Raw genomic sequence first — 72,089 nt, 5'->3', positions numbered from 1 at the left:
ACAGGGCAATGACCTATCACACCTTCAGGCTGTGTAAGGGCTATTTGACCAAGTAGGAGTGATGGAGTGCTGCATCAGATGACCTGGCTTCCACAATCCCCCGACCTCAACCAAATTGAGATGATTTGGGATGAGTCAGACCACAAAGTGAAGGAAAAGCAGCCAACAAGTGCTCAGCATGTGGCAACTCCTTCAAGACTGTTGGAAAACAATTCCAGGTGGAACTGGTTGAGAGAATGCCAAGTGTGTGCAAAGCTGTCATCAAGGCAAAGGGTGGCTATTTGAATTATTTTATTTATTTATTTAACACTTTTTCGGGGTTACTTCCATATGTGTTTCTCATAGTTTTGATGTCTTCACAATTATTCTACAATGTAGAAAATAGTAAAAAATTAAGAAAAACCCTTGAATGAGTAGGTGTTCTAAACCTTTTGACCGGTAGTGTACATACCTAGTGTACATACCTACTTTAATCTTAACTTTCAGGCCAATGGGGAAGGGGTGGTATGGAGAGGTTGTTGTTTTTTTGATCGCCTGAAGAGGAACGATGGGGGTAACTGATGAGCAACCCTAGTTGCAAGGTGAAACATGGTTTCCAGGAGTGGGGGGTGGATGGAGACATGTTGCCTTGGTGGGGTTGAGGGAATGGGAGGTTGAGGGAGGTTGAGGGAGGAGGCCCAATTTGTGTTTTTTCTTTTCCTATTTATCACTTAAATTCTGTATTTCTTACCATTTTCTTTGTTTTTAGTAACAGCCTACGAGTACATATTCAATAAACTTATTATTTGAAACTGATAATGTACCTGTAACCACACCAACAAGAAACAAAATAAACATGGTCAAAAATCATTTTTAAAAATCAGAGCAGCTTCTTAATAAAATGTGGTGAATTAATCCAACACTGTCCATTGTGCTGATCTCTTATTGCTCATGTTTGAGTCGCATAGCATCGGATACTGACAGTCACCGAAAAGAGTGTTATTATCATGAAGTAAAATCAGACTTTCTAAATTCCTTTGATAGCCAGCTTCAAGGGCAGAGGAACGTTCAGTGCATTCAGAAAGTATTCAGATCCCTTGACTTTTTCCACAGTTTGTCACATTACAGCCTGATCTACATGCAATAACCCAAAATGACAAAGCAAAAACAGGACCCGAACCCACTCCTGTGTTGTCTTGTCTGTGTGCTTCAGGTCATTGTCCCTGTTGGAAGGTGAAACTTTGCCCCAGTCTGAGGTCCTGAGAGCTTCTCTCTGTACATTGCACTTTTCATCTTTCCCTCAATCCTGACTTCTCTCCCAGTCCCTGCCACTGAAAAAAATCACCACAGCATGCTGCCACCACCATGCTTCACTGTAGGGATGGTGCCAGGTTTCCTCCAGACGTGACCCTTGACATTCAGGCCAAAGAGTTCAATCTTGATTTCATCAAACCAGAGAATCTTGTTTCTCATAGTCTTAGAATCCTTTAGGTGCCTTTTGACGTGTCTTTTACTGAGGAGCAGCTTCCGTCTGGCCACTCTACCATAAAGACCTGATTGGTAGAGTGCTGCAGAGATGGTTGTCCTTCTGGAAGGTTCGCCAACCTCCACAGAGGAACTCTGGAGCTCTGTTAGTGACTATCATGTTCTTGGTCACCTCCCTGATGAAGGCCCTTCTCCCCCGATTGCTCAATTTGGACAGGCAGCCAGCTCTAGGAAGAGTCTTGGTGGTTCCAAACTTCTTCCATTTAAGAATGGAGGCCACTGTGTTCTTGGAGATCTTCTATGCTGCAGAAATGTTTTGGTGTCCTTCCCCAGATCTGTGCTGCAACACAATCCTGCCTCTTAGCTCTACGGACAATTATTTCGACCTCATGGCTTGGTTGTTGCTCTGACATGCACTGTCAACTGTGGGACCTTAAATTGACAGGTGTGTACCTTTCCAAATCATGTCCAATCAATTGACTTCATCACAGGTGGACTCCAATCAAGTTGTAGAAACAGCTCAAGGATTGTCATTTGAAACAAGCTGCACCTGAGTCCAATTTTGAGTCTCATAGCAAAGGGTCTGAATACTTATGTAAATAGGATATCAAGTTTGTTTACATTTTTTATACATTTGCCAAAATGTAACCTGTTTTTGCTTTGTCATTATGGAGTATTGCGTGTATATAAAAACAAAAAAATTCTCAATCATAAAAAAATGTGGAAAAAGTGGTCTGAATTTTCCCGAATGCACTGTATACTTGGTCTAAGGATATGTTTAGTGTAGACAATTAAAATCATAAACTAAATTAAATATTAAACAAATTGGTTTATTGGGGTTAAAATACAGCAGTTATGCCATTTGGATCGCCATGCTGTTGTCATGCAAGTTTGATGTTGGACAACAGAATGTCCATGTCACTGCGACAACTGTCTACAAACCAACTATAAACCAGACTGTAGGCTAAAATGTCATTTTCACTAGGTTGTAATAACCTCAATATTTTACCAGTTGGCCAACAGTGCTTCATTGGCCTGGGCTACAATAAAACTAGGCTACAGCAACTTAAGTTTGGTGACTTCACATTAGTGTTTCAATAGAATCAATGCAGAGTAACTGGTAAATGCAGAGTAAATGGAAGCAGTAATTTAAAAATAGGGGAATTAGTGACAGAACTGCCAATATCAGACCCTCCAGTAGAGGGCAGTATACAGTGCAAAACTAATTGGGGATAAGAAACATTTGTAGAATAAAATTGGACTACTGATTGCAGCTGAAACCGGGGCCTTCCCAGATTAGGAGTGCTGGTCTACACAGAGCAGGTCATATGTAAAACTAGAGGCGAAAATACCTGTATTCGCATAAAATAAACTGTAGACCTTCTATTTCTTCTTCGCAGTAGCAGCACGGGGCTTCATGGCCGGCCAGTGACAGCCACAGGGACTATAGGATTGTGTGGACGACCAGCGGTAGTTGGTGAGGTGGCTTTGTACCGTTCTCCTGGTAGGATCGGTGGAGGAATATTAGAGGCTCTCTGCTGATGCTGAGGGAAATAAGAGAGCACATGATTCTAATAATTAGCTGGTTGATAAAATAAATCAGATAAATTAAACTGGGGTTGGAGAGAACCTACAGGAGGGTAGCTCTCCAGGAACAGGGTTGGAGAGCCCTACTATACAGGTATAACAAAGTTCCAGAGTGGGATCGCTGTTATTTGTAGAGTTGTGATCCAATTTGTAAGCATTAGTAAACAGAGTGAATGTGAAAATGGTCACCCTCCGCTGGTGATTTGCAGGGTGTGAAATGATACAAGTAAAAGGGGGACTGATTGGTTACATTACATTAAACCTTTTTTAGATGGGCTATTTAATACAGCAAAGTATTAAATAGCCCATATATAAAAATAAAAAAGGTTTAATCACAATGTCATTAGGGTTCGGAGTTAGCTAGGTCTCCAGATCAGGAAAAGCAACACACCATTACGCTTGGACCTGTGGTGCCACCTCTGCCCTTATGGGACTGGCATCAGTATAGAAATGTAATTCAAAAGTCAAAGCACAAACATCAAGTTTTCATAGAGAAATAATATCCCATTCCAATAGGCCTACAACCTTTTCACCTCAAGGCAATTACTATTATGTTAGTATTAAGCTCACTAGGTTGTGATTCTAGTACTACATGTATGTGAAATACTATGTAATGCACGTACCCAGATATGAGTAGAAATGATTATTCGCAGACTGGAACACCTCCAACAAAGAACAGAACCGTTTGGGGCTTCTGTTGAGTCTGCTCACCTGTCTTGGAACACGCCAAGTAGATTCATTGAAGTTATGTCACTGAGATCTGCAGCCATAGCCTCGGCCTGTGACTTGCTCTTTAAAAAATAGGGTCTCTATGGGTGTGTCCCAAACTACACACTATTGCAGGGATTCCCCATATTGATATCTATTAAAATAATAATAGACACACAAACTATAATATAAACTATAATATTTTAGTATTTTATTAACTTAAGATTCTCACCAAGACAGGCAGACAGTCCAGACAGACCAGACAGACAAACAGTACAGTAGGCTATATAGTACACAAGAAGAGTATAGGCTATTTTAAGAGATTTAAAAGAACGAATGCAAATGTATGCTTGTTATGAACAATAACTAGACCCAATTTTATTCCCCTTGAAACTATCCTCTTTGAATGCCCCGCCCTCTAAGATTTTTAGGCAACTTGAATATTTAATTCATATCGATTGCTTCTGATATTGTTATGTAGCCTAGACCGTTGACTTTTTTCAATTATATGTGACATTTGAATTATTTACCAGTATCTAATTAACTATCCACTTGCGCCTGTTACACACAGCAGGTGTGTCTCCTGAAACAGTGTTTTAATTTGTTTGTACAGCACTGATAAAGGCATAAGGTCCAAACATATGCTCTGTTTTTGTTTTATTGCACCTTGCACTTTCACTTGTTGTATTCTTTTGAGCATTGATGAAATGAGTGTCACACCCTGACCATAGTTTGCTTTGTATGTTCTATGTTTTGTTTGGTCAGGGTGTGATCTGAGTGGGCATTCTATGTTGGATGTCTTGTTTGTCTGTTTCTGTGTTTGGGCCTGATATGGTTCTCAATCAGAGGCAGGTGGTAGTCGTTGTCTCTGATTGGGAGCCATATTTAGGTAGCCTGTTTGGTGTATCCCTTCTGGATATTGGGAGAAAATGTATATTGCAAAGTAAGCGAGCCCAGATAAAATTAACAAACTTGGATAGACGTAGGATGACTAGCCGTTCCTACATTTTTGTTTTTCCAGGCACTAGAATTTTGTCCCATCCTAAATTGGTTTAGACATGATTCTTCTGCCCCCTGGCTGAGTATATAGAACAATATGGTGTTTCCTATTACCTTGGAAGAGGTGGTCTTCACTGATATATCTCTTGCACTGTGTAAACTATGCTTTGGTCCTACTATTTCTCACACAATTTCTACTTGGTGTAAAATGTAAAAACAATGTAACTGGGAATCAAAATGGTATGCCCATACTCCAGTGTTTCACAACAATTCCTTCCAATCTGGAGGGCAGCCTTCTGAATCCCCCCCAATGGCACAAATGTGGTATCAGTACCCTTGCCAAAATCATGGACAGTAATGGTTTCAGAACATTCCAAGATTTGAAAGACACATACACATCACCAGGCAACTCCTTTTTTCTATATTTACAATGTAGGTCAGCTGTACTGGCCTATGGAGTCCCTTGGGAAACCCAAACACTGAACCATGCAATGATGGGATCTATAAATACATGATCTGGGCTCTAGAAAGGACTGATCTCTATAATATATAAACAACTTTTGGAAAGCTCACATTCTGAGCTAGCAATTAAACAAGTATGGTCCACAGATCTAAGTGAATCTGAAAAACCCTATAACTGGAACCGAATATGGAAAAATATGACCTTGGCATCCCATAATCTGAACCATCAATTTACACATTATGGCAGGGGTTCCGCAGACACAGATTAATGGATGGTGGCCCCCAGGTTGACCTTGGCAATGGAGGAAAATGGATTACCTGGACTATTTCAATGATGATCAAAGAGCACCACCAAGAACAGATAGAAGGGCCGTTACAGACAGGAGAAACCCACTGAATGATTTTGAAAGACAATGCAGCTGACATCATTTGTTTGCTTAAGCCAAGGCTTTCATCTGACTCTCTTAGGGGAAAGCCCATCCCTCCTTCCCTACAAGTTCTGATCAACTTGAGGTTTTTGGCATCTGGGAGCTTCCATCGTGAAACAGGAGATTTGTGTGCTTCTAGTGAACCAACTGTACGCAGAATAATTCACAAAGTCTGCAATGCTATATGTGAACTGAAAGACAATTACATCAAGTTCCCTGATGTGGAGTTCTAGGAATATGGTAGTCAGTGGCTGTGTAGATGGATGTCATATTCCCATCAAGTGTCCCTCTACTGCAGATGCTGAGGAGTACAGGAATCAAAAAACCCGGTTCTGAATAAATATACAAAGTGTGTGCACTCCCAATTTGTAGTTCTTCAACATTGTTGCATGTTGGAAAAAAATATTCTTTGTATGATCAGCTTGGAGGACAACATGTTGGAATCATACTGGGTGATAGTGGGTATGCAGACCCATTTCTTGGTCACCCTCTAGCTTCATGCAATAGGACCTGAGCAACAATGGTACAACCAAGCTCATATCCACACCAGAGGTGTGGTGGAGCACATGTTTGGTGTATGGAAAAGTCATGTCCATTGTCTCATAAACACATTGCACTTTCAACCAAGAAGATGCTGCATTGTCATAATTGCAACAGCAGTGCTTCACATGACCTCAAATAGCATGGCTGTCCAGATCCTCGCATTGAAGATGAGGATGACACAGATGTTCCCATGGTTGACTCTAAAGAACAATCTCAGCTAAAGCCCAACAAAAATAAACAATCCATAAAGCCCAACACATACACTACCGGTCAAAAGATTTAGAACACCCTACTCTATTAAGGTGAAGCTAGTTGAGAGAATGCCAATGTCATCAAGGCAAAGGGAGGCTATTTGAAGAATTTGTTTAACACTTTTTAGCTTACTACATGATTCCATGTGTTCTCATAGTTTTGATGTCTTCACTATTATTCTACAAAGTAGAAAATAGTAAAAATAAAGAAAAACCCTTGAATGAGTAGGTGTTCTAAAACTTTTGACCGGTAGTGTCCTTACCTACTTTAATCTTTACTTTCTTTGCTTTCAGGCCAACGGGGAAGGTGTGGAATGGGGAGGTGCTAGGTGCTAGGTGCTAGGTGCAGGGGGAAACATGGTTTCCAGGAGTGGGGGGTGGATGGAGACATGTTGCCTTGGTGGGGTTGAGCGAAGGGGAGGTTGAGGGAGGAGACCAATGTATTTATATATTTTCCTATTTATCACTTTAATTCTGTATTTCTTACGGTTTTCTTTGATTTTAGTAACAGCCTACGGGTATGTTTAATAAACATATCATTTGAAATGGATAATGTACCTGTAACCACACCAACAAGAAACAAAAACATTGTCAAAAACTATTTAAAAAATACAGAGCAGTGGCTTGATAATAAAATATTTTTTTTGTGGTAAATTAATCAAACACTGTCCATCCATTGTGCTGATCTTTTATTGCTCATGTTTGAGTCGCATAGCATTGGATATTGACAGTCACCAAAAAGAGGGTTCTTATCATGAAAAACAGCCTTCCTAAATTCCTTTGGTAGCCAGCTGCAAGGGTAGAGGAAAGTTTAGTGCATACAGAAAGTATTCAGATCCCTTGACTTTTTCCACAGTTTGTTACGTTAGCCTTATTCTAAAATTAATTACATTTACCCCCAATCTAAACACAATAACCCAAAATGACAGAGCAAAAACAGGACCCGAAGGCACTCCTGTGTTATCTTGTTTGTGTGCTTAGGGTCATTGTCCTGTTGATAGGTGAACCTTTGCCCCAGTCTGAGGTCCTGAGCAGGTTTTCATCAAGGATCTTTCCCTCGATCCTGACTCGTCTCCCAGTCCCTACCACTGAAAAAAATCCCCACAGAATGCTGCCACCACCATGCTTCACTGTAGGGATGGTGCCAGGTTTCCTCCAGACGTGACGCTTGGCATTCAGGCCAAAGAGTTCAATCTTGATTTCATCAGACCAGAGAATCTTATTTCTCATGGTCTGAGACCTTTAGTAGTTGCCTTTTGGAAAACTCCAAGCAGGTGTTTTACTGAGGAGTGGCTTCCGTCTGGCCGCTCTAGCATAAAGGCCTGATTGGTGGAGTGCTGCAGAGATGGTTCTCCAAGGTGTGCCTTTCCAAATCATGTCTAATCAATTGACATTACCCCAGGTGGACTCCAAGTTGCATAAACAGCTACAGAATACTTATGTAAATAGAGTATCAGTCATATACAGTTGCAAAAAATTCTAAACCCATTTTTGCTTTGGCATATGGTATTGTGTAGATTGAGGATTTCTTTTTCTTTTTAAAAATAAGGCTGAACCATAAATTGCAAAATAATTAGTGGTCTGAAAACTTGCTCTAATGATATGTTTAATGCAGACAAGAATAATATAGTAAATTAAATATGGGTTTATTGAGGTTAAAATACAGCAGTTGTGCCATTTGGACCAACATGCTGTTGATGTCATGCAGCCCGTCATGTGTGGTCACTTTTTCATAACAAGTTGTGTTGGACAACTGTCTACAGACCAACTGTAAACCAGACTGTATGCTAAAATTTCATTTTCACTAGGTTGTAATAACCTCAATATTTTACCAGTTGGCCAACAGTGCTTCATAGGCCTTGGCTACAGTAAAACTAGGCTACAGCAACTTAAATTTGGTGACTTAACATTAGTGTGTAAATATAATCAACGCAGAGTAACTGCGTGGGAGCAGTATTTTAAAAACGAGTGAATACTAATTTGACAATATCAGACCATCCAGGAAAAGGCAGTATACAGGACAAATATTGGGGATAAAAACATTTGTAGATTAAAATATTTTATTGACTACATAATGAACTAAAATCTGAAGACCCGTCTTTACAGTGCATTCAGAAAGTATTCAGACCCATTCCCCACATTGCAGCCTTATTCTAAAATTGATTTTAAAATGTTTATACATTTGCCTGTTTTATAAACCTATTTTTGCTTTTTCATTATTGGGTATTCTGTGTAGATTGAGGAATTGTTTTATTTCGGCAATTTTAGAATAAGGGGGGAAAGTCAAGGGGTCTGAATATTTTCAGAATGCACTGTATGGTGTCATGTTGACATGTATTCTCTAATAAATACTGAAAGCATTTTGCATCCTGTTATTTCCTTAAGTGCAGGACATGTGCATGTAATGTCCTTGGCAATGGGGTCACAGCTATTTTTGACCTTCAACAGATGCACAGCCTTTGGCAGGATAAAATGTAGTTTAGGGAATAAAAGTCTCCCATTCAATGGTGTTCCTTTTCAAGTTATAGGCACAAAGATGTATGAACGCCTCTAGGTGAATGACAGGGACGAAGCCCAAAACAAACACGTTTACAAAAACAAAGTGATGTAACCCAAACAAAAGTGCAAAGTGCACAACAATACACAGGACCAGACCCGTAATAACGAGTACACAATACATGCAGCACAAAAGCCGAAACAACAAAGTACAGGTACTCACAAAACCAACAGACATGGAAACAATAACCGACAAAACAAAGGTGAACAGAGGACACATATATATGTACAATTATTAATCAGGGGAAATTGGAACCAGGTGTACGTAATGAAACACTTCAGTGATGTCTAGAGGCCGGTGACGTAGCTATTGCAGTGAGAGAATACCATGCTATTGTTTGAGGAGAGTGCACCGTTTTGAACATGAAAAGTTATTAATAAACAAATTAGGCACATTTGGGCAGTCTTGAGACAACATTTTGAACAGAAATACAACGGTTCATTGGATCAGTCTAAAACTATGCACACACACTGCTGCTATCTAGTGGCTAAAATCTAAATAGCATAAAAATACTGTATACAATAATATACAGTGCCTTCAGAAAGTATTCACACCCCATGACCTATTACATTTTTTGTTGTGTTACAGCCTGAATTCAAAATTGATTACATTAATTTCTGAAAAACACAATGACCCATAATGATGAAGTGAAAAATGTTTGCTGTAATGGCATTCTTCCTCCTCTTCTGAGGAGGAGTAGCGAGAAGGATCGGAGGACCAATGTGCAGCGTGGTAAGTGTCCATAACGTTTATTTTAAGACATAAACTGAACACTATGAAATACAAAACAATAAACGTGAACATGAACGAAACCGAAACAGTACCGTGTGGCAACAAACACACACACACAGAAAACAAACACCCACAACTCAAAAGTGAAACCCAGGCTACCTAAGAATGATTCTCAATCAGAGACAACTAGCGACACCTGCCTCTGATTGAGAACCATACTAGGCTGAACTCAAAACCCCAACATAGAAAAACACACATAGACTGCCCACCCCAACTCACGCCCAGACCATACTAAATACAGGCAAAACTAAGGAAATAAAGGTCAGAACGTGACAGTACCCCCCCCCCAAAGGTGTGGACCCCGGCCGCAAAACCTGAACCTATAGGGGAGGGTCTGGGTGGGCGTCTGTCCACGGTGGCGGCTCTGGCACGGGACGTGGACCCCACTTCACCACAGTTTTTCTCCTCCTCATTGTCCGCCTCCGTGGCCTCTTAAACACGGCGACCCTCGCCGTCAACCTCAGACTGGGGACCCTAGAAATGGGTCCCGAATGGACAGGAGACTCTGGAGACTCTGGCAGCTCCGGAGTGAAGGGCGATTCTGGCCGCTCCTGGCTGATTGGCGGGTCTGGCGGCTCTTGACTGGCTGGCAGCTCTGGTGGCTCCTGGCTGGCTGGCGGCTCTGGCGGCTCCTGGCTGGCTGGCGGCTCTGGCGGCTCCGGACAGCTTGGCGGCTCTGGCGGCTCAGGACAGCTTGGCGGCTCTGGCGGCTCAGGACAGACGGGAGACTCTGGAGGCTCAGGACAGACGGGAGACTCTGGAGGCTCAGGACAGACGGGAGACTCTGGCGGCTCAGGACAGACGGGAGACTCTGGCGGCTCAGGACAGACGGGAGACTCTGGCGGCTCAGGACAGACGGGAGACTCTGGCGGCTCAGGACAGACGGGAGACTCTGGCGGCTCAGGACAGACGGGAGACTGTGGCGGCTCAGGACAGACGGGAGACTGTGGCGGCTCAGGACAGACGGGAGACTGTGGCGGCTCAGGACAGACGGGAGACTGTGGCGGCTCAGGACAGACGGGAGACTGTGGCGGCTCAGGACAGACGGGAGACTGTGGCGGCTCAGGACAGACGGGAGACTGTGGCGGCTCAGGACAGACGGGAGACTGTGGCGGCTCAGGACAGACGGGAGACTCTGGCGGCGCTGGAGAGGAAGAAGGCTCTAGCAGCGCTGGACAGGTGGGAACACCTGTAGGCAGAACACGGAGAGACAGCCTGGTGCGGGGGGCTGCCACTGGAGGGCTGGTGCGTGGAGGTGGCACTGGGTAGACCGGACCGTGCAGGCGCACTGGAGCTCTTGAGCACCGAGCCTGCCCAACCTTACCTGGTTGAATGCTCCCCGTAGCCAGGCCAGTGCAGCGAGGTGGAATAACCCGCACTGGGCTGTGCTGGCGAACCGGGGACACCGGGCTATGCACACGCACTGGGGAAACTGTGTGCTCCACCGCATAACACGGTGCCTGCCCGTCCCTCTCTCTCTCCGGTAAGCACGGGAAGTTGGCGCAGGTCTCTTACCTGGCTTCGCTACACTCCCCGTGTGCCCTCCCAAAATATTTTTGGGGCTGCCTCTTGGGCTCCCAGCCGCGCTGCCGTGTTGCCTCCTCATACCAGCGCCTCTCTGCCTTCGCTGCCGCCAGCTCTGCTTTGGGGCGGCGATATTCCCCTGGCGGTGCCCAGGGTCCTTTGCCGTCCAGAATCTCCTCCTATGTCCAGAAGTCCTGTGTTCTTTCCCGCTGCTGCTGCCCTTTACCACACTGCTTGGTCCTTTGGTGGGTGTTTCTGTAACGGCATTCTTCCTCCTCTTCTGAGAAGGCGTAGCGAAAAGGATCGGAGGACCAATGCGCAGCGTTGTACCGTGTGGCAACAAACACACGGAAAACAAACATCCACAACTCAAAGTGAAACGCAGGCTACCTAAGTATGATTCTCATTCAGAGACAACTAACGACACCTGCCTCTGATTGAGAACCATACTAGGCTGAACTCAAAACCCCAACATAGAAAAACACACATAGACTGCCCACCGCTACTCACGCCCTGACCATACTAATAAAGACAAAACAAAGGAAATAAAGGTCAGAACGTGACATTTGCAAATTTATTGAAAATTAGATACAGAAATATCTCATGTACGTAAGTATTCACACCCCTGAGTCAATACCTTATAGAGCACATTTGGAAGCTATCACAGATCAGTCTTTCTGAGTAAATCTCTGTAAGCTTTCCACACCTGGATTGTGCAACATTTGCCCATTTTTTTTACTTCAAGCTCTGTCAAATTGGTTGTTGTAATTTCTAGACATCTATTGACTTAAATAAAGGTAAAAAATAAAGTAAAAAAACAGCAGGCTGATCCCGACCTACATATGGTGATTGGCTGGGTGGAGGAAGGACGTTGCCCCCTGGGAAAGGTGGTGGAGCAGTCACCCACTGTGAGGGGAGTGTGGTCACAGTGGCCTGGGGTAGAAATAAGAGATGGAGCGCTGAAAATAAGCTGGTTGGAATCAGCCTCAGGAGAGGCTCATTGGCAGTTTGTCGTTCCTTACGTCCTGAGAGAAGAAGTGCTGGAGCTACACCATGGACGCCCTGGTGTAGGACATTTCGGCATTACCAAGACTATGAAGAAAATCTTCCTCCTGATGTAAAATGTTGCCCCCTCACATGCACATTGTACGATGTGCATGTGAGGGGCAACGTTTTACATCAGGAGACCTGGTGTGTGTGTACGGCCACAAGAGAGTGAAAAGCAAGGGCCCCAAACTGGACAGCAACTGGGTGGGTCCCTGCTATGTAGTTGGCCAGGTTGGAGTGGTGATATTTTTTTTAAATATATTTTTTTACCTTTATTTAACCAGGCAAGTCAGTTAAGAACATATTCTTATTTTCAATGACGGCCTGGGAACAGTGCCTGTTCAGGGGCAGAACGACAGATTTGTACCTTGTCAGCTCGGGGGTTTGAACTCGCAACCTTCCAGTTACTAGTCCAACGCTCTAACCACTAGGCTACGCTGCCGCCCCATATACCCGGGAGAGGCTAGCACCCCGTGGCCGCACAGTTGTCCCAGTCCAGTGGGAGGTATGGCTAGCTAGTTCAGGCTAGGTTTGTTGGTTTTGTGCAGCTCCCCATTACCCCGTGCAGTATAACAGTAAAACACCTGTGGGCATTAACCATATTTCCCTCTCCGTCCGTTTGTTATTTAACCTAGTAAAGTTATAAGATTGGGAAACCGTAAACACCACAGGATGTTTCTTATGGTTCTGATGCCAGGCTTTACATTAGCAATGTGTGTGCTGTGTGTTAGTGTGTGAGAGAGATAATTCCTATCATATTATAAAGGCTGACGTTTGATCTCCTCTGATGCGTGGTAACGGACATGTTGTTGTCTTGTTTTGCTCTTGCATGGAAGAAAGGCAGGATTAAAAGAAACATCCCTAACATGCATCAGTGGAATGTGACGGCCTGTTTATTGATCATTCGAGACATACACTATCTACAAAAGTATGTGGATACCCAGTCAAATTAGTGGATTTAGCTATTTCAGCCACCCCTGTTGCTGACAGGTGTATAAAATTGAGCACACAGCCATGTGTACTCCATAGACTAACATTGGCAGTTGAATGGCCTTACTGAAGAGCTCAGTGACTTGCCACCTTTCCAGCAAGTCAGTTCATCACATTTCTGCCCTGCTAGAGCTGCCCCGGTCAACTGTAAATGCTGTTATTGTGAAGTGGAAACGTCTAGAAGCAACCATGGCTCAGCCGTGAAATGGTAGGCCACACAAGCTCGCAGAACGTGACCGCCGAGTGCTGAAGCGCACAGCGTGAAAAAAATTGTCTGTCTTCAATTGCAACAATCACTACCGAGTTCCAAACGGCCTCTGGAAGCAACGTCAGCACAAGAACTGTTTGTCGGGAGCTTCATGAAATGGATTTCCATGCATGGCCGAGCAGCCGCACACAAGCCTAAGATCACTGTGCGCAATGCCAAGCATCGGCTGGAGTAGTGTAAAGCTCTGGAGCAGAGGAAACGCGTTCTCTGGAGTGATCAATCACACTTCACCATCTGGCAGTCCAACGGACGAATCTGGGTTGGCGGATGCCAGGAAAATGCTACCTGCCCCAATGCATAGTGCCAACTGTAAAGTTTGGTGGAGTAGGAAATATGGTCTGGGGCTGTTTTTCATGGTTCAGGCTAGGCCCCTTAGTTCCAGTGAAGGTAAATCTTAATTCTACAGTAATAAAATGACATTCTAGATTATTCTGTGCTTCCAACTTTGTGGCAACTGTTTGGGGAAGGCCCTTTCCTCTTTCAGCATGACAATGCCCCTGTGCACAAAGCAAAATATTTTTTTGAGATCGGTGTGGAAGAACTTGACTGGCCTGCACAGAGCTATGACCTCAACCCTATTGAACACCTTATGGGATGAATTGGAACACTGACTGTGATCCAGGCCTAATCGTCCAACATCAGTGCCCTACCTCACTAATGCTCTTGTGGCTTAATGCAAGCACGTCCCCGCAGCCATGTTTTTTAACATCTAGTGGAAAGCTTTCCCAGAAGAGTAGAGGCTGAGTTTGGAATGAGATGTTCGACGAGCAGTGTAGAAGTTCCACATGGTCCAGTCAGGACCAATGGCACATAACTCAGACGCCACATTTGAAACGACTTACAACACACTCTTTATAGGCAGAGAGATGGAGAGAGAACACCATCACCCTGTCACAATCTAATGGCTGGCATGAGACGTTTCTTTATTGTCATGTGTTTCTGCATTGAACATTTCCGACACGAATAAAGCACATGCACCGACACGGACACCATACTTTGATCCTAGAGTACACAGCGTTGAACTTTGACAATACTTCCTTTGACTGACTGAGTGCTACTTTCAGCCATAGTTACTGGCCTCCTTCCCGGTGGGGGAAGCATCCTGACTAACATAGTTTTCATAAATGTATCACCTTCTTTGACAGTCTGACCTGTGTTTAGAAAAACAGAGGGGCAGCGCCAGCCAGGAAGGGGGATGGGGGAGAAGAGTGTTGAGGTGGGGTGGGCAGCTTTTTTATTTTTTCAGAACTGCAGACGTAGTGCTGAGGCTTATCCCGGCCCCTCTCTCTACCTGGACGACCAGAGGGGGGAGGGAGGCCTCTGAGAGGGGTTGGAGGTTGTGTCTGCTGCTCAGTCCCCCCCAAGGGTACCCCAAGGGTACCATGGAGGGACCCTGCAGACGGAGACAGCTGCTGACCAACAACACTCAATGTGACTCTGCCAGTCAGAGGGAGATATGCCACCTGGATGACTGCACTGTCTGCCTGTCTGAAATACACACTAGTCTAGTGCACCCCGTTGCTCTCTAATTTTCTCTTCCTTTTTTATTGCTCCACCCTCTCTCTCCTCTTCTCTCTCCCTCTCCAGACTTCTCATCTGAATGTGATTTATGATCAGGCTCTGGGGAGGCAGATCCACTGGGGGAGGCATAGGCGGGAGTTGAAATGAAAGGAGAGAAGGAAGTACACACTGTTTGTTTTATAGGACTTGCGGCTGGACTGAGCTGGCGCTTGCACCGCAAGGTCGGACCAGTGGAAAAGGGTGCTGCAGAAAGAGGGAGAGAAGAGCTGCCTGTGTAGCAGAAAGACTTCACTACAGGCAGGACAGTGAGACAGAGAGCGAGAGGGAGCAGCGCTCCACTGGACATACACACAGACATGTCTGCTACTAAAGCTCTGCCCTGCCTCTGCCTTCTACTCTCCATCGTCCTCTCAGGGATCGTCTGCCCAGCGACTTCCATTGGTTTACATTGGGAACAGCAGTCTGTGATGAAAGTAAGACCAGACATTTAGTTTTTTCTCTGCTTGGCTGGTACAGGATGCACAGCAGGCGTCCAGTTCCTTATCACAGCTAAATACAGAGGACCTGTTGTTATTGCAAACTTTTCGACATCACTTTTTCCACATGACTGAATCAGACTGTCACATTGGATATTATGCCCATGAACTGTGCTGAATGCTTCTATAGCTAAACTCTAATGGGGTTTGATACTCACTGCAAGAGAGGCAGGTTTGTAAGTCAGTCAGTATGCTTCTTAGATATTTTTTTGTGAAATGCTGGGGTGGTTTGGGTGTGAGAGGATCTTGCTGTGTGGATCCATATCTCTGTGGCAGCACTCTGGCCACTCAGTGCTGCGTCTCAACCCTCTCTGTGTTCTGTCTGGCGTCGGGATGTTTGTGGAGGAGCTCCAGCCGAGACCCTGATGAGGGACATATCACTCTCCATTGGCCCGCGCTAGCCACCGGTGGAGCCCTAATGGAAACCAGCTGCCAAGTGTTGAGCAACACACATAGAGGGAACATAGCACGCAGAAATAGCATGAGAAACAATACTGGATGTGCTGCTCACACATTTATAGTGGGTAGACTGGGTGCAGGCAGATATTTCCTGTTTGGGGTCCAACGGGGGCCCAAAGAATGGGCATCTATCTTAGAGAGAGACCTTATATCTCAGGGACACACAGGCAAAACAATGTGCAATGTTAGTAATGTAACTAATGTAAATGTTACACAAACCTACTTTGCATTGTGTAAGAGGTCACAGAGAGTCACAGAACAATGAATTTAATAACTATATTTATTTTTTTGTTTGCTAAATTTAAGGCAGTAGAGAGAATTCTGATGGGGTGGGGGGAAGGGGAGGGGGCAGGGAGCAGATCCCCCAGTGTCTAAATTTAGAATTGACGATCTTCCGCCTCTTGTGAAATTGTTTACTTCTTCTGTGTACATGAGCATTCTAATAGCAGAGACCCATATATAGAGGCCTCTCCACTCCAGACATATCGTCTCTGCTCTGTTATTGGATTATGATGAGATTCGCATTACCAAGCCATACCCCTTTCTCATCCTCAGTATCTTCAGAGGAGTTTACCACTAAGTCAGAGAGTGAAGCCTTCACTAGGCCCAAAGTCAATAAACTATCTGCCTCTTATTGTGAGGAGTAGGTGCAGGCAGGGAGGGAGAGGGGGGCACCGGGTTTGTTGTTCCTATTTCAGAGAGAGAGAGAGTCTGCCACAGCCTCAGACCTGAGAAGATGTTGACTTTGGACTGAACTCTTGTTTGGAGCCAATTCTTGTTTTTCTGCCTGGGCTGAGACTCACCGTATTTATTTATCCCTGTACCAGAGGCAGAGATAGAGCCAGACTCATGCTTAGTCTCATGTAGGCTAAATAACTTATAGCACTTCCGAACACATGATATGAACAGCTAATGATAAATGCATACTGGCAATTCCCCGATAACAGAGTGATGTTGAGATTCAGATTTTTCACTTTAAATTGTATGCCAACAAAAAATAACAACGATTGCAAAGTTAAACAAACGATTAAACTCTGTGCACAAGGAGTGTGAAAAATCTGAGTCTCTGAATCACTCTGTTAACGTGGAATTGCCCTTAACATTTATTTGAGGTTCCACCTTTTAGAAGTGGAGCACAGTGACATAGTCTTTGGGACATGCTGCTGCACTTGAAACAGAGAAAGGCTACACTACATGGTGAATGTCATCTTTGTTCTCTACAGCAGTGGGAGCACAGAGAAATAGTTCAGAAATAGCTCACTTTACAGAGGACATTCAGAGTGGACCAGAAGGCTACAGATGTGAATTGTTTCAATGTTCATGCCATTTAGGAGCGGATTAGACCATTTACCATGCTGTAAAATATTCCTGAGGGGTTTGTTTTCTGTATCACAGGATTACTCCCTATACCCAAAGGGAAACAGTACCAGGAAGTTGGGGTTTGGTGTTTTAATTAAATGGTATTCTGAACTAAAGGATATTTGAATGAGACTCATTCTGGTCCAAACGAACAGGAACTAATGTAGTTAGATATTACATGGTGAAACGTCTGCTGTGTTATGTACTTTACACTTCTAAAGTCTACATCCCAAATGGCACCCTATTCCCTGTTATACAGTATATAGTGCACTACTTTTGACCAGAGCCCTACTGTATTGACCCTGGTGGTCAAAAGTAGTTCACCATAGGGTAATTAAATCAAATCACATTTTATTGGTCAAGTACATATATTTTGCAGATGTTATCGCAGGTGCAGTGAAATGCTAATGTTTTTCTTAGCTCAAACAGTGCAATAATTCAAAACAGTACACACAAATCCAACAAATAAAATAATTAAGAAATATCAGAACGAGCAATATACATTTGTATATGATGTTGTGTGGACAGTATATGAATAGAAAAGGTGTGTACAGCAGTAGTTTAATAGGATGAGGCTTGACTAGAATACAGTATATACATATGAAGAGGGTAAAACAGTATGTAAACATTATTAAAGTGAGCAGTGTTCAATGACTATGTGCAGGGTAGAGTACCGGGTGGTAGCCGGCCAGTAACAGTGACTAAGTTGTCTCCGCCTTCTAGGTGGTAGCGGGGTGAAAAGGCCATGGCTCGGATGGCTGAGGTCATTGATGATCTTCTTGGGCTGTCTGTGACAACAGGTGCTGTAGATATCCTGGAACGCAGGCAGTGTGCCCCCGATGATGCTTGGGCTGACCGCACCACCCTCTGGAGAGCCCTGTGGTTGCGGATAGTGCAAATGCCATACCAGGCAGTGATACAGCCTGACAGGATGCTCTCAATGGTGCATCTGTAGAGGTTTGTGAGGGTGGGAGATGTTGTTGCTTACCTTCACCACTTGGGGTCGGCCCGTCAGGAAATTCAGGACCCAGTTGAACAGGGTGGGGTTCAGATCATTTTAAATCTAGTCATTAGCAATGAAGTGTAATTATTCAGCACTGTCAGCAACCAATAAGACCCTCTGAGAGGACTAGCATTCTGTAGTGCAATAGCCTCAATTGTGATATGGATCTCTAGACTGCTTACTATTCAGGACCCATTCAGATCATTTTACCTATACACTGGCATAGATAACACCTACTCTATAATACGTAATCAGTTGTAATGCAAACATATGTGTGGGAGCAGAAGGTGAGTAGAATCGATTAAAATGACCTGTAGTCAATGACCAGGACATCATTTAACATCATAACCATATGATGTATAGGCCTGGCCTCATTTATGGTGTGTACTACAGGTCAGAAAAGCCACAGGAAGGAAGGAAAAATCTGCTCCGTGACAAGCCCCTAACCAAAAATGCAGTTAAAAAAATATGATTAAGAATGAGAGATAAAAGTAACAAGTAGTTAAAGAGCAGCAATAACATAATAATAATAGCGCGACTCTGTACAGAGAGTAACCAGTACAGAGTCAATCTGCGGGGCACCGGTTAGTCGAGGTAATTGAGGTACATGTAGGTAGAGTTATTGAAGTGACTATGCATAGATAATAATAATAATAATAATAGTAAGAGTAGCAGCGGCGTAAAGGGGGAGGGGTTGTAGCCATTTGATTAGATGTTCAGTAGTCTTGTGGCTTGGGGGTAGAAGCTGTTCAGAGCCTCTTGGACTTAGACTTGGCACTCCAGTACCGCTTGCCGCGCGGTAGCAGAGAGAACAGTCTATGCCTAGAGTGGCTGGAGTCTTTCACAATTTTTAGGGCCTTCCTCTGACACCACCTGGTATAGAGGTCCTGGATGTCAGGAAGCTTGGCCCCAGTGATGTACTGGGCCGTATGCATCACCCTCTGTAGTGCATTGCGGTCGGAGGCCGAGCAGTTGCCATACCAGGCAGTGATGCAACCAGTCAGGATACTCTTGATGGTGCAGTTGTAGAACCTTTTGAGGATCTGAGTCAAATCTTTTCAGTCTCCTGAGGGCGAATAGGATTTGTTGTGCCTTCTCAATGACTGTCTTGGTGTGCTTGGACCATGTTAGTTTGTTGGTGATGTGGAAACCAAGGAACTTGACGCTCTCAACCTGCTCCACTACAGCCCCGTCGATGAGAATGGGGTCGTGCTCGGTCCTCCTTTTCCTGTAGTCCACAATCATCTCTTGTGTCTTGTGTCTTGATCACTTTGAGGGAGAGGTTGTTATCCAGGCACCACATGGCCAGGTCTCTGACCTCCTACTTATAGGCTGTCTCGTTGTTGTCGGTGATCAGGCCTAACACTGTTGTGTCGGCAAACTTAATGATAGTGTTGGAGTCGTGCCTGGCCGTGCAGCCATGAGTGAACAGCGAGTACAGGAGGGGACTGAGCACACACCCCTGAGGGGCCACCGTGTTGAGGATCAGCGTGGCGGATGTGTTGTTCCCTGTCCTTGCCAACTGGGGGGCGGCCCGTCAGGAAGTCCAGGATCCAGTTGCAGAGGGAGGTGTTTAGTCCCATGGTCCCAAGCTTATGGATGAGCTTTGAGGGCACTATGGTGTAGAACATTGAGCTGTAGTCAATGAATAGCATTCTCGCCAGTTGGTCGACGAATGCTCACAGTACACGTCCTGGTAATCCATCCGGCCCTGCGGCCTTGTGAATGTTGACCTGTTTAAACGTCTTACTCGTGTAAGAGAGCGTGATCACACAGTCGAACAGTTGGTGCTCTCATACATGTTTCAGTGTTATTTGCCTCGAATCGAGGATAGATGTAGTTTAGCTCATCTGGTAGGCTCATGTCACTGGGCAGCTCTTGGCTGTGCTTCCCTTTGTAGTCTGTAATGGTTTGCAAGCTGCTGAGCGTCGGAGACGGTGTAGTACGATTCAGTCTTAGTCCTGTATTGGCACTTTGCCTGTTTGATGGTTCTTTGGAGGGCATAGCGGGATTTCTTATAATCTTCCGTGTTTGAAAGTCCTGCTCCTTGAAAGCGGCAGGTCTAGCCTTTAGCTCAGTGCAGATGTTGCCTGTAATCCATGGCTTCTGGTTGGGGTATGTATGTATGGTCACTGTGGGGACAACGTCGTCAATGCACTTATTGACAAAGCCAATGACTGATGTGGTGTACTCCTCAATGCCATAGGAAGAATCACAGAATATATTTCAGTCTGTGCTAGCAAAACTGTCCTGTAGCTTAGCATCTGCTTCATCTGACCACTTTTTTTTCATTGATCTAGTCACTGGTGTTTCCTGCTTTAACTTTAGCTTGTAAGCAGCAATCAGGAGGATAGAATTATGCTCAAATTTGCCAAATGGAGGGCGAGGGATTTGTACGAGTGTGGTGTAAAGGTGGTCTAGAGTATTTTCCCCTCTGGTTGCATATTTACATGCTGATAGAAATTTGGTAAAACATATTTAAGTTTCCCTGCATTAAAGTCCCCGTCCACTAGGAGCTCCGCCTCTGGATGAGTGTTTTCCTATTTGCTTATGGCGGAATACAGCTCATTGAGTGTCGTAGATAATGTGCTCTACAGCTTATCGTGAGATACTTGAGACTTCCTTAAATATCGTGCACCAGCTGTTGTTTTTATATATGCATAGCCCCCGACCCCTTGTCTTACCAGACGCCGCTGTTCTATCCTGCCAATGCAGCGTATAACCAGCCAGCTGTACAGGATGTTGATAATTTAATACTAAGATGTTCGTTTTTAATGTCCTTGTAAAGGCTGTCGTCGGAAGGATGAGACCAAGGTGCAGCGTTCTTTGCGTTCCACATAATATTTATTGTTGAAGTGAAACCTTTAGATAAAACAAAACAATAAAGAAAACAACAACCGACCAGCTTCGTAGTGCAAACTACCTGGTCACAAACGAAGAACAAGATCCCACACAGAAGGAGGGAAAAAGCTACCTAAGTATGATTCCCAATCAGAGACTATGATAGACAGCTGTCCCTGATTGAGAACCATACCTGGCCAAACATAAAGAAATAGAAAACATAGAAACATTAACATAGAATGCCCACCCAAATCACACCCTGACCAAACCAAAAATAGAGATATAAAAAGCTCTCTACGGTTAGGGCGTGACAGTCCTGTTGGTAGTTTATTCTTCCTCGTAGGTCGTTTAGTTTATTTTCCAATGATTGCCAGAAGAACTGAAGCTACTCATTTTCAGAAGGCAGCCGGACCTCACGGCCTGCTACCGAATAAATCAAGGGGAATTATGCATCACAACTGGGAGTTGTGTGAGATGTTTGAGATGTATTGGTTCCTGCCACTCTGGACACAACATACGTGTTCCATTGACTGGATGAAACAAGGGGGGGAAACACTGCACTCTTACAACAGACCAATATGAACAGTAGTGTTGTAGGATCATAACCATCTTTGAATGGGGTGACTGAAGATCAAAGGGATCTGTGGAGGGGGAGTGAGGAGAGGTGTTGCTGAACTCTGATTTCACACTACATTAGGAAACTGCCAGAGTGAATTGGCCATGAGAGTTTTGTAAGTAACATTCTGTGAATGAGAGAACCATTATTAGCAGTATGAAAGTATCCAATAATGTCAGAATTTTGTCTTAGTCACTAGAGCACCTTTTTTTCATGACGGAACGTGAGTTTGTTTGATAAGAGATATTGTGAAAAGTAGGGGAACGTTGTATCCCACTGATGACGCACAACTTAATCCAGCCTTGCCAAAAGGATTCCAGGTGCTCTACGTACTTTCTGAAATTGCTGTTTCAAGTTCTAATGTCACATGCACAAGTACAGAGAAATGCCTTTCTTGCAAGCGCTAAACCTAACAGTGCAGTAATCAATAACAATTTAATACTCAAAATAACATAAGGTAGAATGATAAAGTGCCCCGTAAGCAACTTGGCATTAATGTCAGGAACCATATCACTGGTCAAATGTATTTCTAATCCTAGATCAGATTCAGGGGAAAACTTGTGTGAAACTGAGGTTGTACTCTGTTTTAAAGAGCTCGTTCATGTTCCCTGTCCCTAGGTGTGTGCAAAACTATATTTTCTCAGTAACCAGAAAAAATGCCTACCATGTAACTGCAAAGGCCATTCAGAAACATGTGAAGATATCACAGGTGTTTGTACAGTAAGTATGAAATCCATCCCCTCTATTAATACTTATTATAAACTGGGTGGTTCGAGAACTGAATGCTGATTGTCTGAAAGCTGTGGTAAATCAGTCCATTTACCCAAGGTATGACAAAACATTTCTTGTTACTGCTCTAATTACGTTGGTAACCAGTTTATAATAGCAATAAGGTACCTCAGGGGTTTGTGGCATATGGCCAATATACCACGGCTAAGGGCTGCATCCAGGCACTCCTCATTGCGTCAGAACAGCCCTAAGCCGTGGTATATTGGCTATATACCACACCCCCTTGTGCCTTATTGTTTAATTACACCATGGGGAATACTTCTAGTCTCTAGATTACTATCTACTATCATATCAGTAATATATTTCAACTATATTCCACTCTTTACCATGCAGTCATGTCAGGACCACACCACTGGGGATTTCTGTGAAATATGTGAGGATGGATACATGCCTGACGTTGCCAACCACGGACGTCACTCCTGCCAGCCGTGCGCCTGTCCCCTGTCCAGCCCCTCCAACAAGTAAGCTATAGCGTCCGTCCATCCAGACCCTACTGTTGTGCAGGCCGTGCAGAGAGAGGCCTGTGTGTTGGCGGGCAGAGCTCACTGACATTCTTTCCGCTGTGTGTCTGGCCAGCTTTGCAGAGCACTGTGACAGAAGCAGTAACATCCTACGATGCAACTGCCAAGAGGGCTATGCTGGACATTACTGTGAGAGGTCAGTGCTGACAGAACCTTGGCCAACACCATGAGTTAACACCACCGTGGGAGCAATTACACTTATTATCCTAAATCGGCTCATATAGATAGACACAAGTAAAGCTCTTACAATTTCACTATTTATTTTTTCAGGGCCTGAACAATAAATATTTGGAAATGCTTTCATATAACAATGATGTTTCACTGTAAGTGATAAGGCATACTAAATCAAACAATTATTGGTAACCACCTTGCATCTTCCTCACCCAGATGTGCTCCAGGTTTCTATGGCAACCCCATGGTGATCGGTGACTCCTGTAAGAGTTGTGACTGTAACGGTAACTCGGACCCCAACCACATCTTCAATGAGTGCCACAACGTGACCGGCTTCTGTCAGAATTGCTGGGGGGACACGGCCGGAGCCAACTGTGAACGGTGTGCCCCAGGTTTCTACGGTGACGCCATCAGTGCCAAGAACTGCAGAGGTGCTTGTCAAGAGTACTGTTAGACATTACTTACCCTACTGAGGCCCTTTGCTCCAATAGGAGCTAAAGGGAATAAGTCAGGTTATAAGGGCACAAGGTGAGACCCAGATGCAGAAACGGGAGGCTTTGATATTTATTATAATCCAAAACGGTAGGCAAGAGAATGGTCATGGACAGGCAAAAGGTCAAAACCAGTTCAGAGTCCAGGAGGTACAGAGTGGCAGGCAGGCTCGAGGTCAGGGCAGGCAGAATGGTCAGAGAGGCAGGTACAGAGTCCAGAAACAGGCAAGGGTCAAAACCGGGAGGACGAGCAAAAGAGACTATAAAAAGTAGGAGCACGGGAAAAACACTCTGGTTGACAAACTGGCACAGAGAGACAGGAAACACAGGGAAAATAAGCAACACCTGGAGGGGGTGGAGACAATCACAAGGACAGGTGAAACAGATCAGGGTGTGACACAGGTCAACTTTACTGTCAATGTAGACTACCCATGGAAAAATATCCAATGGAAAAATAGATATTAATTTGATGTCTGACAATAGTGAAGCTATATCCAGTCATTTGCACAATTCTGGACTTGAAAGCTGCTTTGACGTTGCTCTTGGGGTTAAAGACTTACTATGGATCTGTCTTCAATAGGTTTAACAATTTCCCCTTGTTTTGCTCATATAGTCATAAGTCAATCACAAGGCTCTATCTGAAACTAAATACGGGGAGGTCTATTTTGTGTATTTACACATTTGGGCAGGCTGGGTGATAATTCCTGCCATGCTCTAATGACACAATGCCTCAGAGACAGTACAGTACAATTCAGACAACCCTGGCCTGTGTATTATCTAATGCCATGTGCACATCCGTGTAAGAATAGTATCATGGAAAGGGCTGCATGTTCACCAAATATAATATATTGTAGTTCAAATCAAATGTATTTATATAGCCCTTCTTACGTCAGCTGATATATCAAAGTGCTGTACAGAAACCTAGCCTAAAACCCCAAACAGCAAGCAATGCAGGTGTAGAAGCACGGTGGCTAGGAAAAACTCCCTAGAAAGGTCAAAACCTAGGAAGAAACCTAGAGAGGAACCAGGCTATGAGGGGTGGCCAGTCCTCTTCTGGCTGTGCCGGGTGGATTTTATAACAGAACATTGCCAAGATGTTCAAATGTTCATAAATTACCAGCATGGTCAAATAATAATAATCACAGTAGTTGTCGAGGTTGCACCTCAGGAGTAAATGTCAGTTGGTTTTTCATAGCCGATCATAAAGAGTATCTCTACCGCTCCTGCTGTCTCTAGAGAGTTGAAAACAGCCGATCTGGGACAGGTAACACGTCCAGTGAACAGGTCAGGGTTCCATAGCCGCAGGCAGAACAGTTGAAACTGGAGCAGCAGCACGGCCAGGTGGACTGGGGACAGCAAGGAGTCATCATGCCAGGTAGTCCTGAGGCATGGTCTTAGGGCTCAGGTCAGTTGTGAGAGAGAAAGAAAGGGAGAATTAGAGAGAGCATACTTAAATTCACACAGGACACCGGATAAGGCAGGAGAAGTACTCCAGATATAACAGACTGACCCTAGCCCCGACATATAAACTACTGCAGCATAAATACTGGAGGCTGAGACAGGAGACGTCAGGATACACTGTGGCCCCATCCGATGATACCCCCGGACAGGGCCAAACAGGCAGGATATAACCCCACCCACTTTCCCAAAGCACAGCCCCCACACCACTAGAGGGATATCTTCAACCACCAACTTACCATCCTGAGACAAGCCCACAAAGATCTCCGCCATGGCACAACCCAAGGGGGGGGCGCCAACCCAGACAGAAAGATCACGTCAGTGACTCAACCCACTCAAGTGACTCACCCCTCCTAGGGACGGCATGGAAGAGCACCAGTAAGCCAGTGACTCAGCCCCTTTAATAGGGTTAGAGGCAGAAAATCCCAGTGGAGAGCGGGGAACTGGCCAGGCAGAGACAGCAAGGGCGGTTCGCTGCGCCAGTGCCTTTCCGTTCACCTTCACACTCCTGGGCCAGACTACACTCAATCATATGACCTACTGAAGAGATGAGTCTTCAGTAAAGACTTAAAGGTTGAGACCGAGTCTGCGGGTAGGCAGACCATTCCATAAAAATGGAGCTCTATAGGAGAAAGCCCTGCCTCCAGCTGTTTGCTTAGAAATTCTAGGGACAATTAGGAGACCTGGGTCTTGTGACCGTAGCGTACGTGTACAGCAGGACCAAATCGGAAAGATATTTAGGAGCAAGCCCATGTAATGCTTTGTAGGTTAGCAGTAAAACCTTGAAAGCAGCCCTTGCCTTAACAGGAAGCCAGTGTAGGGAGGCTAGCACTGGAGTAATATGATCAAATTTGTTGGTTCTAGTCAGGATTCTAGCAGCCGTATTTATCACTAACTGAAGTTTATTTAGTGCTTTATCCAGGTAGCAGGAGTCTAACAGGTAGCAGGAGTCTAACAGGTAGCAGGAGTCTCCAGGTAACAGGAGTCTAGTAGAGCATTGCAGTAGTCTAACCTAGAAGTAACAAAAGCATGGATGAATTTTTCTGCATAATTTTTTAACAGAAAGTTTCTGATTTTTGCAATGTTATGTAGATGGAAAAAAGCTGTCCTTGAAACAGTCTTGATATGTTCATCAAAGAGAGATCAGGGTCCAGAGTAACGCAGAGGTCCTTCACAGTTTTATTTGAGACGACTGTACAACCATCAAGATTAATTGTCAGATTCAACAGAAGATATCTTTGTTTCTTGGGACCTAGAACAAACATCTCGGTTTTGTCCGAGTTTAAAAGTAGAAAGTTTGCAGCCATCCACTTCCTTATGTCGGAAACACAGGCTTCTAGCGAGTGCAATTTTGGGGCTTCACCATGTTTCATTGAAATGTACAGCTGTGTGTCATCCGCATAGCAGTGAAAGTTAACATTATGTTTTCGAATGACATCCCCAAGAGGTAAAATATATAGTGAAAACAATAGTGGTAATAAACGGAACTTTGAGGAACACCAACATTTACAGTTGATTTGTCAGAGGACAAACCATTCACAGAGACAAACTGATATCATTCCGAGAAATAAGATCTAAACCAGGCCAGAACTTGTCCGTGTAGACCAATTTGGGTCTACACGGACTGTTGCTGTTTGGATGAGATAAGTCCAGCTCTAACTCACTTGTAGAAAACGATGAAGAATACAACTGAAGAAATGGGAAAAATCACAATCTATTGCAGGATTTTCATTTGTATTTTAGGGCAGAAATAACCATTTTCATTGTGGCCATGTCATGCTTTTTTGACCCACTGTATTAACTATGAGTGTGTCCTGTGTTACAGTGTGTGAGTGTAGTAAGTGTGGGACAGCTTCGTGTGATGACAGGACAGGGACATGTCACTGTAAGCCTGGTGTCACCGGCCAACTCTGTGACCAATGTGAGGTGAGATGCTCAAGGGCCTTGTCAAGGAGACAGCCTTACAACCATGTGGTCACACAATAACACTGTTGAACAGATTTTCCTGACAACAGATATGCTCAGTAAAGCAGACAATAAGATGAAAGCAGACAAAATCATTAAGGCTACTGTGAATAACAGAAATAACAAACAGATGTCTAACATACTGTATATCCATTGTGTTCTTTAGAAGGGCCACACAGGTTTCAATAACTGCCAGGGCTGCCATAGTTGTGATTGCGGACCTGCCGGTCTCCGGCCCACCTGTCATCCTCTGACCCACAGCTGCCAGTGCAAACCAGGGGCCGGAGGCCGATACTGCGAGCGTTGCCTCCCAGACTACTGGAACTACGGCCCCTCAGGGTGTCAGAGTAAGTACTGTGTCTGTCTAATCTTGCGAACCACCCAGACCAGTTGGTCAAACATTAAGAACAGATAACATTATCTGTAGCTAGCAAGCCAGTCCACCATTCTCACACCCACTCATGCATGATGTCAGGGAGGCATCTGCTGCGATCTGAAACACCGGGACCATCCGTACGCATCTGCACATGACCACAGACACTAACTGCAGCTGGCAGCCGACGTTCCTCTGACATCACCGCCCGCCCAGTCCTAATATATCTGCCCAGCTGCCGGAACCATCATCCATTCCACAGCTTCACCATAGAGAACCAGAACCACACTACAGATGTGCAGCAGCACTCCTTCCCAGCCAAAAGACCCACCATGTGTTCCATTATATATTTGGTATTTGTGCTCCGACTGACTCTCCTATCTCCTAAAGCCTTCAACTCGACATGTAATCAACTATATGAAATGTGTATGTCTGTTTCTTCCATCCAGAATGTGACTGTGCTAGCAGCCACTGTGATGTGCACACTGGGGAGTGCCTCCCTGAATCCACCACGGTCAACCTCTGCAACATCAGTAAGAGTGTCTAGTTAAACTGAAACATTCATTTTTATTATTATCTTAAACAACCCTTTGTGTTGGATTTTAGCATGATGTGATGTTGGGGAAATTACACACAAATAATTTGTCTCCTCCCTACCACCAGGTTGTGATGAGTGTATCTGGCACCTGATTGGTGACCTGAGGCTGTCCAATAAGACCCTGGACCAGGTGAAGGTCAGTGTGTTGAACATCTCCACTGGGGCTGCAGCCAACGACAGGCTCAAGTACTACAACTACACCGCCCAACGTCTGCAGGTATAGTACATGTTCAAATCAAATCAAATGTTATTTGTCACATACACATGGTTAGCAGATGTTAATGTGAGTGTAGTGAAATGCTTGTGCTTCTAGTTCTGACCATGCAGTAATATCTAACAAGTAATCTAACCTAATAATTTCACAACTACCTTATACACACAAGTGTAAAGGAATGAATAAGAATATGTACATAAAAATATATGAATGAGCGATGGCCGGACGGCATAGGCAAGATGCAGTAGATGGTATAGAGTACTGTATATACATATTAGATGAGTAATGTAGGGTATGTAAACATTATACAGTATAAAGTGTCATTGTTTAAAGTGGCTAGTGATAAATTTATGTAATGAATGTTTCTTTATTAAAGTGGCTAGAGATGAGTCAGTATGTTGGCAGCAGCCACTCAATGTTAGAGATTGCTGTTTAACAGTCTGATGGCCTTGAGATAGAAGTTTTTCAGTCTCTCGGTCCCCGCTTAGATGCACCTGTACTGACCTTGCCTTCTGGATGATAACGGGGTGAACAGGCAGTGGCTCGGGTGGTTGTTGTCCTTGATGATCTTTTTGGCCTTCCTGTGACATCTGGTGGTGTATGTGTCCTGGAGGGCAGGTAGTTTGCCCCCAGTGATGCAGACCTCACCACCCTCTGGAGAGCCTTACAGTTGTGGGCGGAGCAGTTGCCGTACCAGGCGGTGATACAGCCTGACAGGATGCTCTCCATTGTGCATCTATAAATGTTTGTGAGTGTTTTTGGTGACAAGACAAATTTCTTCAGCCTCCTGAGGTTGAAGAGGTGCTGCTGAGCTTTCTTCACCACGTTGTCTGTGTGGGTGGACCATTTCAGTTTGTCCGTGATGTATATGCCGAGGAACTTAAAACTTTCCACCTTCTCCACTACTGTCCCGTCGATGTGGATAGGGGGCTGCTCCCTTTGCTGTTGTCTGAAGTCCCCGATCATCTCCTTAGTTTTGTTGACGTTGAGTGTGAGGTTATTTTCCTGACACCACACTCCGAGGGCCCTCACCTCCTCCCTGTGGGCCGTCTCGTCGTTGTTCGTAATCAAGCCTACCACTATAGTGTCGTCTGCGAACTTGATGATTGAGTTGGAGGCATGCATGGCCATGCAGTCAAGGGTGAACAGGGAGTACAAGGTGAGGGCTGAGAACGCACCCTTGTGGGGCCCCAGTGTTGAGGATCAGCTGGGTGGAGATGTTGTTTCCTACCCTCACCACCTGGGGGCGGCCCGTCAGGAAGTCCAGGACCCAGTTGCACAGAGTGGGGTGACAAGTTTGGAGGGTACTATGGTGTTAAATGTTGAGCTGTAGTCGATGCACAGCATTCTTAGGTATACCTATTCTTAGGTATTCCTCTTGTCCAGATGGGTTAGGGAAGAGTGCAGTGTGATTGCGATTGCGTCGTCTGTGGACGTATTGGGGCGGTAAGCAAATTGGAGAGGGTCTAGGATGTCAGGTAGGGTGGAGATGATATGGTCCTTGACTAGTCTCTCAAAGCACTTCAAGATGACGGAAGTGAGTGTGTCACGTTCTGACCATAGTTCTTTTGTGTTTTCCTTGTTTTAGTGTTGGTCAGGACGTGAGCTAGGTGGGCATTCTATGTTGTGTGTCTGGTTTGTCTATTTCTATGTTTGGCCTGATATGGTTCTCAATCAGAGGCAGGTGTTAGTCATTGTCTCTGATTGGGAACCATATTTAGGTAGCCTGTTTTGTGTTGGGTTTTGTGGGTGGTTGTTTCCTGTCTTTGTGTTTTCTGCACCAGATACGGCTGGTTTGGTTTTCACGTTTATTGTTTTGTATTCCTGTTCATGTTTGAGTTACCTTATTAAATTACCATGAACTACAACTACACTGCGTTTTGGTCCGCCTCTCCTTCCCAGAAAGAAAGCCGTTACAGAGTGCTACGGGGCGGTAGTCGTTTATCTCAGTTACCTTTGCTTTCTTGGGAACAGGAACAATGGTGGCCCTCTTGAAGCATGTGGGACCAGCAGACTGGGTTAAAGATTGATTGAATATGTCCATAAACACACCAGCCAGCTGGTCTGCACATGCTCTGAGGACGCAGCTGGGGATGCCGTCTGGGCCGGCAGCCTTGCAAGGGTTAACACGTTTAAATGTTTTACTCATGTTGACTGCAGTGAAGGAGAGCCCGCAGGTTTTGGTAGCGGGCCGTGTCAGTGGCACTGTGTTGTCCTCAAAGCGAGCAAAGAAGTTGTTTAGTTTGCCTGGGAGCAAGACATTGTGGTCCGCGATGGGGCTGGTTTTCCTTTTGTAGTCCATGATTGACTGTAGACCCTGCCACATACCTCTCGTGTCCTAGCCGTTGAATTGCGACTCTACTTTGTCTCTACTTTGTTCCCTCCTGCCTTGCGGAGGGAATAGCTACACTGTTTCCGGTCACCTTGCCCTGATTAAAAGCAGTGGTTCGCGCGCTTTCAGTTTTGCGCGGATGCTGCTATCAATCCACGGTTTCTGTTTGGGGAATGTTTTAATAGACGCTGTGGGTACAACATCACCGATGCACTTGCTAATTAACTCGTTCACCAAATCAGCGTATTCATCAATGTTATTGTCCGACGCTATGCAGAACATATCCCAGTTCACGTGACCGAAGCAATCTTGAAGGGTGGAATCCGATTGTTCGGACCAGTGTTGAACAGACCTGAGCATGGGCGCTTCCTGTTTTAGTTTCTGTCTGTAGGCTGGGAGCAACAAAAAGGAGTTGTGGTCACATTTTCCAAAAGGAGGGTGGGGAAGGGCTTTATATGCGTTGCTGAAGTTAGAATAACAACGATCCAGGGTTTTGCCAGCCCGGGTCACGCATTAGATATGCTGATACAATTTAGGGAGCCTTGTTTTCAGATTAGCCTTGTTTAAATCCCCAGCTACAATAAATGCATCCTCAGGATATGTGGTTTCCAGTTTACATAGAGTCAAAACAAGTTATTTCAGGGTCGTCGATGTGTCTGATTGGGGCGGGATATACATGACTGTGATTATGATCGAAGAGAATTCTCTTGGTAGATAATGCGGTCGGCATTTGATTGTAAGGAATTCTAGGTCAGGTGAACAAAAGAACTTGATTTCCTGTATGCTGTTATGATTACACCACGTACAGCCTTTCTCTCTGCTCAGGTTGATATAGTTGGGACTCAAGATGTTTATACACACCTATATTATCAGTTCATTTTGATTTAAATAACACAAATAAGCAGCTCAACTAGCAGAGTTTTTCTAAAAATAAAGTTTGGCAAATATCATACACCAACCAACCAACCAGCCAATCTAACAACCATTCTACTGTGTGAATCACATCATTTTCTTCTCACAATCCTAACATAAATTTAGTGTATTGTAATAGTATTGTGGAAGTGTATCCCTTTACCCCTATGTTTTGTTTCCAGACACAGTTTGTGAACTGGAGGAATAAGTCAGCTCTGATGAGGACCCAGACTGGGCAGCTGGAGGAGGCCAGCGCTGTTCTACTCTTAGACATGAACCATCTTGCAGAGACGGTAAGAGGACACCTTCATCACTCATCCTCCTCCACCTTCCTCCTTTCATAGTTGACATTTCTCTGGAGGTGAAATAATGTCCAAATGCAAAAACCAACATAGAGTTAATTCATTCTAACTCAAATGTTTTTGTTGCATGCTTCGTAAAAAACTAGTGTAGACTAAAAAATGAAACTATTTAGCAGTCTTCTGGCTTGGGGGTAGAAGCTGTTCAGGGGCCTGTTGGTTCCTGTTGGTTCCAGAACCAAATCTCCCACTAACGTCTGTCACGAGAGACTAAGGTTATACAGTTCAGTTATCTCTGAGCCATCAAATCTGTTTTAGTTGAGCTTGTGGTGGTGGTGTCCAGAATGTGTCACTGATTTTTGTGTTCTGTGGTGCTTTTCATGTCTTGACTATGTAATTGATCTGTGTGGTGTTTGCTGTGGGCCAGGAGAGTGTACTGAAGTCCTTGGGGGACAGAGTGGATGACGACACACTACAGAGCTTCACTCTGGCTGATGAGCTGACAACTAACCTTACCACCCTCAAAGTGCTAATTGAAGGTATTGTTAAGCCTGCTAAAGATACACTGCTATGCCTCTCTGAGCACCGTACACCTCCCCAATTATTCATAATGCTCCTAGGTATGTTATAAATGTTGATATATGATATCCAATTACTTTTTAAGCCCGCCTTGCCTTAAGATTTAAATCCAAATCACCTTTGCTGTATTTCCTACTGCCATCCATTGATCAGCACTTGTTTATGAGGGTGCTTTTGGTCCCATAGCCATATCCCAGACTTCCTTCCCCCTGTGCTCTGTGTTGTGTCTGTGTCTCACAGAGATGATCAGTGACTGGAAGCTGTACAGTGTCCATCAGGATCTGGACCCAAAGATCATCATTCAAAAGACAGCTGTTGCCGAGGGCATGGTGGCCTGGATGAAGAAACTGGACCTTTCCCCACAAGAACCCATTGCTACCGATGAGTCAACCGAGGCCCACGACCGTGAGAAAAAATGCACACACTCACACATAGACACATCTACACAAAGAAACACACACGCTACAGACGTGTTATAATGGGGAGGTAGAGACAAGCTTTGTGGTCTTGTGTATTTACAAATGTTTGTGTTGTCCAGTCCTGAGACGCATGCGTCAGCTGGAGAAGAAGCTGATCAGTACAGACAGCCGCGTGGCCCCGGTACGGGAGGTGCTCTCCCGCTTCACCAACAAGCTCTCTGAGGCCCAGGAGATCCTCCAGAAGGCTGCCAACACTGTCCAGGAGACGGAAGACATGAACAAAGCCAACACTGTCAAATTCCAGAAGAGTGAGGTAACTTCCCACGACCCCGGGGTCAGCTTGGACTAGAGCGTGCCGTCTGGAGCCTCTCTCCTCCTGCCTCCCCAAATGCCTCTAGCCGACTGACTGGCTGCCTGACTGACTTTATGCCTTCCCTACTGGCTGCCCGACTCCTTGGCTCTCTGCTTGCCTGACTCCTTGGCTCTCTGCTTGCCTGACTCCCTGTATCACTGCTTGCCTGACTCCCTGGCTCCCTGTGTTTGTCAGCATGGTTTCGTTACCACAGCTCACTCTGATCGCTCGTCACTTAAACAATGCCACTTTAAATAATGCCACTTTAATAATGTTTACCTGTCTTACATTACTCATATCATATGTATATACTGTATTTTATACCATCTATTGCACCTTGCCGATGCCGCTCGGCCATCGCTCATCCATATATTTACATGTACATATTCTCATTCACCCCTTTTTGATTTGTGTGCATTAGGTAGTTGTTGGGGAATTGAAAGGTTACTTGTTAGATATTACTGCACTGTCGGAACCAGAAGCACAAGCATTTCAATTCACCCGCATTAACATCTGCTAACCATGTGTATGTGACGAATAACAATTGATTTGATTTGATAGCGCCCAGCTAAAGAGATCAGTGCAGCTCCAGCCTGCTCTGAGGTGCATCAGTACCATTTGCCTTTATCTTCCCTCTGACTGTTGCAGGAATTCAGCTTGACTTTATCACTGGAAAGCAACAGTTCATCTCCTTCCAAGGAATAGACCACATATTCCCTCTCTGCTGTACAGTATGGGGATTGTAGTTGTTCTCAACATCTGCCAGAGAACTCTGTTACCCATGGTATTTAGTAGTAGAGAACAATAAGACAGAAACAGCTGTTAGGGATTGTTAGGAGGCACAAAGTGGGGGGTAGATACATTATTGTACAACACAAGCGTAACCCCATAGCCCATATAAAGAGGATATGCCCCTTAGAGTTGAATACCCACAGCTACTTGAATGTGTCCAGTAATTTTGTACAGATCCTGAACGTTTCCTCCATCTGAGGCATGAGGCTAGTTAGACAACTGAACGATTTTAAATAATAGATCCAAAACAGGCCTGTTGTTCCTATTCAGTATGGTGTGAAATCCTGAGGGATTGCGATTCTAATTTATACCAGAGACTGGCCCTGTTGTCATGTACAAATTGACATTATGGGCCTATTGTGGTTGTGCTGTAGTGAAGGCTGGAGCTGGGAGCAACCAGCTGTTGCAGTGAAGGCTGGAGCTAGGATCAACCAGCTGCTGCAGTAAAAGCTGGAGCGAGGAGCAACCAGCTGTTGCAGTGAAGGCTGGAGCTAGGATCAACCAGCTGCTGCAGTGAAGGCTGGTGCGAGGAGCAACCAGCTGCTGCAGTGAAGGCTGGTGCGAGGAGCAACCAGCTGCTGCAGTGAAGGCTGGTGCGAGGAGCAACCAGCTGCTGCAGTGAAGGCTGGAGCTGGGAGCAACCAGCTGTTGCAGTGAAGGCTGGAGCTAGGATCAACCAGCTGCTGCAGTGAAGGCTGGTGCGAGGAGCAACCAGCTGCTGCAGTGAAGGCTGGTGCGAGGAGCAACCAGCTGCTGCAGTGAAGGCTGGTGCGAGGAGCAACCAGCTGCTGCAGTGAAGGCTGGTGCGAGGAGCAACCAGCTGCTGCAGTGAAGGCTGGTGCGAGGAGCAACCAGCTGCTGCAGTGAAGGCTGGAGATAGGACAACCAGCTGGTGCAGGGCTGTATGTGTGTGTTATCTCCTTGATCTGGGCCTCTGCTTCAAATCTATTCCGTGAATGGTGTACTGTCCAAACAGGAGGCAGACCATAATCTGGGGCTCTTCCTTCCCATAGCAGATTAGTCAACACAAGTCGTGGCAGGAGAAACACAGCCAGGGTTACTATGGGGGAAAGAGAATGTTCCTGTACCATACTCATAACTGCTGTCAACACATATCTCTCTCTTGCCTCTTTAGGGCAAAATACAAGTTGTTAAGGGGAGTTCTATAAATTAAATGTTGATGTTCTGCATCGATTAGGCTTGCAACTTTCATTTAACATTTGAAATGATTCTACCTATGATTTAGGGAATTTTATGATATGGGAGAGATACATAACCTGTACTCTCTACACAATGTATATTCTCGGTTCTCTACAGTAGTCAGAGTATTCACTAATCCTGTCCACTCTCTCTCCCAGGCCAAGCAGCAGGAACTGATAGAGAACCACGAAGCTGTGAATGACACCTTGCAGATGGCTAAAGACCTTATCATGGACACTGAAAATACTGTGGCCGAGATGCATCTCCTGGTGGAGGTAAGGCCTGTTCTCGGCCTGTATACTCTTAGGAAAAAGGCTTCCAAAAGGGTTCTTCGGCTGTCCCCATAGGAGAACCTTTTTTGGTTCTAGGTAGAACCCTTTTGGGTTCCATTTAGAATCCTCTATGGAAATGGTTCTACATGGAACACAAAAGTATTCTACCTGGAACCAAAAAGGGTTCTTCAAAGGGTTCTCCTATGAGGACAGCCGAAGAACACTTTTAGGTTCTAGATAGGAAAAAAAGGCTAAGAGTGTACACACCATAGTCACTATTAACCTGCTATGCCTGAAAGCTTTGTGTTTTGGACCCCCTCAATGAGGTTGTCATGTAATGTTTCAGTTCATGTGTTGAATATGGACTGACAGGGAGAGTCCCATGTACTGGTCTATGCAATCCATAACAAATTTAACAGACAGACAAAATGAGAGACTCATTTTTGGAATTGATTGGGATCGAAAAAGCCACTGCTTCTTTGAACAATTCCCCTTTAAGTCAATTGCCTCTCTATTGGGTTACTCAGTAGGGAAATATAATCATTCAGAGGTAATATTGTCAGTCCTGGAATGGGGTCTTTGTCTGTGTAGAACGTGACTGAATACCACGCTGCGATCGACGGCGCCAGCAAGGGGCTGCAGGAGAAGACTGAGGTGCTGCCCCTGACAGACAGAGACCTGGTCCTGAGAGCCCAGGACCACGCAGAGGACCTCCAGAGTCAAGCGGATGAGCTGGAGTAGTGAGCAGTAGTGATGTTACATAGTAGTGATCTAATCATTGCATCACTTTAAACACTCCTCCTTAGCCCATTATAAATGCACATCAGATTGTAGAACCAACCAACTACTAAGTACCACTACACTTGAATATCCTCTACTCCATGATAATGGACACCACATTCAGGATACAAAATACCCACTGAACATGTTTATCCAACACGGGATAAAAGCACCATTGAAAGGCCACCCTTTAATGTACAGTAGTAGCACCAGTTAAAAGTAGGCCAGCACTTCAGCTATGTTCCTTATCCTCAATGCTTTACAAACATTCTAACCAGACATTGATTTTGTGGTATGTTTCTTTTCACCTAGTAATCTGAAACGCAGTGATGCCAACGGCTTCGTGCAGAAGGCTCTGGTTACAGCCAATGTGTACAACAACATAGTCCAGTACATCGAAGAGGCCAACATCACTGGACTGACAACAATGGATTTAGCAACAAGAGCTGAGGATGTAGGTTGTCTGAAATGCACAATTAGCTACATATCATAAATTTAGGCTACTGTACCGTGATTTTCGCTTGGTAACCTAAAACTGTGCTGTCTATGGCAGGCCAGCGATGGGATCAACACCCAGCTGGGGTTTCTGAAGACCCAGAGTGAGAATGTCTTCAAGGAATCTGTTTCATTGCGCTCCGAACAATTCGGTATAACACATTTTCTGGTTCAGCACTGTTTGATTATTGTTAGAGACTAGCTTGTACAGGTTATGCTCAGTGATGATGCATGTGTGAATTATCTCCACAGAGGTTGAAGCTGAGGTTCTGGACAAGATGAAATACATTGAGGAGACCAAGGAGACCATGGGGGATTACACCAAAAAACTAGCGGTAGTACTGAAAGATATCAAGGGAATTGAGCCAGGTAAAACACATTATCTTTCTGGCCCGTAGCCTATCTAGGGTCTCTGACATACACATCATTGTATTCACTTCCCTTCCAAGGTTGCTCTCATCTCTTTAGTGACATTTTCTTTTGTTCTGAATTCCACTCTGACCTTCCAGGCAGAACCACCAAGCGTCTGGAGCTCACCGAGGAGGTGGCTGAAGGCACCCTGAACCGGTCAGTGGAGGTCCTGCAGACCATCACCCCCATCCACGAGAAAGTGGAGGAGTGGGCCACCAACATGAAGAACCAAGATTACTCTGCTGCAGCCTTTGACCGTGCTGTAGTCTCTGCTGGGGAAGCAGGTACAGTACACCCATACAGACAACAGCATTTCAATCCTCAACAGAGAAGACTTCATGACTAAGCATTACACTGAAACTAGTAGGTGTAAAACTGAACAGAGATTCTCAGAAAAAAATGCTCTGTGGTTGTGGTGGCTTAATAGAAAAAAGTAGTTGAATTATTGTTGTAAATTGTCATCTTCCTCTCCATCTATGGTGGTGTTTTTAGTGGAGAACCTGTCTGAGCTGGTCCCTGAACTGCTGGATAAGCTGCGTGTGGTGGAGGAGAAGAACCAAGTGAACAATGTGACCACTAACATCATGAGGATCAGAGAGCTCATTGCCCAGGCCAGGAGTGTGGCCAAGAAGGTCAATATTATCATCTTAACAATCACTATATCACAACCGAAATGTACTTTCATCCACCTATGATGAGTAAAATTCTATTTAGTCTCATGTTACTATAATCCCAAGTCTTGTTCATAATCAAGGTCGTATGACATGGATATATCATGTTTTGTCACACCATAGGTCCAAGTGTCCATGAAGTTCAACGGTCAGTCATCGGTTCAGGTGCAGCCCCACACCAACCTGGAGGACCTGAAGACAGTGACCACCATCAGCCTGTTCATCAGGGTGGACCCAGATAAGGACCCTATCGAGGACCGCTTCATCTTCTATCTGGGAGACAGAAACGTGAGGATGCTTGGGGGAGAGGAGGGACAGGGAACAGGGAGCAGGGCTGGTGCTGGGTTCAGCAGCTTGGCTCTTCTATAAAGCAGATATGTTTGTCCTGTATAGCCAACTCGTGCTGTTGTGATGTCACTACCATGGGAGTTTGCCATACAGCATAAACACATCTGGGATCAGGATAGCAGCATAGAACACAATGGCTCCTGTGATCTGACTGAGGCATTGTTCTGTTGTGTGCAAGAAGTGGGTGGGTGGGAGGAGAGGGGTGCAGAATGGCCCAGATCTGCTATTGAAACTTCCCAGATTTGGACCCTGAGGACGGCCTGAGATGAAAGGGAGAGCAGCTTGTGTGCAGATGAATGGTTTGTTGTCATTATGTGAGCAGGAGAGGCCTTTGAAAGCAGACGGTTGCCGTTTCTGAAAGGTTTCCAGGAAACCCCTGTTAACAATAGTGTGTGCCACGGCTTTCAAAGTCGGGGATCCTTTACATAAATGGCGTTAACCCCCACCCATAGGGGCTTATTGACAGCAGGGCAGATCTCTCCTCTCTGGGCCTCTCTGTTCTCATTAACGATGCTGCTTACCCTGGTGATTCTGCCACTGCTGTAAATTAGGCAGTGGTGTTTCCTTAGAAATGGCACTCTCAGTGACCATTCGTTGGTTTTATGAAACCAAAGATTTGGATGCTTTGCTTTCCCTGAAAAGAGCACAGGCAGGGATTCCATATTACAGTACATGCATTATATGTTGTATAAAACCTGTAACCTTGTTTTTTGTCCTATATATCATGTAGGGTAGGAAGGACTACATGGGTCTGGCAATCAAGAATGACAACCTGGTGTACGTCTACAACCTGGGAGAGGAAGATGTCGAGATCCCACTTGGTTCAAAGCCTATCAGCCAATGGCCTCCAGTCTTCAACCTCATCAAAGTGGAGAGGTAGAGTATTTCCTAAGAAACAGATCCACACAGATTGAATCTCATATTCTGGAAGCAGATCAGTTAATGCTTGATAGACAAGACTTCTGTCATGTCTGCTGTCATGCCATACATGTTTGGCATCATGACTGACAACCAATGACAAAGGACTTGGCTAAAGCACATACAGTACAGCCAGAGGTGGAAAAAGTACTGAATTGTCATACTTGAATAAAAATAAAGATACTGTAACGTCGTTCTTCGTTTGTCAAAAGAGAGTCGAACCGAAATGCAGCGTGGTGGTTAAAACTTTAATGAACAAAGTGACACATGAAATAACTATACAAATACGAAAACAACAAACGGAACGTGAAACCTAATTACAGCCTATCTGGTGAAACTACACAGAGACCGGAACAATCACCCACGAAATACACAGTGAAACCCCGGCTACCTAAATACGGTTCCCAATCAGAGACAACGAGAATCACCCCACTCTGATTGAGAACTGCCTCAGGCAGCCAAGCCTATACAACACCCCTACTCAGCCGCGATCCCAAATACTACAAACCCCAATACGAAAATACAATAAACCCATGTCACACCCTGGCCTGAACAAATAATTAAAGAAAACACAAAAATACTAAGACCAAGGCGTGACAGATACCTTAATATAAAATGACTCAAGTAAAAGTGAAAGTCACCCAGTAAAATACTACTTGAGTAAAAGTCTAAAAGTATCTGGTATTAAATGTACTTAAGTACAGTGGTGGGAAAATAACTCAACTATCATTATTGAGTAAAAGTAAATGCTATACATCAAATTCCTTATATCAAGCAAACCAAACAACACGATTTCCTTATTATTATTTTATATTTTTTTGATAGCCAGGGGCACACGCCACCACTCAGACATAATACAAATTCTTAGTTTGTAAATTAAGTGAGTCTGCCAGATCAGAGGCAGTAGGGATGACCAGGGACGTTCTCTTGATAAGTCTGTGAATTGGACCATTTTCCTGTACTGCTAATGTAACGTTTGTCGTCCTCGTCTGAGGAGTATGAAGGATCGGAGGACCAATGTACAGCGTGGTACATGTTCGTGATGAATTTTTTTAAACACAGAACACTAAAACAAAAATAACAGAGAATGACACGAAATTAAACAGTCCTGTCTGGTGACATACACAAAGACAGAAAACAATCACCCACGAAACACAGGTGGGAAAAGGCTGCCAGAGTATGATTCTTAATCAGAGACAACTAATGACACCTGCCTCTGATTGAGAACCATACCAGGCCAGACACAAAACACAACATAGAAAAACGAACATAGACAACCCACCCCAACTCACACCCTGACCAACCTAAAACAAAGACATAACAAAATAACTAAGGTCAGAACGTGACAGCTAAGCATTCAAATTGCAATGAGTACTTTTGGGTGTATGTATGGAGTTAGAAAGTACATTATTTTCTTTAGGAATGTAGTGAAGTAAAAGTAAAGTTGTCAAAAATTGTAAATAGTAAAGATACCCCAAAAAACTACTTAAGTAGTATTTTAAAGTATTTTTACTTGTGTACTTTACACCACTGAGTACAGATCTGCGACCAGGCTAAAGGTCGTCCATCCATTCACACAGTCAATACATCTGTCTAGTCTAACCACTCACTGGGAGCTAGGAGGCTGATCTGCCCATACAGGAGGTAATGGTGTTGATGTAACTGATTAATCACACTGCTTTGTGTCTCTGTTTTGACAGGTTGGGCAGACATGGCAAAGTGTTCCTGACCGTACCCAGTCAGACATCCACAGACGAGCAGAAATTCATCCAGAAGGGAGAGGCCTTTGGCACCGACTCCCTGTTCGACCTGGATCCTGAAGACACTGTCTTCTTTGTGGGTGGCGTCCCCGCTGATGTCAGGGTACAGTATTACTTTCTAACAGGATATGACACCGGCCTCTGATCAGAGTTCTGTGGCATTGGCGAATGCATAGCAGACTGTTGTCATCATACAGTGTTGATGTAATCTGTACTTCACACAAGACCCATTGACACAGCAGGATTGAATCAGTATTGCAATGATTCTGTATTTACTCTTCCCTTCCAAGATAAGATTCTGAATGTTGTTCATTTGTTTTTCTTGTAGCTTCCACCTGCACTAAGCCTAGCTCCTTTTGTGGGCTGCATCGAATTGGCCTCTTTGAATAACGATGTCATCAGTATGTACAATTTCAAACAGACCCACAAGATGGATGTAGTTGCTTCAACACCTTGTCCCAGGTATGATATACTGCATCTTGTCCAAACATTTTTGTTGGGAACTTTAGATATTACCTCTGCCTTTAAAGAGTCCACGTCTACATCTGTGGTCCTTCTGTAGCTCAGTTGGTAGAGCATGGCGCTTGTAACGCCAGGGTAGTGGGTTCGATCCCCGGGACCACCCATACATAGAATGTATGCACACATGACTGTAAGTCGCTTTGGATAAAAGCGTCTGCTAAATGGCATATATTATTTATATTATTACATCTGAGGCTTGTTCAGAATAGTAATTTAATGTTGACTTAAATCGAACATTGTTTTCTTTGCCCTATCAGGTATAAGCTGGCATTCTCACAAAGCCGTATCGCCAGCTACCTGTTTGACGGAACTGGATATGCCCTCATCAACAACATGGAGAGGAGGGGTAAATTTGGCATCGTCACCCGGTTTGACATTGCTGTTCGGACAGTGGCAAACAACGGCATCCTGTTACTCATGGTCAATGGGGTAAATATAGCAACAAAAATGTCACCTTTATATTTGAACAAGCAACACAGTCAGTCCGTGATGCAATGCTATGCCTTGTAATACTTCAGAGAGCATAGAGATTTACCAATCATTTTTCTTCATCATGTGACTGTGAACAATTTTTTTTGTAATTCTTCTATCTTCTTTCCAGGACAACTTCTTCCTGTTGGAGTTGAAGAATGGCTTCCTACGTCTCATGTATGACTTTGGCTTCAGTGGAGGCCCGATCGTCATGGAGAGTAACTCACCCAAACTACAAATCAACGACGCAAGATACCATGAGGTAAATATAAATCAGCCCACTCCCTTTGTGTCTGCAGGGGTGTGCATTCTACAACTGTGAGAATAAAATAAATGTCCTCAACAGTAATGTAATCTACGCTGTTTTTTTATAGGTGTCAGTGATCTACCATTACTCCAAGAAGTTCATTCTATTGGTGGACAAGAGTCACGTGAAGTCCATGGAGAACGAGAAAAAGACTCTGCCCTTCTCTGATATCTACATAGGAGGAGCCCCCTCGCACATTCTCCTCTCCAGGTGAGTTGTCCAACCAACACCACAATCATGCACTTTCTCACACCAATCCAAGGACTTTGACAGAGGTATAACCTTAAAAGCAATTGACAATTGTAACACAATATCAACAGATTATAACATTGGCATTAGACAGCTATGCCCCATGAAACTGTGAGCCTGTTCCCTCTCCCCCAGGCCTGATCTGTCCTCCCTGGTTGGGCTGAAGGGCTGTGTGAAGGGCTTCCAGTTCCAGAAGAAAGACTTCAACCTCCTGGAAGAACCTGGCACTATTGGCATCAGCAGCGGTTGTCCTGAGGAGTACTTTGTATGTACTGTAGTCCACATTAAACTCTACTAGACAAAGCATATACAGAATCAACTGAACTACAATAGTTGACAATATCCCTGTTGTGTCATGGATTGTCACAGATGTCCCGTAAAGCCTATTTCACTGGAGAGAGCTACCTAGGGTCTGCGGCAAAGATATCTCCTTTCGACTCCTTCGAGGGAGGCCTCAACTTCAGGACACTGCAACCTACTGGTCTCCTGTTCTACCACAGCGAAGGGGTATACTGATTTATTCTTAAATCAAGAATGCTCTCTTTTTAATATGAGTTCCAAAAGGAACTACAAAGGAAATACAACTGTTATAAACTCTCCTCTGTCTTTCTCCTCCAGTCTGATGAGTTTACCATCACCCTTGAGAATGGAGCAGTGGTGTTGAACTCCAGAGGCACCAGAGTCAAATCACAGAAGAAGCAGTACAATGATGGAATGACTCATTTCCTGGTAGCTTCAGTGAATAATGACAAGTAAGAATCCAATGCATGGCTCCCATGTACAATGTGCTTTTCGGGATTGTCCTGCTGTTAATTAAGGCACTTTGAGATTTCTTAATTTTTGAAAGGTTTCTTTGAATATAGAATAGGTTATCATTATTCATTGCACTAATTGGCTTATGAACCATCTAATGCTATCCTAGGTATGAGTTGGTGGTGGATGACAAAGACAAGCATGAGAAGAAACGTCCGACTGCTGCCCCGTCAGCATCCACAGTGAGGAACTTCTACTTCGGAGGCTCTCCCAGCAGCAGCATCAAGAACTTCACTGGCTGCATCAGCTATGCCTACATCAGCAGGTCACACTCTCTCCCTGCCACAGCACTCAGATCACATTAGAAATACATAGACAGGATTGCAACTCAAGTGGCCCCGTAGCCTAATGCATTTGATGAAATGGATTGTCATGGATTGCATCTATATAGAGAAGTCACTTAACTGATTGGGAGTCACAAAGGGCGGCGCACAATTGGCCCACCGTCGTCCGGGTTTGGCCGGTGTAGACCGCCATTGTAAATAAGAATTTGTTCTTAACTGACTTGCCGAGTTAAATAAAGGTTACATTTAAACAATTTAAAATAAAGCAATCAATGGGTGAGCTGACCTCGTCCACCACCAGTCAATGCTGAATGTGTTTCTGTAAAGAGCATTTTATTAGCGAGTGAACAAGTCCAAGTTTGCACACTGTTAGTGAGCCTGTTTCCTTTCTCCAGGGACTGCTGTTATGAGAACATGCTAATTGATCATTTGGCTTAGGTTGGTTGGTGAAAACCTAGCTGCCTAGCTTTATCTATGAGAGGAGGAAAGCCAGGCTCACAAATAGAGCTGCTGTTGAGAGCCGAGTGGGAGGACAAGGAGTGTGTTTCCATGGAGACAGTTGTGTGTGTGTGAGTATCTATATGGCTCTTAGGTCTTTGGCACTTAGATGTTATTCCCTCTCTCTCTCTTTCTCTTCAGACAAGACAGAGACATTGAGCCAGAGGACTTTCAGAAGTACACTGAGAATGTCCAGACCTCTCTGCAGGACTGCCCTGTGAAGCGACCACCCGCTGCCCTGTTCTCGAAGCAAAGTAAAAACTCTGCCAAACCCAAGCAGGGCCATACAAGGAAGGTATAAAGACATTCATTCATTTCCATACATGTCAGTGAACACAGTTTTCTACGAAATGTCCATTTTCATTTTTATTCATGCCCATCTTGGTATAATCAATGCGGAAGGAATACAGAATTAATCAGTGAATATTGAACTGGAGGCATGCATGCATTGACTTCCTTTGTCTCTCAAAGGTGGGCAGAGATAAGTCCAACCTCCCAAAAGGCCTGTTGGGACTGAATAGTGATGACCAGGAGCCAGGAGAGACAGAGGAGACGCCCTGCTACCTGTCCCCCAGGCCCCGTGCCACCCGCCATGCCCATCACTATGGGGGCACTGCCAACAGCAGGCAGGAGTTCACAGACATCCCAGGGTCCCTCTCTAAGAGGTAATGCCGGGGCTAGGAAAACATTGTGGGTACATAGGTTGACCAGAAGTCAACCAGAGGTCAATCCTGAACCCACTCTGAACTACAACTCCACTTTGGTTTCTTGGTCTAAGTACTAGTCACGTGCTCTCTGGTCTAAGTACTAGTTCTTATGCACCATACTCCCCCAGGTCTCACTTCTCCCTGTCCCTGAAGACCCAGTCCTCCTTTGGCCTAATCTTTTATGCATCAGATGAGGCGGAGGACAACTTCATGGCTCTCTTCCTGGCCCATGGCAAGCTGGTGTACACATTCAACCTGGGTCAGCAGAGGGTCAAGATCAAGAGCCTGGAGAAGTACAATGATGGAGCATGGCACAATGTAAGTGGATGTACTTATTCCCCACTATCCATACAAAAATACTTTACTTTGACCTCTGACAGTCACATACAGTATACCAGACCTGGGATAAATATAGTTTTAACTATGCTTTATAAAAATATAAAAAACAGGGGAACAAATAGTTGACTACAACTATTTGAATACAGATCCTAAAAACGGATTACTTTTTAAAACTAATTGAATACAGATTTCAGAAGGTAACTACTTTTGTAAACTATTAAATACAGATCTGTGGATTAATTATCTTAATCCATTTGATAATTTGTCAATTTTCACTTATTTTTTAGCTAGTCTTTATAAAAACAAATATATACTGTATATGACCATTTCATAAATTGTATAATTGCGTGATATTAAAGCATTTTGCATACCCACTCCCCCCATCCGTTCACTGCTTTGATTGGTGAAATGTTAGTTAAAAAAAGTGTCTATCCAGATAATGAAAAGGCAAATGAGCAAAATCATTGTAGCCGATCATTTCACTTCCCTTGTGAGAACCATGAGCTCGGGCTGACTTGGCTTTGCTGTACCCCAGCCGAAGCCTGCCAGGAGCCTACCAAAGGTTGCACCGTGTCCATTACAATGTAGAAAAACACATATCAGCTATCTTGAAATACTTATCCATATTACCGGAGCTTCATCTTATTCTTTCTTACTATTTCTATGGCATATTCGCAGACACAATTTATGGAAGATGCCAAAACGTTGAAGATAACAATAGATGGCAAAGTCAAAGATAGGCCAGTGGTCTCCTTCTGTGGTGAAGTTTTCCCTAAATCAATGCGATGATAAATCCAGTGCGAGAACAAGCCACAGAGCCAGCTGGCTAATCTTTTGAATATGGTGGAATTTTAAAAAAAACCCGGCAACAACAGATAAAATATTAGCTATGTAGATAAGGTTAGAAAGATAGCTAGCTAGATAAGGTTAGAAAGATAGCTAACTAGATAATGTTAAGCAAGATAGCTATGTAGATAAGATTAGCAAGATAGCTATCTAGATAAGATCAGCAAGATAACTAGCCAGATAAGGTTAGCATGCCCTATTTATTGATGTGTATCAACTCCATGTGGAAATTCCCCACACCCAGTTTGTGAATATGGATCAATTGCCTTCATCATTCTTTGGAGGTGGAACCTAAACATCCATTTATTTTTTATTGAACCTTTATTTAACAAGGCAAGTCAGTTAAGAACACATTCTTATTTACAATGACCGCCTACACCGGCCAAACCCGGGCGATGATGGGCCAATTGTGCGCCGCCCTATGGGACTCCCAATCACGGCCGGTTGTGTCTGTAGTGACGCCTCTAGCACTGAGATGCAGTGTCTTAGACCGCTGTGATACAGCCTGGAATGGAACCAGGGTGTCTGTAGTGACGCCTCTAGCACTGAGATGCAGTGCCTTAGACCGCTGTGATCCAGGGTGTCTGTAGTGACGCCTCTAGCACTGAGATGCAGTGCCTTAGACCGCTGTGATACCACCTGGAATGGAACCAGGGTGTCTGTAGTGACGCCTCTAGCACTGAGATGCAGTGTCTTAGACCGCTGTGATCCAGGGTGTCTGTAGTGACACCTCTCGCACTGAGATGCAGTGTCTTCGACCGCTGTGATCCAGGGTGTCTGTAGTGACACCTCTAGTACTGAGATGCAGTGCCTTAGACTGCTGTGATACAACCTGGAATGGAACCAGGGTGTCTGTAGTGACTCCTCTAGCACTGAGATGCAGTGTCTTAGACCGCTGTGATACAGCCTGGAATGGAACCAGGGTGTCTATAGTGACGCCTCTAGCACTGAGATGCAGTGTCTTAGACTGCTGTGATACAACCTGGAATGGAACCAGGGTGTCTGTAGTGACACCTCTAGCACTGAGATGCAGTGTCTTAGACTCCAACCTGAATGGAACCAGGGTGTCTGTAGTGACTCCTCTAGCACTGAGATGCAGTGTCTTAGACCGCTGTGATACCACCTGGAATGGAACCAGGGTGTCTGTAGTGACGCCTCTAGCACTGAGATGCAGTGTCTTAGACCGCTGTGATCCAGGGTGTCTGTAGTGACACCTCTCGCACTGAGATGCAGTGTCTTCGACCGCTGTGATCCAGGGTGTCTGTAGTGACACCTCTAGTACTGAGATGCAGTGCCTTAGACTGCTGTGATACAACCTGGAATGGAACCAGGGTGTCTGTAGTGACTCCACTAGCACTGAGATGCAGTGTCTTCGACCGCTGTGATACAACCTGGAATGGACCCAGGGTGTTTGAAGGGACTCAGTGAGATGCAGTGCCTTAGACCGCTGCGCCACTCGGGAGCCCCCCAAAGGCATGTTTCATCTCTAGGACAGGACATGGAAATAGTTACGGGTAACTTCCCCTGGGGGGGGGGTCTTTTAACACCTAACAACACTTTGAACATTTTAAAACACTTTTAACATAGGCCAAGCCCTGTTGTTACCTCATGTCCCAGCAATAATGCCTTGCATTATGCCTGTGAAGACAACACTTCAATTTGTTCAACTTGCCATTGGCTCAACCATCTGCTCAACTTACCCCATGGCAAAACATTTGACTGTATTAACCCACACAGCTACAAGGATGCACTTTCATGCTAGGTTTAAGACCTCATATTGAAGCTTATACAGACCTCAATTGAACAATCTTAAAAGTATCTACTTTTGTTTAGATACGAGCATCATGAAACCTCTAACACAATACATTTATTTGACTTGGTGAAAAATCTGTTTCTTGGACCTAACCACTTTTTCTGTGTGGTTTCTTTCTTCATATACTCCATAAAATAATGACTTCCAAAATATTTTGTCAAATTGTTAATTTGTGTATAGAAACAAGGGTGGCTCAATTTACTGCTTTGGCTCAACTTACTCCACTCTCCCCTACAAAAATATATAATTCTATATTAAGATAAACCACTAGTTTTTAGCAGTAAAATACTCCAACACTTCAGTGTGGCAGCTCTGTTCTGTCTCTCCTGCAGGTTATTTTTATCCGTGATGGGAATCTAGGCCGATTAGTCATTGATGGGCTGACAGTGCTGGAGGACAGAGCTCAGGGCTCCAACGTTTCCTGGCACGTCAGCAGCCAACTCTACTTGGGGGGGGTGCCCCCAGGGAGGGCCCAGAGGAACATACAGGTAAGATACACCTCTTAGCACCCAGGGGTAGTACCAGTCAAAAGTAGTGCACTTACTATATAGGGAATAGGGTGCCATTTGTAGCCTAGTAGCCTACTGAAGGCAAATGGAACAGAATGTTCCAAAGTTTTTACAGGGGAATTCTGAAAACACAAAGCCTGGCCAATAATGTTGAAGTAGGATAAAATAGTTAAGATCCTGACCTCTCCAAACAGAGCATTGCAAGAGATGTTTGGGTGATTTATGGTCCTCTAGTCTTTTCTGGCATTATATGTTCACACTGGGTGTCATTCAAGTATTTTCAATTCAGACTGCTGTCTTCAGATTATACGGTTCCCACAGAGAACAGGAAACCACCAACGGGACCCTTCTCTGCAAGACCGTATTTGTTAGTGGAACATATTTTCCAGACATTACCACTCTACTCTACTACCATGATAGGACCAGTCTAGTACTACTCATTTACGCTTCCATGTGCTGTATTTGTCTCCTATAGAGAAACTCTGCATACAGCTTCACTGGCTGTGTGAAGAACCTCCAGCTGAATGGCCAATGGCTGTCCTCCGTGTCCCAGACCTTTGGGGTGACGCCGTGTTTCGAGGGACTCTCCGAGACGGGGACATACTTCTCCGAAGAGGGTGGATATGTTGTTTTGGGTAATACACAAACACACATTATTCCTCTCAAAGCCCTTCTGGCTTAATACTGTGGTTGAACCATTCCAGATTAATTTGAAGTATGAAACCAAAGGAAAAGCTTGTGAAACATCGATTTGCTGCTTCAGGACATCGTATCGTTGTACACTAATAGTTTTGGCAGGGTCTGAAACTGTTTGGAAACAATGAGTCAATTATATCACACGCCATTTTATATTTCCTCTGGAAAGCAGACAAAACCCTTGGGCCACTCACCAATCCCCACACAGACAGGAAAGCAGAGAAACTGTAGTCAGGATATACAATATCCCCAGTGCAGCTGTGGTGAAAATTGGGCCTGGTGGAAAATGTGAGGGCACGGAGGACAGTTGCAGACCCAAAACTCTTGGGAGCCGAGCTGCAGCTGTTTGAATGAGGACAGAGCAATTTCACACCCTACTGTGGCCGGCTAAGTTTCACACGTGGACATACCTCATTGGGCCAAAGGGCAGTGAAATATTCCAGGTTACAGACGTTAAAGGGGAGGTTCAGAATACGAGGGGGTTGTAAAAGCAGACTTTGCTTGAACTTCTCTTTCCATCCGTCTCATTCAGATGACACGTTCAACCTGGGGCTGAAGTTTGAGCTGGTGGTAGAGGTGCGCCCCCGTGTGGCATCAGGGGTGCTACTGCATGTGTACACAGCAGCCGAGGAGTACCTCACCATGTACATCCATCAAGGAGCAGTAAGCCACTAATACAAAGTCATCTGTATTCATTTGCTGATTTTCTATTTTTAGATCTTGGACTTGTCATCATTGCAAGTGTTGTTCTATGCTCACAGGTGATGGTGCTGGTGAACAACGGAGTTCGTGAGTTCTTCACTCAGGTCACTCCTAGACTAGGCCTGTGTGATGGGAGCTGGCACAGGATCACAGGTAAGATGCTTCCCTTCACTGACTGCCCTGATTTAAACAGGATGAGACCATGATTTATTTACACTGATTGGTCCATGTTATGTAGGTCCATGACGATACCAGTATTGCAATGTTTTTTCCATGTCAAAAAAGAAAAGATGAAGCAGACTTTACTATTTGGTTCCTTTAAAAAATCTGCTGTAAATAAAATATTGTGTGATATAGCTTGGAAAATAAACAAATGTGACTGATGACAACATAATGATGTTTGTTTCCAACATTAGGGCTGTTTTCCTAAAGATGTTAAATCCGCTTCACGTTTTGTTTTCTTGCCATGATACTAATGAGTGTCGCGATACTGGTATCATCCGGCCCTAATGTTATGTGCAGTGACTGATATGTGCAGTTCTTTCTTGCCTCCTCTGGTTCACAGTGATTCGAGATGCCAATGTTGTCCAGCTGGATGTGGACTCAGAGGTCAATCACGTGGTTGGACCACTCAACCCCAGCACCAAGAGTGCCAGGACCCCTGTGTTCATTGGTGGAGCTCCAGGTCAGTAGCAAGGACATGCATCTCTAGACTACTCAACTCTCATACTAGTGGTTAAACACTACGTATAACACCTAATTCCTGAGAACCCATCCACAAATCACATCCCAACTGTAACAACTTTGTATAGGTTGCTGGGGGGTGAAATTAAGAAAAAAAAGAATGCTATACAAAAGAATCCTATGAACTACATTACAGCTATAGTAGTTTCATCCAATTACTTTTTATGCTGTGTCTTTAAGTAGTAATGAATGTGTTTATAATGTTATTTATTATCTATCGTCCTAGAATCTCTTCTTCCAGAGGGCATTGCGACTAGGAGGGCCTACACAGGCTGTATGAGGAAGCTGACTGTGAATGAGAGCCAAGTGAGCTTCAGTAAAGCTGCCCTGGTCAGCGGGGCCGTCAGTGTGGGCTCCTGTCCAGCTGCCTAAAGGGCCTGTCATAACCAATACAGGCCAGCTCTCCAGCAACAAGACTGACCAAATTCTGCTTCATAACTATCTATCCTTGTTCACCAATGCAACATTTGTTGTTCTTTGGTAAGAGAATGACCCAGAAATGTAAACCACCCTCCCTATGAATTAGTCTAGTTTCACATGAGAAAAAACTGTGTTTCAGTGTTTCTTTGAAGGACTGCAACATGTTGTGATTAAGGACCACTGCATTTCCAGTGCTCATAGTATAGCCAACTGAAGAAGGCTTGTAAATGCATCTTCATTCTCTTGATCTACATTGACAGTACTCATAAATCACACTCCCACTCCCAAAGGGATGGGTTTGTTTAGTCTACGAGAGCTGTGATGTACTGTAGAAGTGCAACCAACTCCAGTTCTAGACAATGCTTCCACTCCCCTATTTTGTAATCTCAATGTAGCCACATCTTTGTCTTTTCTATGTTTTTATTCATTTAATGTATAATTTTATTTCAAATAATATATATACACTACCATTCAAAAGTTTGGGGTCACTTAGAAATGTCCTAGGTTTTCGAAAGAAAAACACATTGTTTGTCCATCCAACCATCACCATTCTGAAAATCGTCAGTCTATTCTTCTGAGAAATTAAGGCTTTTGCCCATTTTGAATCTTTTCTTTTTATTGGCCAGTCTGAGATATGGCTTTATCTTTGCAGCTCTGCCTAGAAGGCCAGCATCCTAGAGTCGCCTCTTCACTGTTGACGTTGAGAATGGCCAATGAATAGAATAGCTGTCAGGGGTGTGTACGGGAGGAGAAAGTCAGGTGCAGGAGAGCAGAGTGTAGGCTAATTCCGGTCCAAAATTTATAGCACATAAGAACAATAACGTGCCAAAAACACGGAACACAGCAAAAGTATAGCGCCTGACAAAATCCACATAACAATAAACAATTACACACACAGATATGGTGGGGAACAGAGGACTAAATACATGCAGTAATTATGGAATGAAAACCAGGTGTGTAATGGAGAGGAGCTGACTTTGGTGGAAGTCGTGACAGTATCCTTCATTTCTCAGAACAAGAATTGACTGACGAGTTTCAGAAGAAAGTTCTTTGTTTCTGGCCATTATGAGCCTGTAATCGAACCCACAAATGCTGATGCTCCAGATACTCAACTAGTCTAAAGAAGGCCAGTTTTATTGCTTCTTTAGTCAGGACAACAGTTTTCAGCTGTGATAACATAATTGCAAAAGGGTTTTCTAATGATCAATTAGCCTTTTAAAATAATAAACCTGGATTAGCTAACACAACGTGCCATTGGAACACAGGAGTGATGGTTGCTAATAATGGGCCTCTGTACACCTATGTAGATATTCCATTAACAAAATGTGTTTTTTCCAGCTACAATAGTCATTTACAACATTAACAATGTCTACACTGTATTTCTGATCAATTTGATGTTATTTTAATTGTTTCCTTTCAAAAACAAGGATATTTCTAAGTGACACCAAACATTTGAACGGTAGTGTATATATTTTTCAAATTTGGGAGAACAAAACAAAACAGGCAGACAATACATAACATGATACAACACAGACAGCAGACTAAAAACTAAGAAAAATAAATAAATAGGTGGTAAGGAAATGGCAGTCACTAGAAGGGGCTATATCAGCATGTAACAAAATAGTCTTCATTGCTTTGTCACCTTGTTGTTTTTCTACATTTGTTCTGCTGAATAAAATGGATCTTCAAAAATCCTTGCTGGAATTAATTTATTCCCCTCCCACATGAAAGACACTGGTCTGATTTACAGATGTGGTCATAAAATATACATGCAGCTAATACAATAATATTATAGCCTTTTCATTCAACATTTTCCATAAACTGACACAGCGAGAGAAAGAGAGGTAACATCTTACTGTCAGGCCCTGACCATAGAGCGCCTTTATATTCTCTATGTTGGTTAGGTCGGGGTGTGACTAGGGTGGGTAATCTAGGTTGTTTTTTTCTATGTTGGCCTGGTATGGTTTCCAATCAAAGGCAGCTGTTTATTGTTGTCTCTGATTTAGGCATCCATTTCCCCACTGTGTTTTGTGGGATCATGTTTCTGTGTAGTTGCCTGTGAGCACTGCATGAGCTTCACGTGTCGTGTATTCTTGATTGTTTTTTTGTTCGGTTCTCTTCTAATAAATAGATGTCGAACCGATTCCACGCTGCGCTTTGGTCTGAGTATGATTACAGCTACGATCTTGACAGAAGATCCCACCACACCAGGACCAAGCAGCGTGGCTGGGAGGTGAAGGTATCCTGGGCTTGGGAGGAGATAAAGGAGGTGAAGACATCCTGGACTTGGGAGGAGATTATGGCAGAAGACGAAAGCCTTCCGTGGAAACAAGGACTCAAGGAGAGAAGGGAGTACAGTGAAGACGCCGGGGTTCGCGTCCACAAAGAAAGCCCAAAAGACAACCAATTTTTTTTGGGGGGGGCACATGGGGTGGTCGGCAGAGCCGGGGGGTGAACCAGAGCCAGTCAGGGAGTCGAAGGAGGAATTCGATGAGAGATTCCGGAGAGAGGTGATAGCGATGGGAGTGCTGCAGCACAGGCGTGCTGAGGAGCGTGACACCAGTCTGCACCGGTTTCACGCATCTGGCCTCCAGTGCGCCTCCCCAGTCTGATACGTCCTGTGCCAGCTCTCTGCACTAGCCCTGAAGAGCGTGTCACCAGTCGGGTGCAACCTGTGCCGGCCCCACGCATTAGGCCTCCTGTGCGCCTCCCCAGTCCGGTACGTCCTGTGTCTGCTCCCCACACTCGCCCTGAAGAGCGTGTCACCAGTCTGGAGCAACCTGTGCCGGCTCCACGCATCAGGCCTCCCGTGCGCCTCCCCAGTCCGGTACGTCCTGTGTCTGCTCCTCGCACGCGCCCTGAAGTGCGTGTCACCAGTCCAGAGCTTCCAGCGATGGACCCCAGTCCGGAGATTCCGGCGACGGTTCACGGTCCGGAGCCTCCGGCGACGGTTCACGGTCCGGAGCCTCCGGCGACGGTTCACGGTCCGGAGCCTCCGGAGACGGTTCACGGTCCGGCGTCCAGTCCAGGGACGGCGTCCAGTCCCACTCCATGGCAGGAGCCTTCCTCTGCGCCAATGTCCAGTCCAGGCACGGGGTCCAGTACTTAAAAATCTTAGTGTGATTTTCTGGATTTTTGTTTTAGATTCTGTCTCTCACAGTTGAAGTGTACCTATGATAAAAAATTACAGACCTCTACATGCTTTATAAGTTGGAAAACCTGCAAAATCTGCAGTGTATCAAATACTTGTTCTCCCCACTGTAGATAAAATTAATCACTAACCTTTGATGATCTTTTATCAGATGACACTCATAGGACATCATGTTACACAATACATGTATGTTTTGTTTGATAATGTACATATTTATATCCAAAAATCTCAGTTTTTGCGTGCAGTAGTGTTTTGATTCCAAAACATCCAATGATTTTGCAGAAATACTCATAATAAACATTGATAAAAGATACAAGTGTTGTTCACAGAATTAAAGATAGACTTATCCTCTATGCAACCGCTGTGTCAGATTTAAAAAAATCAATTTAAAAAAGCATAATCTGAGAAAGGCGCTCAGTACCCAATTCAGCCAAAGAAATAGCCGCCATTTTGGCGTCAACATTAGTTAGGAGAAACACTATAAATATTCACTTACCTTTGATGATCTTCATCAGAAGGCACTCCCAGGAATCCCAGATCGACAATGAATGACTCATTTGTTCCATAAAGTTCCATAAAGCCCATAATTTAGCCACTTGTTGTCAGCGTGTTCAGCCCAGTAATCCATCTTCATGAGGAGCGAGCACTTCCTCCAGACAAAAACTCAAAAGGTTCCGTTACAGGTCGTAGGAACAAGTCAAATGATGTTTGCAATCAATCTTTAGGATGTTTTTAACTTAACCTGTTACTCCTACCCCCTACTTTTTCGAACATTCTGTTAAAAATCGCGCAACATTTCAGCGCCCTGCTGCTCATGCCAGGAATATAGTATATGCATATTATTGTGTGTGTGGATAGAAAACACTCAGACGTTTATAAAACTGGTTAAATCACGGCTGTGACTATAACAGAACGTGCGTTTCATCGAAAAGTGCAGGAAAATCTGATCACTGAAAATGGAAAAATATATCCATGCGCGACTTGAACCCATTGATAAAGGTGAACCACATTTAATGGGACTGAGGTTGCAATACCTACAGCTTCCACACGTTGTCTAGAGTCTTGTCATTTGCCTACTATTTGTTTCTTGGTCAAACGGACACAAGGCAGCGCATTTCTTCCGGTCTCCGACCGGATATTTTGGTTGAGATTTACCCGGACATTATTTCCAGACGGACAGCTAAAGAATATACTTCGCCTCGTGATCAATTTGATCGCTTATTAACGTTTACTAATACCTAAAGTTGCATTACAAAAGTATTTAGAAGTGTTTTGTGAAAGTTTATCGTCAACTTTTTTAATTAAAAAAAATGACGTTACGTTATAAGACGCAATTTTTTTTCGTTTATCACACAGTCTTCATAGATCGATATCTAGGCTATATATGGACCGATTTAATCGGAAAAAAGACCCAATAGTGATTATGGGACATCTAGGAGTGCCAACAAAGAAGATGGTCAAAGGTAATGAATGTTTTATATTTTATTTGTGCGGTTTGTGTAGCGACGACTATGCTAATTATTTTGTTTACGTCCCCTGCGGGTCTTTTGGGGTGTTACATGCTATCAGATAATAGCTTCTCATGCTTTCGCCGAAAAGCATTTTAAAAATCTGACTTGTTGCCTGGATTCACAACGAGTGTAGCTTTAATTCAATACCCTGCATGTGTATTTTAATGAACGTTTGAGTTTTAACTAGTACTATTAGCATTTAGCGTAGCGCATTTGCATTTCCAGATGTCTAGATGGGACGCCTGCATGTCAGGTAGGAGCAATAGGTTAAATCATCAATAAGGTTCCAACCGGAGAATTTGATTGTCTGAAGAAAAGCATTGGAACAGAGCATACTCTCTCGTGACCGCACGTCATGAGACGGAGGCTCTCTGCCAGACCACTCACGAAAAGAGCTCCGATGAGCTCCTAAAACTAGGATCTAAAGACGGTGACATCTAGTGGAAGCCCTGGGAAGTGCAAGCACATCCATAACTATCAGGGATTTGAATAAGCACTGTTTTGAAAATCTATTTCTCACTTCCTGTTTGTCTGCCATATGAGTTCTGTTATACTCACAGACATCATTCAAACAGTTTTAGAGAAACTTGAGAGTGTATTCTATCCAATACTAATAATCATATGCATATATTAGCATCTGGGACAGAGTAGGAGGCACATCAGTTTGGGCACGCTTTTCATTCAAAAGTGGGACAGAGTAGGAGGCAGATCAGTTTGGGCACGCTTTTCATTCAAAAGTGAAAATGCTGCCCCCTGTCGCAAAAAAGATAAGTCCCATCAGAGTACTCGCCCCTTCTTGATGAGCCTGGTTTTTTGATGGGCAGGTAGCTACGAAATGTCCCGTCGCTCCATAATATAGAGAGCTTTGGGTGTGGAGTCGGCGTAAGCACTCAGCCGGCGTCAATCTAGCCCTGACCAGGTGGCTGGAATCTGAAAGAGGCGAGTCGACAGCCCTCTGTGATTCCTCAGAGAACCCGGGTGACGTCAGGTTCACTCGAACATGTAGACTTTGGGGGTCGCTCGCAATTTTTTGGAGGCGAGGTGGGAATCGAGGACGAACGAGGGTGACAGGGCACAGATTCTCTCTCCTATGTTCTCGAATCCGCTCATCGATCCGGATGGTCAAGGCTATGAGTCAAGATCCATCGACAGCTCCCGGGCTGCATGCTCATCTTTGACCACCTCCGATAATCTGTGAAGGAACATGTCGAACAATGCTTCCGGATTCCAGGCACTCTCAGCCGTCAACGTACTAAAATCCACTGCGTAGTCTGCCACACTACGGGAGTCTTGACGTAGCTGAAGCAGTGGGAGCCTCTCTCCCGGACAACGGAGAATCAAACACCTTCCGAACTTCCACCACAAACTCCTCTAGACGGAGGCAGACGGCGGACTATTGCTCCCACACCGCCGTAGCCCAGGCAAGTGCCCTCCCGGACATCAGCGTTATGATGTACGCTATCCTCGAGGGGTCCGAGGGGAACGAAGAAGGCTGCAGCTTGAAAATGAGGAAGCACTGGGAGATAAATGCCTGGCAGGTTCCAGAATCTCCAGCATTGTGCTCCGTAGGAGGTAAGCGGACTTCTCGAGACACTGGGATAGGTGACCCGCTGCCCAGTGGGGAATCCACGGAATTGCTCCGGAAAAGTATTGGCCGCCTGGTCACGGTATTCTGCCAGGGTATGGTCCCTCCGTAAGACATTGCAGTAACTCCTTGTGTCGTCCAATGGTGGCTCTTTGCAGGGAAATGGCATTGTGGAGCTGGTCTGTGTTTGCTGGGTCGGTCATGGCCAATTCGTACTATCACGGTTTAGGGAAAACCCAGATGCAGACAGTGTCGAAGTAACAAAAGTTATTACTGGGGCAGGCAAAACGAGAGGTCAATGGCAGACGGGTCAGTAATCCACATCAGAGTCTAAAGGTACAGAACAGCAGGCAGTCTCAGGGTCAGGGCAGGCAGAATGGTCAAAACTGGGAAAACTAGAAAACAGGAATTATAGAAAAAGACAGGAGCCAGGGGAAAACCACTGGTAGGCTTGATGGATAAAACAAACTGGCAACAGACAAACAGAGAACGCAGGTATGAATACACAGGGGATAATAAGGGGAGATGGGAGACACCTGGTGGGGGGTGGAGACAAGCACAAAGACAGGTGCAACAGATCAGGGTGTGACACATGATCACTTTCTCCATATTGGAAGGCATTGTTTTCACTTCAAAAGGTTACTCTATATTTTCATTACCAATCTCTGTTGGATATTCACTTTCTGCTTCAATATTAATTAAATGTCTATTTTAAGATTCATATGCTTTGGAGGGATCAATATGTATTACAGTTTTTCTCAGTTGCTTTGGTGCATTTCTTAGATCAAAAGTGCAATTCTTGATACTACTTGTACAAATTCCAAATCATCTGGTGAATGCACCAATTTGGAAGTCGCTCTGGATAAGAGCGTCTGCTAAATGACTTAAATGTAAATGTAAATGTAGTCACTTGTGCACATCATTAAAGCAATTTCTTATTCCTTTGAACAAATTGCAATTGATAATGTACAAGTGTCAGCTTTTTTCCACGTTAGCAATTGCTCATGTCATGTTGATCAAAATATAGTAGATGGTTCTCTGTTGAATAGTCTTACCCCTCAAAACATCTAGGCATTAGTTCCTTGCATAAGCCATTACATGCAAAATTGTTGAACTATTTGTCATAAACTGTCAAGCATAGTTTTATACGTTTCTATTAAACCTTTTGTACAAAAACGTGAATTAATGAATCGTGCAGGTGAAATTGACCCTTACTCATGAAGGAATGTAAAGTGTTAGTTCAACCAACAATCAACCAGTTGTCTAAATTGCTCAAAGGTGCATCTCATGAAGAATCAATTCGCAAGCATATTGGGAGATCAACCGTGTCCTCAATAGTTCAAACGTTTCGAAGAGAGAACAGGTATGTCCACCAATGTAACACTGTTACACTGTTACAGTGTACTGTTACTGTAATATAAGCAGTATACTGTATACTTCCTACAATGCTTCATATTACAGTAGTCCACTTGTATTTCACAGCATACAGAAATATACTCTATACAGATACATACTGCACCTTACATGCACCCACCTGTATGTTTTACAGTAAAATGTGTGTTTGCATAGTTTTTGTCTATGTGAAAGTGTGCGATGCATCACTGCATTTTTCCCCACATAGGACTGCAAGATTACCTCAAACCGGTGGCAGAGGACGCCTTTTCACACCTCAACAGGAGGAGGCTATATGCACCATGGTCCTAGCAAACAATGCCATGAGACTCAGGGAAATACAAAGGACCATTATAGAAGACAACGATGTCATTGAAAACATCCATACGGTTAGCATCTCAACCATCGACAGGGTGCTGCATAGAAACCAGATGAGTATGAAACAGCTGTACCGTGTACCATTCCAAAGGAATGAGGACAGAGTTAAGGAGCTACGGTACCAGTATGTACAGGTAAAACATATATCCATGTAACTACTCTACAGCAACATTTTATAGTGATACATAGTACAGTAAGCATAAACTGCACACATTTCCATTGCTGTGGAAGGAACATGCAATATATGTACATTTTATGTCACTCTTCCTTACCAAAACAAATTCAACTGTGTGTTCTGGGATATAGCGTATAATGGAGTTGGAATCAAGTGAACCCTCTCACTACTTTGTATACGTGGATGAGGCTGGCTTCAACCTGACCAAATGCAGAAGGTGGGGTCGGAATATCATCGGTCACAGAGCTACTGTGGATTTGCCAGGCCAACGGGGAGGAAATATCACTATGTGTGCTGCTATTTCGGAGCATGGTGTCCTAACCCATATCCCCCTTATAGGGCCATACAACACCCAGCCTCTACTCAACTTTTTAGAGACTCTCTACAGGGCTCTCATCCCTGAGGATGAGAGGGGTCTGTTTAGAGAGGATTTGCCAAAGTATGTGGTCATTTGTGATAATGTGAGTTTCCATCGATCAAACATGGCAATGTGACCCACCCGAGGATGCTTATAGAATTCCTCCCACCTTATTCACCATTCCTTAACCCAATTGAGGAGTTCTTTTCAGCATGAAGGTGGAAGGTGTACGATCGTCAGCCACACACACAGATGACCCTGCTGGCTGCAATGGATGCAGCATGTGAGGACATCACAGTAGACACCTGCAGTGGATGGATAAGGCATTCCAAAATATTCTTTCCACGTTGCATTGGAAGTCAAAATATCCGGTGTGATGTGGATGAGAATATGTGGGCCGACAGACAGGAACGTCTGGATGTGTAGAGACAGCACAACAGTGCTGCGGGCAAAGTTGTGCCTTAGGGGTGGTTTCCTGTGTTTCTTTCTAATTTAGTTTTTTTTCCTTTGGGCCCCTTGGGTTGTCCAGTCTCTTTCAATCAATATCCCACATACAGTAATATGTAAATAGTACTGTTGAAATTGATATATGCCATAGAAGTGCAGCCTTGTGCATTGACAACATGCCTAAACATTTTGACGACCTTGTTCGTGAACAATGACTCAATGACTTATCATTCTGATGACACTGACATGATCATTGGCATGAATATTTACTTTTGAGAGATGTACTAAGGATTTTTAGTGACTGACTAGCTTTAGAAACATATCTATTGTATATTGCAGTTTGTACAAATTGTTCTGAGAAATGCACTTATTATTTTGCACATGTTAGGGATGATGTGAAAAATGCACCAAAGCGACTGAGAAACTGTAACTGGGTTGCACTGTCTTAGTGCCCAGCAGATGTCACTCTCTGTCCATAATAAGCCTGGCACCTGAGACAACAGTGAAACAGACGCAGTCTCCATTTTGCCTACTTACAAATTGCTTTATAACGTCATCATTTGAGATATCAACTACAACTCCATCGGGAGTACAATAAATAGCCTTTTAAGTTTAGTTAAAACCTCTTACGCTGGTATGAATGATTCGGGAGACAGACGCAGGAATGCGTAATAGGTGTTTTTATTACACCCAAATTACGGCGTTCTGTGTAAAGGATCGGGGACAAAGACCAAAAGAACACTATACAAACACAGGTTAAAAATCCAAACAAAAGAACGAGGAGTACCTTGAATAAATAACACAAGAGCACAATGATTAACACACGGGATGAGACCCGTAATCATCTACGTAATCCACAATGGCACGAAAGCCAAAACACACAGACAGGTACTCACACGAACCAACGGACACTGTAACAATAATCGACAGGACACTGGTAAACCAAGGGCACACTTATACAAGTACTAATCACTGGGAATAGGGGCCAGGTGTGCGTAAAAAAAAGTTCCAGAGGGATCCATGACATTGCCTTCTTCTAATGCATCTTAAGGGGAAAGTCATCTAAAAGTAACAGAATGTAATCAGATTACATTACTGAGTTTGGGTAATCCAAAAGTTACGTTACTGATTACAATTTTGGACAGGTAACTTGTAACTGTAACAGATTACATTTAGAAAGTAACCTACCCAACCCTGCTGATGAGCCATATATTAAATACACTTTATGAGCCCTGCATTAATGATTTCCGAGATGGCATAGCAGTTCAGACGTATTTTGTCCTCGTCTTGTCGTGTCCTGTATATATATATATATTTACAACTTTTTTCACATACATTTTATTTTTATTTTCCATCAACTCATCTTCAAAACACTCTCCTGCAACCCGCCTCACCAATTTATATTTATAAATAAGTATTATTTACCTCAAATCTGCAATCCTCCAAGAAGCTAGCCAGAAACTCCAAGAAGCTAGCCAGAAACTAGCCATAAGCTAGCCAGGAGCTAGCCAGAAGCTAGCCCAGGAGCTAATCCAGTAGCTAATCAGAAGCTCGTTCAGAAGCTAGTTAGCGTCTTTACTGGCAAATGCTTAGTATTCAGCTAACCACGGTTTGTGGTCATCAGCCATCCTTTAGCTCGAAAATCTATCGGCTGCAGTCACCTATCCGGACCCGTTTTACTGCCTACGAGGAGCCCCACCGGGCCTTCACAACTGGACTGCTGACGTTATCTACCCGAAGGAGATCCGGCTGGCTCCTCCGTCGCGACGTTACCTGAACGCCCATCTGCGGCCTGCTAACCGTTAGCTGTCTTACCGGCTGCTCTCAGAATAGACAATCGGACAATTTATTTATTTTTATTATTATTGTTTCTTCTTGGGCCTCTATAACTATATCTATTGTTTTTATTTTTATTTTATTTATTTGTATTTTATTTATTTTTTATTTTGTTGTGTGATTTGGATTAATCCCCTCTACCACACGGAACCCCACTAATCTACTGACGGAACTTAAGAGGTGGCTAACAACAGACCTCCATCCTATGCTAGCTTGCTACCGATGTCCTGGCTAGCTGTCTAAATCGCTGTGACCCCCAACCAACCTCTCCACTCACCGGACCCTTTTGATCACTCTACTAAGGATGCCTCTCCTTAATATCAATATGTCTTGTCCATTGCTGTTCTGGTTAGTGTTTATTGGCTTATTTCACTGTAGAGCCTCTAGTCCTGCTCACTATACCTTATCCAACTTATTAGTTCCACCACCCACACATGCAATGACATCTGGTTTCAATGATGTTTCTAGAGACAATATCTCTCTCTTCATCACTCAATACCTAGGTTTATCTCCACTGTATTCACATCCTACCATACCACATCCTCTGTACATTATACCTTGATGCTATTTTATCGCCCCCAGAAACCTCCTTTTACTCTCTGTTCCAGACGTTCTAGACAACCAATTCTTATTGCTTTTAGCCGCACCCTTATTCTTCTCCTCCTATGTTCCTCTGGCGATGTAGAGGTGAATCCAGGCCCTGCAGTGCCTAGCTCCACTCCTATTCCCCAGGCGCTCTCTTTTGATGACTTCTGTAACCGTAATAGCCTTGGTTTCATGCATGTTAACATTAGAAGCCTCCTACCTAAGTTTGTTCTATTCACTGCTTTAGCACATTCTGCCAACCTGGATGTTCTAGCTGTGTCTGAATCCTGGCTTAGGAAGACCACCAAAAATTCAGACATTTTAATTCCAAACTACAACATTTTCAGACAAGATAGAACTGCCAAAGGGGGCGGTGTTGCAATCTACTGCAAAGATAGCCTGCAGAGTTCTGTCCTACTATCCAGGTCTGTACCCAAACAATTTGAACTTCTACTTTTAAAAATCCACCTCTCTAAAAACAAGTCTCTCACCATTGCCGCCTGCTATAGACCACCCTCTGTCCCCAGCTGTGCTCTGGACACCATATGTGAACTGATTGCCCCCCATCTATCTTCAGAGCTCGTGCTGCTAGGCGACCTAAACTGGAACATGCTTAACACCCCAGCCATCCTACAATCGAAACTTGATGCCCTCAATCTCACACAAATTATCAATGAACCTACCAGGTACCCCCCCAAAGCCTTAAACACGGGCACCCTCATAGATATCATCCTAACCAACTTCCCCTCTAAATACACCTCTGCTGTCTTCAACCAAGATCTCAGCGATCACTGCCTCATTGCCTGCATCCGTAATGGGTCAGCGGTCAAACGACCTCCACTCATCAATGTAAAACGCTCCCTGAAACACTTCAGCGAGCAGGCCTTTCTAATCGACCTGGCCGGGGTATCTTGGAAGGATATTGATCTCATCCCGTCAGTAGAGGATGCCTGGATATTTTAAATGCCTTCCTAACCATCTTAAATAAACATGCCCCATTCAAGAAATTTAGAACCAGGAACAGATATAGCCCTTGGTTCTCCCAGACCTGACTGCCCTTAACCAACACAAAAACATCCTATGGCATTCTGCATTAGCATCGAACAGCCCCCGTGATATGCAGCTGTTCAGGGAAGCTAGAAACCGTTATACACAGGCAGTTAGAAAAGCCAAGGCTAGCTTTTTCAAGCAGAAATTTGCTTCCTGCAACACTAACTCAAAAAAGTTCTGGGACACTGTAAAGTCCATGGAGAATAAGAACACCTCCTCCCAGCTGCCCACTGCACTGAAGATAGGAAACACTGTCACCACTGATAAATTCACCATAATTGAGAATTTCAATAAGCATTTTTCTACGGCTGGCCATGCTTTCCACCTGGCTACTCCTACCCCGGTCAACAGCACTGCACCCCAACAGCAACTCGCCCAAGCCTTCCCCATTTCTCCTTCTCCCAAATCCATTCAGCTGATGTTCTGAAAGAGCTGAAAAATCTGGACCCCTACAAATCAGCCGGGCTAGACAATCTGGACCCTTTCTTTCTAAAATTATCTGCCGAAATGGTTGCCACCCCTATTACTAGCCTGTTCAACCTCTCTTTCGTGTCGTCTGAGATTCCCAAAGATTGGAAAGCAGCTGCGCTCATCCCCCTCTTCAAAGGGGGGGACACTCTTGACCCAAACTGCTACAGACCTATATCTATCCTACCATGCCTTTCTAAGGTCTTCGAAAGCCAAGTCAACAAACAGATTACCGACCATTTCGAATCTCACCATACCTTCTCTGCTATGCAATCTGGTTTCAGAGCTGGTCATGGATGCACCTCAGCCACGCTCAAGGTCCTAAACGATATCTTAACCGCCATCGATAAGAAACATTACTGTGCAGCCGTATTCATTGATCTGGCCAAGGCTTTCGACTCTGTCAGTCACCACATCCTCATCGGCAGACTCGACAGCCTTGGTTTCTCAAATGATTGCCTCGCCTGGTTCACCAACTACTTCTCTGATAGAGTTCAGTGTGTCAAAACGGAGGGTCTGCTGTCCGGACCTCTGGCAGTCTCTATGGGGGTGCCACAGGGTTCAATTCTTGGACCCACTCTCTTCTCTGTATACATCAATGAGGTCGCTCTTGCTGCTGGTGAGTCTCTGATCCACCTCTACGCAGACGACACCATTCTGTATACTTCTGGCCCTTCTTTGGACACTGTGTTAACAACCCTCCAGGCAAGCTTCAATGCCATACACCTCTCCTTCCGTGGCCTCCAATTGCTCTTAAATACAAGTAAAACTAAATGCATGCTCTTCAACCGATCGCTACCTGCACCTATCCGCCTGTCCAACATCACTACTCTGGACGGCTCTGACTTAGAATACGTGGACAACTACAAATACTTAGGTGTCTGGTTAGACTGTAAACTCTCCTTCCAGACCCATATCAAACATCTCCAATCCAAAGTTAAATCTAGAATTGGCTTCCTATTTCGCAACAAAGCATCCTTCACTCATGCTGCCAAACATACCCTTGTAAAACTGACCATCCTACCAATCCTCGACTTTGGCGATGTCATTTACAAAATAGCCTCCAATACCCTACTCAACAAATTGGATGCAGTCTATCACAGTGCAATCCGTTTTGTCACCAAAGCCCCATATACTACCCACCATTGCGACCTGTACGCTCTCGTTGGCTGGCCCTCGCTTCATACTTGTCGCCAAACCCACTGACTCCATGTCATCTACAAGACCCTGCTAGGTAAAGTCCCCCCTTATCTCAGCTCGCTGGTCACCATAGCATCTCCCACCTGTAGCACACGCTCCAGCAGGTATATCTCTCTAGTCACCCCCAAAACCAATTCTTTCTTTGGCCGCCTATCCTTCCAGTTCTCTGCTGCCAATGACTGGAACGAGCTACAAAAATCTCTGAAACTGGAAACACTTATCTCCCTCACTAGCTTTAAACACCAACTGTCAGAGCATCTTACAGATTACTGCACCTGTACATAGCCCACCTATAATTTAGCCCAAACAACTACCTCTTTCCCAACTGTATTTCATTTATTTATTTATTTTGCTCCTTTGCACCCCATTATTTTTATTTCTACTTTGCACATTCTTCCATTGCAAAAGTACCATTCCAGTGTTTTACTTGCTATATTGTATTTACTTTGCCACCATGGCCTTTTTTGCCTTTACCTCCCTTCTCACCTCATTTGCTCACATTGTATATAGACTTGTTTATACTGTATTATTGACTGTATGTTTGTTTTTACTCCATGTGTAACTCTGTGTCGTTGTATCTGTCGAACTGCTTTGCTTTATCTTGGCCAGGTCGCAATTGTAAATGAGAACTTGTTCTCAACTTGCCTACCTGGTTAAATAAAGGTGAAATATATATATATATTTTTTAAATGAATTAGCCCAAATGATTGTGCTGTTATCCATTTCATATATGATATAGGCTACTGCACATTACACATGAGAGAAAAACATAAAGCCCATAGATGTAGCTAACTATATTCTATCTTGGGTAGATAAATGAAACTAGCTCCAGTAGCCTAATCTTTTTAGTGTGAACTGTATTACTGTCCTGTATTGTAATATAGTGTATTATATGGAATGGAATATCTTTCAACCCATGATAAAGCAGAAGAGAACATGCGATTCTAGTGCAGCACATGCGGCCCACAAAGTTTCAAGTATGCTGTAGGCTAGCGAATTTGATTTGAACTTTTAAATATAATTGGGCAAATACTGCTTTCTGTACTGAGCTGGGCTGTCTGTCCCCACCCTGAGCGCTGATTTATAATGCAGAGGCCGTAGAGAAGATTTAGACATAGCATATCATTTAATTTTCCATTTCACGCTATGCTGTTCATATAAATAATTTATTATGAACCCTAATCGACACTGATTGAAGTGGATTTAACAGATGCCATCAATAAGGGATCATAGCTTTCACCAGGTCAGTCTATGTCAAGGAAAGAGCAGATGTTCCTAATGTTTTGTCCACTCAGGCATGCTGACGCCTGATGTTGAGTAAGGTAGCAATATAGCATTGCTTTAAAATGGAACAGCTAGCTAATATTTATGTAACATGGGTTAGCTGTGTTCTGCAGTTGGACAGTGTGGTGACCAGGTGGGCTGCAGGTTATGGGATCTTGCTTTGCGGAAGCATTCATATGTCAACAAGGTAAGTAAACTTTTCCTTAAAAATAATTGTAGTTATTAAAAGGTACATCTATTTGATTTGATTTGATGGGAAAAGGTCAAGGCTACCAGTAGTGGAGAAAATATTTTATAATGTTTAACAATGTATTCTAGATGAATGCCAGTCACCTGTGGTTTTTATCCCCTGTTGTGTAAAATGGGACAGGAAGTAAGGCTAGTGGTATGTTCTCATTTGACATATTCATAACTGGGCTACAGTATCTCTCACATGTCTTTCCTATTTTCTTTGTCATTTAGAAAGTAATCTACAATGAGTCTCTGAGCAGCTTTTCCCAGAATGTTGACCCAAGGTAATTCCATCCCGCCCATCTTTGCTGTGACCCATTGCCTGTGAAATGTGCATGCTCAGTCAGTCAGTCAACCTTTACTCACCTTCTCAAATGACCATTGTTGTTCCCTGCTATGTATGTATTTCCAGCAGAAGCAATGGAGGAGCTTGTGACATCACCGGTGGGAGGATACGATCTCAGGGTAAATTCCAGTGATGATTTATTGATTAATGTGTGTGTGTGTGTGTGTGTGTGTGTGTGTGTGTGTGTGTGTGTGTGTGTGTGTGTGTGTGTGTGTGAAATTCTGAGTTATAAAAGTGCTATAAAGAATTATAAAAGAACCACCCCACTACCAACAACGTCATTGCACTGTTAATTGGGGGTTATTTGTGTCAATAAAGAATAATGTTTGTTTGTCTGAGGTATTAGCATCTGTCTGCTTGGTTCTTACATGTCTGATGTGCTACCAATTCACTGTTTATGTTTCTCTGCTGCTGTAGTTCGGCTCGTTTTGAAGGATCGCTCAACATGGACCTGAATGACATGGACCTAGTTCCCTTCCCTCGACTGTACTACCTGGTGCCCAGTGTTACCCGTCTCTACACCCTGGCTGATGTTAACTTCCCCACTAGGAGATCTGCTCTCCTGTCCCAACAGCTATTTTTACCCGTAGACTTCTCTGGAACTCAGGATATTACATTGCCCACGGCCCTCTGTACAAGTGCCCTTTGTTGACACTCAGTGAATAGCAAAGCTCCGTCTCACTGATGCTGTCTACTCTGCTTTATGCTATATAAAATTGTAGTATCTTTAATAGACCAACATATAATTGGAGGACACAGGATGTAATCTTTACTTGTCATATATTAGGAACTGATTTACCACCATCTATCACGGAGACCAATACTCAACTAACTATCTCTATTGCTCACAGAACGGTTACCAACCTAGTACCGGTGATAGCGCCGCCTATTGGTTAGATGAGCCAGCATCATGTATCACTTTATAACAAAAACAGTGAGTGATAGTGACGTGATAGTGATAGCATGATATCAAGCACTCATTATATATTCTGGTGTCTCAAAGTGGAATCTCACAGTAAACCAGGAATACTAGAGACCTATGAATAGCCCATTATGCCAGTGGTGTGTCCTGGCATGTATAGTGTAGTGTGAAAGTGCTATACAGTAGCGTATTATCTTTTCTTGAATGCATTTTTTTTCACCTTTATTTAACCAGGTAAACAAAGTTGAGAACAAGTTCTGATTTACAATTGCAACCTGGCCAAGATAAAGCAAAGCAGTTCGACACATAAAACAACAAAGAGTTACACATGGAATAAACAAACATACATCCAATAATACAGTAGAAAAATAAGTCTATGTACAATGTGAGCAGACACCTACGTATTTGTAGTTGTCCACATATTCTAAGTCAGAGCCATCCAGAGTTGTGATGTTAGACAGGCGGGCAGGTGCAGGCAGTGATCGGTTGAAGAGCATGCATTTAGTTTTACTTGTATTTAATAGCAATTGGAGGCCATGGAAGGAGAGTTGTATGGCATTGAAGCTCGCCTGGAGGGTTGTTAATACAGTGTCCAAAGAAGGGCCAGAATTATACAGAAAGGCATTGTCTGCGTAGAGGTTGATCAGACTCACCAGCAGCAGGAGCGAGTCGGAGAAGAGAAGAGAGTCGGTCCAAGAATTGAACCCTGTGGCACCCCCATAGAGACTGCCAGAGGCCCGGACAACAGACCCCCCGATTTGACACACTGCACTCTATCAGAGAAGTAGTTGGTGAACCAGGCGAGGCATTCATTTGAGAAACCAGGGCTGTCGAGTCTGCCGATGAGGATGTGGTGATTGACAGAATCGAAAGCCTTTGCCAGGTCAATGAATACGGCTGCACAGTATTGTTTCTTATCGATGGTGGTTAAGATATAATTTAGGACCTTGAGCGTGGCTAAGGAACAGCCATGACCAGCTCTGAAACCAGATTGTATAGTGGAGAAGGTATGGTGGGATTCGAAATGGTCGGAAATCTGTTTGTTGACTTGGCTTTCGAAGACCTTAGAAAGGCAGGTTAGGATAGATACAGGTCTGTAGCAGTTTGGGTCAAGAATGTCACCCCTTTGAAGAGGGGGATGACCGCAGCTGCTTTCAATCTTTGGGAATCTCAGACGACACGAAAGAGAGGTTGAGCAGGCTAGTAATAGGGGTGGCAACAATTTCGGCAGATCATTTTAGAAAGGGTCCAGATTGTCTAGCCCCGCTGATTTGTAGGGGTCCAGATTTTGCAGCTCTTTCAGAACATCAGCTGAGTTGTCACGTTCTGACCTTAGTTTTCCTCAGAAGAGGAGGAGGAAAGATGTTACAGAATCACCCACCACCAAAGGACCAAGCAGCGTGGTATCGGGCAGCAGCGGAAATCTCGGGACTCATGGACATGGGAGGAGATTCTGGACTGAGAAGGACCCTGGGCACAGGCTGGGGAATATCGTTGAGAGGCGGCGATATGAGGAGGCAGCGCGGCTGGATTGGGGGAGAGGCTAGGAGACCTGAGCTCTAGACCTGAGCCAACTCCCGTGCTTACCGTGGAGAGAGGTGGCATTACATCGCAACTCCTCGTATCGGCCGGGCTAGAGTGTGCATCGAGCCAGGTGCCATGAAACCGGCTCAGCGCATCTGGTCTCCAGTGCGTCTCCTCGGGCCGGGGTACATGGCACCAGCCCTATGCACGGTGTCCCCGGTTCACCAGCACAGCCCAATGCGGTCTGTTCCACCTCGCCGCACTGGCCTGGCTACGGGGAGTATCCAGCCAGGTAGGGTTGTGCAGGCTCTGTGCTCGAGACCTCCAGTGCACCTCCACGGTCCGGTCTATCCGGTGCCTCCTCCATGCACCAGGCCTCCGGTGGCAGCCCCACGCACCAGGCTGTCTCTCCGTCTCCTTCCTCCAGGTGCTCCCGCCTGTCCAGCGCTGCCAGAGTCTCCCGCCTGTCCAGCGCTGCCAGAGTCTCCCGCCTGTCCAGCGCTGCCAGAGTCTCCCGCCTGTCCAGCGCTGCCAGAGTCTCCCGCCTGTCCAGCGCTGCCAGAGTCTCCCGCCTGTCCAGCGCTGCCAGAGTCTCCCGCCTGTCCAGCGCTGCCAGAGTCTCCCGCCTGTCCAGCGCTGCCAGAGTCTCCCGCCTGTCCAGCGCTGCCAGAGCCGCCCGTCTGTCCTGAGCTGCGAGAGCCGTCCGTCAGCCAGGAGCTGCCTGAATCTCCCATGACTCCAGCGCTGTCGGAGTCGCCCTTCACGTCGGAGCTGCCAGAGTTTCCGGCCGGTCCGATGCTGCCGGAGTCGCCCTTCACTCTGACGCTGCCGGAGTCTCCCGTCCCTCCGGTGCTGCCGGATTCTCCCATCCATTCGAGACCTGTTGCTAGGTTTCCCAGTCCGGGTTCGGCGGCGAGGGTCGCCGCTCGAAAGGCGCCACGGAGGCGGGTTAAGAAACGGGTAAAGACTGATGGAGTGGGGTCCACGTCCCTCGCCAGAGCCGCCACCGCGGACAGACACCCACCCAGACCCTCCCCTATAGGTTCAGGTTTTGCGACCGGAGTCCGCACCTTTGGGGGGGGGGTACGGTCACGTTCTGACCTTAGTTCTTTTGCTATGTCTTTGTTTTAGTATGGTCAGGGCGTGAGTTGGGTGGGTTGTCTATGTTCGTTTTTCTATGTTGTGTTTTGTGTTTGGACTGGTATGGTTCTCAATCAGAGGCAGGTGTCGTTAGTTGTTTCTGATTGAGAATCATACTTAGGTAGCCTTTTCCCACCTGTGTTTCATGGGTGATTGTTTCCTGTTTTGTTGTTTGTGTCACCATTCAGGACTGTTTAGATTTTTGTTTCCATTCACTTTGTTATTTTTGTATTGAGTCGTGTTCAGTTATTATTAAAATATCATGGACACTTACCACGCTGCGCATTGGTCTGATCCTTGCTACTCCTCAGAAGAAGACGAGGAGGAAAGCAGTTACATGACTGGATTTGGGAGAAGGAGAAATGGGGAAGGCTTGGGCGAGTTGCTGTGGGGGGTGCAGTGCTGTTGACCAGGGTAGGGGTAGCCAGGTGGAAAGCATGGCCAGCCGTAGAAAAATGCTTCTTGAAATTCTCAATTGTAGTGGATTTATCGGTGTTGGCAGTGTTTCCTATCTTCAGTGCAGTGGGCAGCTGGGAGGATGTGTTCTTATTCTCCATGGACTTTATAGTGTCCCAGAACTTTTTTGAGTTTGTGTTGCAGGAAGCAAATTCCTGCTTGAAAAAGCTAGCTAGCTTGGCTTTTCTAACTCTATAGCTTCCCTGAAAAGTTGCATATCTCGGGCGCTGTTCGATGCTAATGCAGAACGCCATAGGATGTTTTCGTGTTGGTTAAGGGCAGTCAGGTCTGGACAGAACCAAGGGCTGTATCTGTTCCTGGTTCTATATCTGTTCCTTGGCATGCTTATTTAAGATGGTGAGGATGGCATAAAAAAAACAGGCGTCCTCTACTGACGGGATGAGATCAATATCCTTCCAGGATACCCCAGCCAGGTCGATTAGAAAGGCCTGCTCGCTGAAGTGTTTCAGGGAGTGTTTGACAGTGATGAGTGGAGGTTGTTTGACTGCTGACCCATTACGGATGCAGGCAACGAGGCAGTGATCGCTGAGATCTTGGTTGAAGACAGCAGAGGTGTATTTAGAGGGCAAGTTGGTTAGGATGATATCTATGAGGGTGCCCGTGTTTACGGCTTTGGGGTGGTACCTGGTAGGTTCATTGATAATTTGTGTGAGATTGAGGGCATCAAGCTTTGATTGTAGGATGGCTGGGGTGTTAAGCATATTCCAGTTTAGGTCGCCTAGCAGCACGAGCTCTGAAGAAGGATGGGGGACAATCAGTTCACATATAGTGTCCAGAGCACAGCTGGAGGCAGAGGGTGGTGGAGTCGTGACAAACTGCCTATTCACCCAGACTCATCCATACTCGTACGGCCCAGAGATGACCTTCCCAGCTGCTCACTCTCAAATAGTGTTCCTATTCACCGCTGTGTGTTTGTGTTCCACTACCAATGCCCCTGAATCATGACTGATCAATTCAGCTCCCATCTTTTTCATGTGGCATGTTGTCAAGAGCAGAAACAGAGAAACAGGAGGTTTTATGAGAGCACATACCTG

At 44.6% G+C, this 72,089-nt stretch overlaps 1 protein-coding gene across 2 annotated transcripts; it reads left to right on the top strand.

Annotated features, from left to right (window-relative positions):
• Window positions 1-15,262: 15,262 nt before the first annotated feature.
• LOC118398744 (laminin subunit alpha-4-like) lies at window positions 15,263-52,689 on the top strand. 2 transcript variants are annotated; one of them, XM_035794400.2, is made up of 40 exons: window positions 15,263-15,614; window positions 22,574-22,675; window positions 23,078-23,205; window positions 23,321-23,401; window positions 23,653-23,867; window positions 27,211-27,311; window positions 27,517-27,697; window positions 28,173-28,256; window positions 28,387-28,538; window positions 31,962-32,072; window positions 32,506-32,617; window positions 32,898-33,062; window positions 33,196-33,389; window positions 35,579-35,695; window positions 36,284-36,432; window positions 36,785-36,926; window positions 37,026-37,119; window positions 37,220-37,336; window positions 37,477-37,662; window positions 37,871-38,010; window positions 38,173-38,337; window positions 39,128-39,273; window positions 41,016-41,178; window positions 41,404-41,537; window positions 41,855-42,026; window positions 42,199-42,330; window positions 42,443-42,585; window positions 42,760-42,889; window positions 42,994-43,131; window positions 43,243-43,376; window positions 43,547-43,702; window positions 44,361-44,514; window positions 44,691-44,884; window positions 45,055-45,244; window positions 48,257-48,412; window positions 48,909-49,068; window positions 49,662-49,792; window positions 49,891-49,984; window positions 50,397-50,516; window positions 50,802-52,689. In XM_035794400.2, the coding sequence occupies exons 1-40, from the start codon at window positions 15,498-15,500 to the stop codon at window positions 50,945-50,947; spliced, it is 5,646 nt and encodes a 1,881-aa protein (XP_035650293.1). In that variant the 5' UTR covers window positions 15,263-15,497; the 3' UTR covers window positions 50,948-52,689. The 2 variants fall into 2 exon arrangements, with proteins under 2 accessions (XP_035650293.1, XP_035650294.1); XM_035794401.2 differs by lacking the exon at window positions 15,263-15,614 and adding an exon at window positions 15,638-15,849.
• Window positions 52,690-72,089: the final 19,400 nt, after the last annotated feature.

Source organism: Oncorhynchus keta, chromosome 19, assembly GCF_023373465.1.
Source record: "Oncorhynchus keta strain PuntledgeMale-10-30-2019 chromosome 19, Oket_V2, whole genome shotgun sequence".
NCBI lineage: Eukaryota > Metazoa > Chordata > Actinopteri > Salmoniformes > Salmonidae > Oncorhynchus > Oncorhynchus keta.
The sequence above is the reverse complement of the archived record's forward strand: the minus strand, read 5'-3'. Positions and strand labels throughout refer to the sequence as shown.

What these genes read in the sequence shown, in the direction of transcription:
- LOC118398744 (XM_035794400.2), top strand. Translation starts at nt 15,498, where the DNA reads ATGTCTGCTACTAAAGCTCTGCCCTGCCTCTGCCTTCTACTCTCCATC. An exon ending in CAGTGCCAAGAACTGCAGAG is followed by an intron (nt 23,868 to 27,210) that starts GTGCTTGTCAAG and finishes CCTGTGTTACAG; the next exon opens with TGTGTGAGTGTAGTAAGTGT. An exon ending in TCTATCTGGGAGACAGAAAC is followed by an intron (nt 38,338 to 39,127) that starts GTGAGGATGCTT and finishes TATATCATGTAG; the next exon opens with GGTAGGAAGGACTACATGGG.